Source organism: Archocentrus centrarchus, unplaced genomic scaffold, assembly GCF_007364275.1.
Source record: "Archocentrus centrarchus isolate MPI-CPG fArcCen1 unplaced genomic scaffold, fArcCen1 scaffold_66_ctg1, whole genome shotgun sequence".
Taxonomy (NCBI): Eukaryota; Metazoa; Chordata; class Actinopteri; order Cichliformes; family Cichlidae; genus Archocentrus; species Archocentrus centrarchus.
The window spans coordinates 784864-839722 of NW_022060283.1; the positions used below are offsets into that span (position 1 = coordinate 784864).

The window sequence follows — 54859 nt, forward strand, 5'->3', positions numbered from 1 at the left end:
ACTTGGGAACTCCTCAGTGTGTATCCAGAAGAGCCAGAGGAGGTGGCTGGGCACCTCTGCTGCCCCCACAGACACAGATAATTGGTCAAAAAAGTTTCTGCTTTATTTCTCCTGCCCAAAACACTGATTACAATGAACCTGATATTAACAGTGGTTAGTGATTGATACCGATAAAATATGAGATAAGAGAGGCAGGCTTGAGTTGCAGTAATCTGCTTGTGAATTCTGATGTTAGCCATTACCTGGTCCAAACGCTCCGTCAGTAAAAGTAAACATGCACTGCAGCACCACTGAATTAAAAATGATCCAAATCCTTTCAACTCCAATAAAATTAGTATTGTGGATATTCTCCCAGGAACAGCACTGTGAAATCTTTGGACATTAATGAAAATGGAAAATTGAGTATCATTGCAGGGACTACAGGAAAAGGAGGGTTGCTGCAGAGACCAATGCCATCATATTACAGAAAGAAAACACTGAAAACGGGAAAATCTTAAGCTAAGACAGTATTTTAGATGACCTCATCCACTACATGGGGTGAGTTGTTATGTTGCTGCATGGATTAGATTACTTGCTATTCTTATTCCTTGGTTCTAGGCTTAATGTCCGTACTGAAATGTTGGTTGGCCTGAGAGAGATTTTATTTTCCAAGTGTTTAAATGCTTAGCTTAAAGACATACTACCCATGAACAGGCCTTTGCTGCTTTTTATTAACACAAAATAGTTTTGGGGGGGGGGGCTTGTGCATTCAAAAACAAGAGAAAAAGCACTGCAGCAAGTTTAAAAAGGTGAATATCCAGTGCATAAGATTTGTGACATTTTCAAAAAAACAGAGCAAAATTAATGGTAAGCTCACATCCTTTGCAATGAATCAAGTTGGATGATTGCCAATATCCTCTCAAGTATAGCAGTGATTTAGAATGATCTCAGCCTTCTCTCATAATGAAGAAAGCCTTTCTTACAAATGTGAGCATTTTTATAAATGCAGGGCTTAAAGTGGACTTAAATAATCTGGAACGGCATTCCAACACCTTCAGTTAATGAGTCATTAAATCTGATTGGCAGGTTAATGCATACTACTGACAAGTGAATTCATTTTTCAAGTGCTGCAGATGGTGGTCCTTCCAGTGACAGCATCGAGATACTTCTTCAATTATAAGAAAATAATGACATCCCAGAGCTTGCGTACACCTTTGTCCTTCTCGTCCCTGAGGTGCAAGTTGGAGTATTTCAGCATCTAGCTAGTGCTGCAGAAGAGGAATGAGCATAAACAGTAACCTTTTTTTAAGTGGCAGGTAATTTCAGATGCAACTTTTCAAACAGCTCAACAAATATCACAAAATACACAAACTGTTTCTGTGCAGTTTATCACAAAATGTGTCTGCTAACAAATGTACAGTTGCTGTATGTCTCAGGGAGAGGAAAAAATGTTAATGTGTGACACTGAGAGATGAAGAAAGATGTAAGACAGACAGGACTGGAAGATGAGAGATCATTTCAAAGATAAAGACTGTTCAGGAGCTCTACATGATGTGTTTACTGAACTGTGAAATGTCTCGCAAACCAAATTGAAGTATATTAATTTTGTCTTATTCAAAAGTTGTATGAAAATACTGTACTGGGCAATTTGGCACAGTGTAGTAAAAACTAAAGTGGTTAGTTTTCTATGTACTGAATAAAATTCAATCTAAAACCACAACTGGCTATAGGAGGCCAGCCCATTTGCACTGGTTCAGCTGGAGGATTGCATAACCAAAAGTAAAGATGTGGTCTTAAGGGTTCATGAATCAAATGTAAACTGTCAGTCTGGTGGTCAGCAAGGCTATTTTGCCTTATTATGCTGCCAAATTCTGTGTGCTTAGAAGGGCACATGCTGTACTTATTTTTTTCATCAGTATATACCTGGGCCTGTGGCAAGTTTGTGTCCTGGGCCCATGATCATGATAATTTGTCCATGTTCATCAGTATATCCTGATCTATCTTGATTCAATTCCATTCAATTTTATTTATATAGTGGCAAATTACAACAAATAGTCACCTCAAGGTGCTTTATTTTCTAAGGTTAAGACCATAAAATAATACAACCCAACAATGAAAGCAACCCCCATGAGCAAACACTTGGTGACAGTGGAAAGGAAAAACTCCCTTTTAACAGGAAGAAACCTCCGGCAGGACCAGGCTCAGGGAGGGGCAGTCATCTGCCACGACCAGCTGGGGACGAGGGCAGGGAGACAGGACAAAAGACATGCTGTGGAAGAGAGCCAGAGATTAATCAAGCCTTCATGTATGAAGGTAATTTCAATTATCTTCATACATGACAACAAAACTTCTTATTTGTTGGTTGATGGCAATAATGGCATCATGTTGATTTACCAATCAGCAAATGCCTGCATCTGAGTTGTCTCCTTATTTTGCCAGGCTGCTTTAACAAACTGCCAAAACCACACAGTCTCAGTCCCAATGTCCCAGTCCTCAGGAGAGTGTTGACTGCTTATTAGGTCATTAATAACAGCTGTAGAGAAAACTTAAACATTCAGGTTTTTAAAAAATGTTTTTTCCTCTGTGCCAGAGTAAACATGATTCTGTGCTGGGACTGAGAGGGGAAATGCTGTGTAGTATTGTCATGAATAACCATATTTATCCATCGAGTACAGTATACTGTATCTTCAGAGGGAAAAAAAGTTTTATTTGTTATCAAACTGATGAAAAAAAAGGTTATGAATAATAACAATCATAACAAAAATGTGATTTCTAAGAAAAAGACTGCACGTTGTGACTCAATGACAATGACAGATAATGGGAACATAAAAGGGCAGTAAAACATTTTCAAAATAAGATGTTAACTAATGACAAAGAGGTGACAACAATGATTTAAGGTCCACAGAATTTTGTCTTTACAAACTCTGAAGGCCCATCCTTTTGTAGCTGCTTTGTCTCTTTGCCATAAATCTGACTTTGTTCTCTCCTAACAAAAATAAATAAATCCAGAACAAGAAAGCCATGGTACAAAAGGAAGGGCACCTTGTATTTGTTGGACAGCTGCAAGTAATTAAATACTCATGCAACTTTAGAAACATCTTTGTTTAGATTTCTAGGCTAACAATACATTTTTATTCTTAATGAATATCAATATGATTCTCCACATTCTGGTTAGAGTCTTTCTCCATGTAAATTAACAGTTAATAAATTTCTCATGAAATCTGTTGATAAACCATATGTTTAGTCTGTACAATAGTGGTACTAAAAATTACAACTGTCATGGTATATGTACAATTTACTACCTACAAAGTACAACAGATAGCATGTAATAAAATATGTAAACAAATTTCTTCTTTTTTTTTTTGACACAGTTGACTGTGACAGCAGATAGAATTCACACTTTCAACATTAGATTTATTTCTGTATACACATTTGTTAACAGTGTTGTAGTACTGCATTTGTCTTCTTCCTGACACCTCCATAGAAAAAGAGAATGATATGCAATGAACCAATATACAATTTTGCAAAAAGAGAAAACCACCACTTGCTGTGCATCAATATTAGACCTTTAGCAGATTTTTTCCGCAGTTGACGTTTTTCAGGGGTTCAAAAAAGAGGGGAAGTCCCAATCTGATGATGAAGTATTGGTTTTTGCATTAAAGAGAACATGGTCCAAGTTGAACACTGTATACTGGACTTCTACTATACCGTACTTTACTGCAGAATCAGGATGGCATGCATTTTACAATCAGTCATTTCTTACCAAGAGAACCGGCAAATTCTTCCAACAAAGCGAGTCACTGTGTCAGTCAGACAATGAGAATAATTGTGGTGAATTCGATGCCAGGGCAAACAGATGCTATGAGAGCTGCCCTTTCCATTTTCTCACTTGGTTTCATTTTATACACAGAAATAGTTGTCTTTTCTTGCTGTTCTTTTTGTTTGTTTTTCTTTTGCTTAAAGCAAAAATAGGTAAGACACCGCACTTATTTATAAACCATAAAAATTTGTAATATTTTGATATAAGAGTCCTTTACTTTTACAATGATTGTGTGCCTGACCCCCTCTTGTTAAGCACTACATGTTGTTTACATGCTGAAAATGTATAAGATTATGAGCCGTTTGTAATTAACAATTTCACAAAAAATTGTTTAATGCCTAGGATCACATAGCTCTAAAAGTCACTTAGGAGAATGATGCTGTGAAGTATTTCTATACTGATAATGTCTGACCAGATAGAAGAGTAAGATCTCTAAAGTTGCTATTTAACCTTGTCATTAAGCTTTTGCTTAATAGTAAGTGTGCTTTATGTTACAGTACATATCATCAGTTCAACTACTCAGCACAGTATAAGAATTTTCAAGTTCCATATTATACCATCATTTGTCATAGCTCCTTACAAGGAAACTGATAAGTAAATGTTCTCTTAGTGCTCTCTTTCTTCGCTCTCTCATGTACATGAAAGTCTCACAGTCACACATAATACTCCTTATCCTTATTTTTCTGTCTCTTGTTACTGCCTTTCAAGCTCTGCTGTTTGTCCTTCATGACAGCGCCATTGCTCTGCACAGCTGAGTTGGTTATGTAGTTCCTGCTCTCGTCCACCTGGTAGGAGCCTTCATCCCTGTTCCTGTACTTATACATGGCATACAGGAGGATGAGGATGCACAGGGCAGCGGCCGCCACTATTCCGATGACCATCCCGGTGGTGCTGCTAGATTCACGGACCACTTCCGAGGGCCCTGGAACTCGCCTGACGCCTGGCTCTGTGGGAAGTGCTGTGGGTATATTATGGAACATTGGGGAGGTTATTAATGGGCCCCTCAGCTTGGTGCTGTCTACCTCAAAGGATGTGGGCAATGGAAGCAACACTAGGTCGGGCTGGGGTTTTAGCTCGCGGTTATTCATTTTGCCAGCCGGCTGTTTGGCCGGAGCATTGTGGAGGGCTGCGGTGGAGGCAGAGGTGGTGGTGGTGCGGCTCTGGTCTGCGGTTAGTGCTATGGTGGTAGTGGTAGTCCTACTGCGTCTGGAGATGGAAGGTTTGTTAGGTATAAAAGTCTTGGGTGCATTTGCTTTGTAGTCACCTTGAAAGCCTGACGTGGACAAGGTCTTATCTGTTACCAAGGAGAAGGTTGAGTAAAAATCTTCATCGTCAGTAGGGTGGCAGGTTAGACTTGAACGCTTTCCCAGAGCCATACCCCGATATCACCAAGCCATCATCATCACAATCATCGCTGCCTCGGTCCGACAAGCAAGGTACCCCCGCCTCAGTGGCCTTGGACAGGGACTCTTTGGTGGTCTCAATAATGGTAAGGAGTGGGTGGTGGGTTGAGGGAGTGGGAATGAAGGGTGCACGAGGAGCTACAGAGGGGTGCGCTAATGGATCCTCAAGTATTCTGATGACTAACTCATCTCCTGGGGTTGGAGACACACATGTAGACATGTTAGAGGACAACTTACAGGTTTCATTAAATATACAAAATGCGACACACCGGGACTTAAAAAACACCTAATTTCAAATCAATGACAATGACTTGGCATATCAGTTACTACTAAGTCAGAGCGTACACAGTTCAAAGAAAATTATGCATATTTCTGAATTCTGCTATGAATTCCAAAGAACTTAAAATGTATGACTTATAAAGCTGCAGCAAAGTTATCTTAAATTTTAATGGACCAGCAACCTTTCACTCGCTAAGCAAATGTGTAAACCACTACACTACAGAGCCACATAAAATTAGTAGCATAAGATACTGTAGTTTTTGCTCTTCTTTTTTCAAGAATGTAAGGTAAACTAATATATCAAGCCAAAATCATTTTATTAGACATGCAGTAACAATAATTTTGATAAAATCCACAATGCAAACATATTTCCCCCCAAAAAGCTGGGACAGCATGTAAAAATGAAATAAAAACATAATGCAATGATTTGCAAATAATTAATAATCTATTAAAATATCCACTTTGAATTTGATGCCCACAACACATTTGGAGGCACAACAAAAGGTTCAAAAAGTTGTGGAGCAACAACAAAAGGAAACAAAAATACCTGAAACAACTTGCACCCGAATAGGTTAATAAGTAACATATGACTACAAATAGAATCCCCAGGGAGTTTTAATTGCAACTATGCAAAGGGAAAATAGATAACCAAGGTACTGGTCCAACTCTCATTTGAGACAGATGGAGGCAACATGGAACACTGTGCTGTGGCCTGACCAATTAGAAAATTTGTTTTGGAAAGAGAGGTCATCTAGCTTGCTTTCAAGCACGGCTAGCTGAGTATGTTAACAATGACAGTATATACAAAGCGTATACAGGTTCTGGAGCAACATGTTGTGCCAACCAGACAATATCTCTTTTGGGAAAGGTCTTGCTCATTTTCAGCAAGACAATGACAGACCACACCCTGCATGTTTTCCAAAAATACGGTCTAGTAATAAAATAATCTGGGTGCTGAACTGGATTTCCTGCAAGTTCAGCTTTGTTTGCAAAAACCAAAAACATGGTGCAATATAATTGTGTTGATTAAATTTAAATTAGCAGCTGAATTCAGATATTAAGCAAGAATAGAACAGTGAGACAACAGTTTTTGAAAGGTGTGACTTGTATGATATTCAAAATGAACAAAACAAAAACAAAGTCTCTTCTTTTGGTATGTTGTCTCTGGACTGCTGTCATTTAAATACAGGATCTAAATGATTTGCAAATCATTGCATCTGCTTAGATTCACATTTTACAGTGTTACAGCTTTTTTTTAAAGAAACAAAGTCGTATTAGCAACAATATATTTAAAAAATTCAAACTATAGATTATCATCATAATTGACATGAAAGTGGCTTTCAGTGTCACTGCTCAGTGGCTCTCCGAGTATTTTAAACTTCTAAGCAACACATAAATTTGTAGTTACAGTTTTACAAAAATGTCTTACAGCAGAGCTGAATTTGGAAGACAGAGTTGCAAAAAAAGAAATATAAAGCTCCTTCATTAATGAATTAGATGCTAATCACTGTTTTCATTTATTAACACACTCAAGTTTAAATGTAATTTTCAATTGTCCTAAATTAGGATTCAAATAATTCTGTGTAGATACAACAAACCATACAGAAAAAGTACATATTACTTTATCAACTTTTATGTACTTCCAAAATGTTGGCATTTTTAATGTAAAATTTTAGATTTAACATTAAAAGGGCATGGTCCTGTTAGATGACTTTAAGAACCTTCTTACTTCATTTTTTTTGGACAAGATTTATTGTATTCTTTATTATCAAGTTCTTTATTGTGTTTATTTTTACTAAGTGACAAAGATTCTGTCCTAAGAATAGTCCTGCAGCACAGAAAATTACTTTTTAATTTAATTTGCAGGGCAATATGAAGGCTCACCCTGTGTAACCTGTCTTGCATCCAAAGTGTAAAATACCCGTCACCTAACAAATCAGTTTAATATGCACATGCCTACTTAACCACAGATCAGAGATTTTTTTTTTCATCTGCAAACACGCTGCCTTAACTCACATCTAATCTTTCGTATATATTTGTCATTAGTTATATTTGATAACAAATAATCTAACTAAAGATTTGTTAATTCCTTTTCCCTTTTCATAAACATACTAGACTATATTCCTTTTGACAGTCTTAATAAGAATGAGCGCAGAGCAAAAGGATTCTCATGTTTACATTGGCTGGAGGGATCGGTAAAGCTATTTACTAAAGTTAGTAAAGCTAGCCGTTAATAAAACTTGCTTATTTATAACAACACCTCTCATCATCTCATTAATATTTCTGTATCTGTTAGGAAACAGAAGTAGAGGCTAATCACCACATTAATACAAATCCAATTTAAAAAAAGTTGGAGCGCTGTGTAAAAAAAAACAGAGTGCAATGATTTGCAAATCTCATAGACCCATTTTTTATTCAACGGAACACTGAAAACATTTTAAGAAAAATATTTATTTCCCATTTTGAATTTGATGGCAGCAACACATCCCAAAAAAGTTGCGACTGGGCCATGTTTAGTGTTGTGCAGCATCCCCTCTTCTTTAAACTGTAGTCTGTAAATGTCTGGGAACTGAAGAGAGCAGATTCTCAGTCTCAGTCTGCTCAGCAGACTCTTAGGAGAGGAATGCTGATAGAGGATTCTAGCTGCTCAGCAGCCCTTGGTCTTCTTTGTTGTGTTTTTCATTTTCTGATGCACCAAATGTTTTCAGTTGGTGAAAGGTCTGAACTGCAGATAGGCCAGTTCAGGGACAAAGGCCCTTATCCTATGAATCCATGCATTTTTTTAATACCTGCAGTATGCGGTTTAACATTGTCTTGCTGAAATATGCAAGGGCTTCCATGAGTCATCTGGATGGGACTGTGTGCTGCTCTAAAACCTTTCAGCACTGATGGTGCCTTTCCATATAAGCAAACTGCTAATTCCATATGCACCAATGCACACCTGCATTAAAGAGATTAAAGAGATGCAGGCCCTTTAAATGAGTGCCGATAACAAGTTGGATGGTCTCTCCTCTTTAGCCCAGAGGATGTGGCATCCATCTTTTCCAAAATTTCAATTTGTCTCTCCATAGAACAGTTTTCCATGTTGCCTCAGGCCATTTTAAATGAGCTTTGGTGCAAAGAGGACAGGGGTGGTACTGGATCACAGTCACATATGGCTTCTCCATTGCACAACAGAACTTTAACCTGCATTTGTGGATGTAATAATGAGATCTTCAAAATTTTCCCAATTTTACATTGGTTCTGAAATTGCTTTACAATTTGTAGATGAAGCTTTTTGCATATCAGTGAACCCCTGCCCATGGTTACTTCTGGAAAAAATCTGCCTATTTAAGTTGCTCTTTTTATCCAATCATATTACTGACCTGTTGTCGCTAAACATAATTAGTTGCAAAATGTTCCTCAAGCTGTTTCTTTCTAATTCCACTTTTCCAGCCTTTTGTTTCCTCCACCCCAACTTCTTTTTTTTTTTTTTGGGAGGGGTGGGGGGTGTTGTTATTGCTTCAGATTCAAAATGAGGTAATATTTTTGACGAAATAGCAAAATGTCTCAGTTTGTCTAGGAGAGAGGACAGAGAGACAATGGTAAGGTGTGCACTAGGAGTGACAGATGGGTTCAAGGTGGGGGTGGGATCACACCGGGGACTGGCTCTGAGCCCCTTCCTGTTTGCAATGATGGACAGGTTGGTACATGAGGTCAGTCTCCATGGACTATTTATAGCAGCAACAATGAAAGAGAAGATTTCACTATGAAGATGGCAGTGAGACCTGCTATGATCTATGGTTTGGAGAAAGTGACACTAACAAAGAGACAGGAAGCAGAGGTGGCAAAGCTGAAGATGTTAAGAGTTTCACTGAGGCTAACCAGAATAGAGAATATTAGAAATGAGTACATCAGAGCGACAGCTTAGGCCGAGCAGTTTGGAGACAAAGTTAAAGGGACAAGGCTGAGATGGTTTGGACAGAGGAGGGATAGTGGATATATTGGACAAAAGGCACTGAATATGGGGCTGCCAGACAGGAGGAAAAGAGGAAGACCACAGAAAAGAGCCATGGATGTAGTGAACGAGGTCATGCAGAGGGTTGATGTGACAGAGGAGGATGCTAGGGAGAGGGTGAGATGGAAGCAGATGAGACGCTGTAGTGACCCCAAAGGGGAGCAGCCAAGAGAAGAACAAGAAGAGAAGAAGTAAAAGTAAAACTCAGTCTCAGTATAAACATGTTTATATATATATATATATATATATATATATATATATATATACATAATTTTCTATGTTCTATTGTGAATAAAATATGGGTTTATTAGCTTTGCAAATCATTGCATTCTGATTTTATTTACATTTCACACAGCATCCCAAATATTTTTGGGTTTTTACAAAAATAGACTTTCTAGTGACCGAGGTTGATATTTTTAATTTTGCAGGACAGATACAAACGAGTTTGATTCAATCTGTAATCTCAAACTAGCACCACTGGAGCAACCATCCAAAATGCCACTGTTCCACGGACATAAAAAGTCCACACAGTAAAGCACATGTACACAGTCTTTGATGCACATTCCAAACTAGATGTCAATTAAAAGCAAACGATTAAGTATCTCACAAATAATCACAAACACAACATTCACAAGCACAAAATTCAGAATTATTATTTCTATCAAACATAGCCATGACGTGATAAGAGATGCAGTTTGCAAGCTTCAAAATAAGCAGTTTTATAAGTTATATGATTGCTAAAATTACTAAATGTAACAGCTACCAAATTCACTGGCTGCATTTGGTAAAACATTATATTGCATACACATATTCATCAATAATCAGTTGTTTATTTGGATGAATAGTAGCAGAATATCTGCACTTTAAATGTTATTTTAAAGCAATTATTAATGCTTGTTCTGCATAAAAATATTCTACAGCTACTCAGCCATTAATGAAAAGGAGTATTCACACTCACGTGTTGCTTGAGAGTGATAAAGCTTTAGTTAGCACAAGCTACGCAACCTGCATGCTACAAAATTTGTTGCTATACAACAAGACAATTGGCCACAATCTTGTCAATTGATGCTGAACAAAAGGCTTCCCAAGCAGCTACTTTCTTGGGATATTTTCATAATATTAAAAATGATTTGACTGGCTAACGGCAGTGACAGGGCATTTGATTAAATGTGATTTTTGGACACTATTAACACACTATTAATACAAGAGAATGGCTGTTCTTTCATTTCACCTCCCTTATAATGTCCTTATTGAACACAATAATTTATCTCCAACAGCTGGCATTAAGCTAGTTATTGAAAGTGAATTTGGCATAATAGTTGAATAATAAGGTAATGCAGAATAAGGAATTAATAAATTCTTTAAAATGACTAAGAAATAAAGCTACTCGTGGGAATGATAAAAAGCAGATCATGCTGAATATATGCACCTTAATATAAAGTGTTACCCTGCCACCAGTGTGACATACCTAAAAAAAAAAACACATTTTGAAAAGCCTTCCATTTTGCAAACTGCATCTTTAAAAATCAGTGCAATAGGAAGAAACCAAAAATATTCGATACTGTCAACTTACATCAACAAATTGCCCGCATGATTTAGGCATGAGGAAAAGAATTTACAAAGGAAAAGTTGGGTAAGAATGTTGGATAGCCACTTGGTACTGTTAAAGGTCATTTTTATCCACTGTAGATTGTGTTCTATCTTAAAACGTGACGGAACAGGGAGGCAACAACACATACAACCACACCACATAACATAAAAAATAAACACCATAATTCTGTTTTTTATGTTTTGTTTTTTTCCTGGTAAATAAGTTGTTTTGTACAAAAAAAAATGTGTATATCTGCATTTTTTTTCATTGCAAGAGACTTCAATGACACCTAAAATCTATTCATGTTACAATTTTTGCTTAATTTGCCATTTGTTCTTTAGTGTAAAATGGATGGATGACTTTATATTTTAATATCTCTAAAGACAAGGGAAAAGGTGAAGAGGGGTTGGGACCTATGAACATACTACATAGGAAATGAGGATGATGAGGGTGACAGTGTAAGTCAGTTGCCATGTCCATGTAAAGGCAGTACGAAGCGGTCGGGCGGCATTAGAGCTTTTGGCTGTAAGGAAGGGATGGGGATATACAAACAATGAGCAATATACATGCCCATCTACAGAAAAGAACAGAAGAACTCTAACACTGACATGTCTTACAAACCCTAAACTGCAACTTCTTAGCCATGCAATTCATTTGTTTTTGTTTCTGTTTGTTTTTATTACAGTCAAAATATTATTCTGAATTTTTTTTATTTCTTTTTCTTTTTTAATGAAAATAGATTTAAAAAAATCTGAAAAAATTTAAGAAATGTGAGACGTGTCTCTGGAACTGCTTCACCTGCTGATTTGTGAGCTTGTGAATATTTTGAAAATGTTTGAGTTGCTTGTGATGTTTTGAATGTTACGTTATGCTTAATTTAGGAGAGCATGAAAATAAAACACACAAGCTAGTCACTGTGAAGGAGTTCCAAAGCCCAAAAGTTAAATTATATCAAAATAGTTCACAAAATAGTGATTTATATATGATCCGATTTACAAAAAAAACAAAAAGAAGAAAGAAAAAAAAAAAAGAAAACAGACCTAGGAAGCCAAAAAACATAATCAAAACCAAAATGCCAGTGATCAATTGGATAATTACAAAAATATGACCAGTTAAAAACTATCAAATGAAAAATGTTAAGATGAAAGAACAAAGCCATTTAAAATTTTTCACACACTACAACCAGATGCACACAATAGAAAACAGACACTGCTGAGAGAGGCACTCGACTGGAAGACGGGCTCCTTTCTCTTGTGTTTCTTGATGACAAATCTATCTGTAATGTTAGTTTTTAAACATGAACCGGCCGTGCAGTCTGGGTGTACATCAGAGAGAGACGGTACTGGCTGAGAATGGGTTGTTGTTATTATTCTTGTTTGGCTTTGTTTTAGTTGTACTGCAGGATGTTGATGCATGCTTAAAGTAAGTTGCATTTAGGGAAAGTAGAAAAGAAACAACACGGCAAACTGGGCGCAGATAGGACCGACCGATGTTAGAAGAACAGGAGACAGACACTGTGTCCCAATCCCATAACCAAATAACTAAGTTAACTTAAAGTAGCAGTTTACAATGGAAAGAAAAGGGGGGGGGAAAAAATGATGCAGTGTGTGCTGTGTAACAGACAGCAGCCAAACTGCAACTCTGTAAAGGTATTCATAGCAGTTCGCTGTTGTCCATTTAACTGGGACCAGGATGCAAACTCATATAATAAATTTGTCACTTTCACAGTCTAAACACCCCCAATTCAAACACCCCCCCCCCCATACTTATACATACAGTATAAGTATACAGTATGCAATTGGGACACAGTTCACGTTTAACTAATAGTAGTGGGAAAGAGGAACACAATTAAAACACAAAACATACATTAATGTTTTATTAGATGTGGAATGCATTTTATTTAGAATTCAAAAGACAAGCATAAAGCTGATATCCTTTGTTCTCTCTCTGTGCATGTTGTTGCCATGTGCAGTGGTGAAAGGTGTTCTCTAAAGGTAGAGTTATGAGTTGAGGGCAAAGTTGATGTGAAACTTGTTTGATCTAATAAGATAATCAAAATTAAGGATCTTAAAGTAGCAATCTGAAAGACTTCTGCCCTGGCTGATTTCAGTACACCTGTAGTTACAGGTCATTTCATTCTGAGGGCGGACAAACAGGTTCAGCAGACTCAAGATCACGTCTCTGCATTTTCAGATGATGTGGCAATGTTAGGACGACAATAGGGTGGTTTGCCACCAAATGCTAAGTAGTTGGGATAAGGGTTAGCACTCCAAATCCAAGACCATTGTTCTCAGGAGAAAATGGGTGAAGTGCCTCAAGTGGAGGACTTCAAATGTGTCTGGCTTTTGCTCATGAGTGAGGCACGAGTGTAATGGGAGATTTACAAATGGATTGGCAGAGCATCTGTGCACATTTCTACTCTCACCTGTGGCCACCAGCTGTGACTGAAAGAATATAACTATGGATACAAGCAGCAGAAACAAGTTTCTTCTGAAGGGTATCTAGGCTTTTAGAGAAGGGCAAGAAGCATGGTGAGAGGTGTGGTTATTCAAGAGAGGTGCAAAGCAGAGGCACGGCTCCTTCAGAGCCAGTTGAGGTAGTCCAGGCATCTGACTAGCATGCTTCCTGGATGCCTTCCAGCTCAGGTGTTTCTCTCATGTCCTAGTGAGAAGATAAGCTGTCTGACAGCTGGCTGGGGAGCATCTTGATATCTCCTCATAATTGGGAGTAGTTGCGAAGAGCGTGAGGTCTGGACATTGCTGATTGAACTGCTGCCCCTGTGACCCAGACCTGATAAGCAGGGTAAATGGGTAGATGGACAATAAAAAAAAAATACTGATAATTGGTCTTCCATTCTTATTTTCTGCTGCACTCAGTGCAAGTCTAAACTGTAGGGCCCAGTAAAGGTAGCTTGTTACCTAACTGAGAAGTTGGAGGTGTGCAGCCTGTCACCTGCAGCTCTTCATTTGATGGCTTACTGTTGTTGATGCTTGTTCCATTACCCTCTGCAAATTTTTAACCTCTTGACTTGCACCAGGATGCCAGGGACCTATAGGGATAGGTACCCACCCCTTTATATGGAATGTTCACATATATATCACTTTAAGTACTGTCAGAAACCATGAAAGAGTCTTGTAAGATCATCTAGCTTGTAAAACCGGTTTAGTGCTGTTAAGAGGTTAAAGTGGTCTACTGTTGAAAAATGATCAAAAGAACTATAATTGCATGTAGTGCAAAGCTCACCCATAAACATATTGTGGTTTTTGTGTTTTTTTCATAGCTCAGATCACATTTCCTTAGTTAAATGTTTTTAAGGTCAAGACAAAGCAGAAGGAAGTGTTCAATTTTCGTTACCAGTAACTTACTTGATTATTTCTAGTGAGGCACAGTTTGTAATACTGCAAATATATGAATGGGTGAGTGTTTCCAAACTTTTGACTGGTACTGTAAATACATCAATCATTTTCTCAATGGGATAAATTGTCACTTTAAATCTAAAAGATGTATCAAATTATAAGTGTTGCTGTTGAGCACAGGCCACAACATTTCAAAGACTGTAATTTTGTTTGAAATCCTTATTTGTTCAATAAAAAGTAACCCATCTGTTTTTCTTGGTATATGGTTTGTGTCGTTTCAGAATGCTCTGTATGGTCACACTAGAGGGAGAACACTTTAGACCACAGTGTAAGTTGTCCTGTAAATATGAGTCACGTGAAAAAGAAAGTACACCATCTTTCAGTTTTAAAGTTTATATATCAGGACATTAATATTGTAGGGTTTTTGCCTTACAATATAAAGCACCTTGAAGGAGCTGTTGTTGTGAATTATATAAATAAAAGTGAACTAAATTGACATAAATGAAAATTATATGGTTCGCAGCAGATTTTAAAATTATTCAAATGCAGCCTCAGATGAACAACAACACATGACATATTACACTGTGCCATTATTTATTTAACAAAAACTAAGCAAAGTGCACAAGCAGTGTGTGAAAAACTAAGTACATCAGATGATTCAGTGCCTGGTAGAAACACCTTTAGTAGCAATCACTTGAAGGAATCATTTTCTGTACAACTTTATCAGTCTCTCATTTTGTTGTGGAGGAGTGTTAGTCCACTCTTCTTTAAAATGTTGCTTCAGTTCCTTGAGGTTTGTGGGCATTTTCATATATATGTATAAATCTCTTGAAGTCTGCCACAGTGTTTCAGTGGGGTTGAGGTCTGGACTTTGACTGTTTCATTGCAACACCTTGATTCTTTTCTTTTAGCGGTACTTCATGTTTCACACATTGCTTCTGCATTTTTGCTTAGTTTTGCTAAATAATTAATAACATGGTGTAATATGTCATATGATGTTCTAAAACCTTAGAAGTGAAATACTTTCTTTTTCACAACTGTATGAACATGCTATTGTTGTTATTTAGCAATGGCTGCATTTTGTTGACTTAAACATACCTTGTATATTACACTATAACGTTACCACTAAGAAGGCTATAAATGATTATCATCTGATGATTAAAAAAAAAATAAGGATATCAGCTTTAAACCTGTAGTGTCATCTGACATATGATTCAATATTATATCTACATGTTCTTCCATGTAGGTCAAAATGTCATTAGATATGAATTCCATAAGATGGCAAATCTTTGATTAGTCTGAGCTCAACTCAAAATAAATATCAGTGGTAGCAGGGAAGAATATATATATATATATATAATAAAAAAAAACCTTTTCCTTAATATGTCATAGGTAAAATGAACCCTTTAAAAAAGGAAATTAATTAAAAACATTTTGTTTTAACTTTTACCTGTTACTTTCACTTTTATCATGGTTCATCTGTTAATGATTAATAATTTAGGATGCAATACGTTTTTTGGGGAAATCGCAGTAGCCAAAACACAACCAATACCATAAACATAAATGAAGAATAGATGAATAACAAACAAAATACCTCCATAAAGTTGAACTACTCAAGTAATAAAAGAAATCAATTAAATATAAAAAAAAATAAATAAAACAATAATAAAATTAAGCAGCTCTATAAATAGAATTCAGATTTTAATTTTTCTAAAAAAGATTCATATATTTTTGAGCTTTTCTAATTGTGAATAATATGTAATTGTTCGTGAACATTAATCATTGTCAAAAAGATTGCATGTAATTGTTCTTTTCTGCTTGCCTGCCATCAAAAATAACTTGGAGTCCAGTGTCTTGCTCAAGGTCACTTCTGAATGTTGAGGTGCAAGGAATGAACCTGCAGCTCTGTAATTAGTGGACAAACCACTCCATTAACGTTCCATAGTAGCAAGTGCACATGCGAGCAAGTACTTCCAGATCAAAATTTACCACCAGAATTAACTGGCTTGCACTGGATAAGAAAACACTGAGTCTGCACAGAAGTACAGTGGCATGGGCAACATGTTTACCAGAGTGGCAGTTTGTGCAAAATACTGCAACTAAAACACAAGTTGATATGTGGCCTGTTTAGACGCCACTTTCTAGTGTAATAAAGTGTAATAAAAGCATATAGGTTCCCAGACAAACTAGACATAAGCCTAAGAAGCAGCAGAAAATTGGTGAAAATTCTATAAAAAGGGGAAGATGGGAACCCAATCCTAAAAAGGTCATGAGTGATTTGTTGGACGTTAACTCTGGAAGGTCTATGTCATCACTGGTGATAACCCAAATACTAACTATAATCAGAGGGTAACTGGCAGGCAGAACCCAATCAAGGCAATGTACAATATCTTGCCTAGTCTTTCCAATCTTTTCAGTTGGGACAAACTGGATGCCCAAAACTGTCACTGTCCCTGTCCCAACAAGAATAACATTGATAACATCCTAAGCTACTGTTCAAAAGCTCTGGATAGGTTTGTTACACCTCTCAATAGAATAAAACCTCTGTCACACTGACGCAAAAATGGCTGCGGAGAGCTACGAACACACAGAGAAAATGCAGAAATTGTCCACAATGGTCCGCAGGCATCTGCCGTGTCCAAGTTTTTCGAAAATTAGGTGCTGCCTTATTTTTGGCTGCAGACACTGTGGACAGTTGCGGACAAGAGTGCATGTGATGAGCACTTGTTGAGTTCATGATCAGTCCACATTGTGCATGACGACTCCCTAATGCACGTGATGGCGCTGTAATGCACATGTTCAGTCCATTAACAGTCCGCCATCAGCCCACAGTTGTCCACAGTCAGGCTGAAGGTGGTGGAAAATGCAGGGTTCAGAAAAATTGTGAAAATACCTTGGGTGCGACCCTTTTCATAGCTTTTCCACTACCATCTGCAATGAATTTTGGTGTGGATGAGCAGCGGATGCCGTGTTCACTCCGCCACATCTGCTTTCAGTACATCCTACCAACACAGTGATCCACCACCATCTACAACGCATGTGTTAAGCACGTCAACTCTACGCAAATGTCCACCCTCTGCACATGGATGTGCAGAACCTGCACGTGTTCTGCATATGTCACATGCCATCAGGTTGCGTGGTGCATGCACAGTGCATGCAATGTGCACGCTATGATTGTTTGCATTTCCCATCCACCATAAATTTCTGCAGACTGCTTGCGTTCTGCAGCCCTCTGCAAGATTCTTTGCATCAGGGCAGGGGTCACACTTATGCAATCCATTGCATAACTTGTTAAAACAGGTGTGCAGCCACAGGCAAAGAAGTTGAAGTCCAAGTAACATCGCCAGAGTGGCAGTCGTCGGAAGACCTTGAGAATCACCTGACAATCCTACAGCATATTATTACAACTACCCTTCTGTGTTCATAGGCCAAAGAGGGCATTATCCTGATGACAACTGACAGAAACTTGAGAGGATCACATGAAAGAAGTGCAAGAGAGAAGGAGAACCAAATATAAAGAGTCGGCCGCTGACTTCCAGAAGGAAGATTGATGCACCCCTGTCGAAGTTGAGTACAGAGTATTATGGGGCAACGGCAGACTGGTTTGGTGAGGGGTTCAAGATAGTGACCTAAACATTAGAAGTAAATGGTAGGCTTAAATTAATAAGGACTTGTACTGACTCCAGCCTTAAAACCCATCAAGACTTGTTGGGCTGTTCTGTACTACAGTGCAATGTATTTTTGGGACTACTGAAAAAGTGTTAAACTTTTCTAAAGGTGTTTAATTTTCATTGTAGAGAATGTAATGAATACACTTGGTGACTGAATGAGTGAAAATCTTGATTTCAAAAAAATGTAAGGTTTCATGATGTTTTTCTTTATTATTTATTTGTTCTATGCTTAAGAGTATGGTAATAAATTATACCGTAAATTTCAGTAAAACACAGGCTGTCTAGACACCAATCTCATTAGTGAGTGATGCTGGCATCTTAGGGAATTTGATCTAGGAATTAGCTAAATTGGCTGTTGGTCTTTCTCCAACGGAAAAAAAAGTAACCTGTTTATTTCCTCACTAAGGGTTTCTAATAGTACAAACAATTTAAGAATTTTTTTTTTTTTTTTTTTGCCATCTTATGAAATTAACTGAAAGAATGGAGAAGGAGAATGGAAAATTTACAACAGAGAACAGAATCACTTGATAACTTCTCTAAACAAACCAGACAGACAACAGCCACACTAAAAAAAAAAAAAAAAATGAAAGACAGTGTTGGATGAGATAGATGACATTTGATGACGCTGCGACCGCAAAAAATGGCTTCCAACTTAAACATAAATGCAGACAAAACAACCAAGTTAGTCTAAATGCAGGCACGTGGTGTCAGTCAAAATGCATGCAAGAAATGATCTTTCTGAAGTGAATGCTTTTAAGAGTTTATTAAACCATGGTAACAATGATTGCTTAAGAAAAAAAAAAACAATGTGGAAAAAAATGTACTTTGTGGCAAAATTCTTTTTTTGCCATCAGCACCAAAACATGTTCAAATGTGAAGCAGTTTTAGAAGGAGGTTGAATAAAGAAAGCAGACTGGAAGACTGACGAATTAGCAACAAATATTGGTTATGTAATCAGTCTAATATAGAACTTGTTCAGGATTAAAAGTTGATGGCAAGAAAAGTTTTATTTTTGTTCCTGCTTTGAAATAATAAAAATCTTTTTTTTAAATTATTATTTTAACAGTGAAGCTGGAAACAGTTGTCACCCACCAAAATGTCATGCCACACATGATGAGGCCAAAATACAAGAATGCATTTTTAGACAACTGGCAAAAAGGTGAGAATGAAATCTTGGCAACAGAATTTAAAAAAAGACAAAACAGCACTGAAAAAAGCACTGAAGAAAAAAAAAAAAGCATTGGCTTAGAAAAAAGGAGCAAAGAAAATTTAAAATCAAAGCATGCAGCTGTCAACGTCAAAGTGATGTTTGGGTTAGAATGGTGTGAATTTCTGTGTAAGCATATGATTGGATGACTGGGGCCCTGTCTTTGTCTTTCTTCACAAATCCCCATGGATCTCAGGCTACACATCACAGTTTTAAAACCATTTACACAACAATATTTCACATACTCTGAAAAAATTTGGGAATGACCTTCAGTAAGGGCATATCTTGTGATGAATATTGCAGATTAAGAATCACAATTCATACATTTCCCTTAAGAGAACTTGTAACCTGATTCAATAAATGGCATAAAACTTTTTTTTTCTTTTTTTTGTTTTGTGTGGAATACTACAAAGTACAACTAATCCAAAGTGCCATTTTTAATCTGCAGAACAGCACACTATCTTCTTAAATGATAAACTCTTTGATTCATAAAGACCTTTACTGTTCTGTAATTCTAATATTTTAAATTGCCATCTACACTCAAAAGCACCACTTTAACCCCTTAACTGGCAGCAAAAAAATCACCTGACAAAAACTACATAACGCCTTCTGGTCATTATTGGCTCTGAAAAACCCATTTCATAGCCTATTAACTGGCCGCGTCTGGTCCGCCGGCTGAATGAAGTGCATTTTATATGGCAGGCTAGACCCTCCCATTTTGATTGACACCTCATTCGGCCAATCATGTTAAGAAATGGGTTTGCTAGAGCCAGTGATACTCAGAGGGCGTCACGTAGCTTTGTCAGGTGATTTGGTGCAGCCAGTTAGATGATTGGCCGAATGAGGTGTCAGTAAAAATGGGAGGGTCTAGCCTGCCATATAAAAGGGACTACAAACGGCCCGTCAGCGGGCCCTTGCCAGTTAAGGGGCTACTGGCATTATATTTGCTATTTGGTTGGAGTACAACATTCACATGAAATTTATTTTGAAAGGCTGCACTGTATTTTTCAAAATCGGCTACATAACTTTTACCAATTTACATCCACCAGATGACCTGTTTGGGGGTTAAGGGTAGGGTCCAGATTAGTGCCATATCTACCTCTTCATATGGAATTTTCACCTATATGATATACTCAAACTGAAATCTTATCACAGAAGAAGTTTAGGACCAAAATGCATATACGAGACTTTCTGACAAGCAACATCTTTTATTCCTGAAACTATTTGTTTGGTGCGTGACTAAAATGTAACCTACCCCTATTCCTAAGTAACCTGGTGGATGTTCCTGTGATCCAATGGCCTATCCTGCACCTAAGAAATATGTATCACACTTCTATTATTTTGTGCCAGAGTGAAAATACGTCTGTTAGCCGTTCACTACAAAAACTAAAATATGGAGATTCCCAAATTCTTTCAAATTCAAACATTTTATTACTTTTTAAAAAATATTTAGGTACAAAAAGGACAGACTAACAAGTACACCTAAAAGCAAAAGTGTGACCCAAAAAAAGAAAAAACCTCTACACAGAAATTCAATGATATCTGTTCTCTAGCACATATACCAACGCAAGCCTCTCAATCTAGGAAAGCACAAATATAAACAAAAATCAAAATACATCGATGTAAACTAGACAACACTCACTTTAGCTGAACAGAAATTTTAAAACCAAAAACGGTTAAAATGTACTGTTTCAAAATGAAAATCAGTAGAGCAGTGAATGGCAGGAGCAATGGACTCAAACATGATGTTATAAGTTTTACAGCATCAGTACAGAGAACATGGTTCACCATCATACAAACTCAGCACACAGGTGAAGACACGTACCAACCCTTATTATCACCCTAAGCAGACAACATTTGAATGTATATTGGTGACCATGTTAACCACTTTGTATAACCCCATGTGCAAGTGTAGCTCATGACCTTGATAAATTATTATTGTGCTAAATTAAGATTCAGAATGTACAAGTACAATTTGAATTTAAACTTTATTTATTACCCAGTTTTTTTGGATTAAGTATTTCATAGGACAATTGGCCTATGCTTATCATTACCACCTTGGCCATTTTATGAAGTTACACTTTGACTAACCATGGGGTGTGATGCTTTAAGGATACCTTGATCCTCTATTGCAGATGAGTGAGAGCACATAGAAAGCAAGCAAATGCAAACTAACCTAGCCCACCTGTTTGGCTAGTTTCACACTCCTCCAGATCTTCATCATCGCTTGAACACTCTGCAGATGACACCATGTCTTCTGCGTGCTTCGGGGCCAGAATGTTGGTCATCAGACAGGTAATATCCACAGCAAATATACCAAAAAAGCAAAGAGCCACCAGAAGAAACAAAGAAGCCACATAAAGAGAAGGGAAGAATATGTAAAACAAGTTAGAAGGCGAATGCTAGTCTTTGAACTTAGGAGCACAAGACTGACCAAAAGATCTTAAGTTAAGGTTCACAGTTTTTCAGAGTTTTCAGTTTGCTGTCATTTACTTATTTAGTTGCAGAGTTTTCAGTGAAATGGCTCAGATGTTATTATGCAACCTAATTACAGAACTTTGTGGGTGGAGTTCTAATCAAAGATGGTCTTTGAGGTCAGATACAAATATCCTCTAATTTATTTACTACAAGAGCACAACTACACGTGGTGTCATATGTTTATCAACAACATCCTGCGCTCCCATTGGTAGTCACTTCAAACACATGCCTGGAAGGTGAGATAAGTTTATTTCGGGTCCTGCTCACTTCTCGTCACCAGCAACCAAAGCTGCCAAATTTCATTCACTTTCTGTGGCCTCTGGTCAACCCATCACTTGCAAATTGTTTCCAGTGTAGATTCACCTTATGTGCTAACTTCTTGACTTGGAAATAGAATGGACTGGCACTTACAGTATTGGCATTTTAATCTTTGATTCAGACCACGATCATTTTAGAAGCTCGAGTACCTGGAGGAAACCCACAGAGGCACAGAAAGAACATGCAATCTCCTCATAAAAAGACCCCAGCCAGGGGTTCAAACTGTGCTAACCACTGCATTTAACACTCAAACAAAAAAGCTGAGCTGGACACTCACCTTACTTAACTGGGAAGTTGTATTTTATGCAGGTAACAGCATGTCAGCCAACTACCAGCAAAATATAATCAAAAGCCAAATGATGCTAATGTCAGACCTTTTGTCATATCCCGGACAAGCCCCACTTGTTATGTTCCCCTAAAAAGTCCAGGGAATGTGAGAGAGTAACAAAAAGTGTCCAGGTTGACAAAAAGGAGACAAGGAGGCAAAACTGTTAAAGTAAAAGCTTTTTATTAATAGTTCAACTAAAAGAGACAAATAGGCCACCATCACCTTCAAAAGGAAGAAACTCCAACAAAACACAGGAGTTAGTCACTAAGGCAACAGAGCTGTTTACAAAGGCTCTCTGGCACTGGAACTCTCATCTCTCTCACCTTAAGTACATTGATTTAATTGCTGAGTTGAGTCAGTTGTACAAAATGGTAAGGCTTGAGAAAGAGCAAGCCACACCCACTAGGTCAAAAATGACAGCAGGCTCTGCCTGGGCCGTAACAACATGCATATGAACTTGAGTGACATCCCATTCTTAATCCATAGAGTTTAATATGATGTTGGCCCACCATTTGCAGCTGTAACAGCTTCAACACTTCTGGGAAGGCTTTCCACAAAGTCAGACGCTGATGCCGGACGAGAGGTCTGGCACCAGTGTGAGGCTCTCAGTCTCTGCTCTAATTCATCCCAAAGGTTTTCAGTTGAGTTGAGGTCAGGACTCTGTGTAGTCCAGTCAGATTCTTCCACTCCAAACTCATTCTTCCATGTCATTATGGACCTTGCTTTGTGCTCTAGTACGCAGTCATGTTGGAACAGGAAGAGGCCATCCCCAAACAGTTCCCACAAAGTTGGGAGTCTGAAATTGTCCAAAATGTCTTGGTATGCTGAAGCATTAAGCATTAACTAAGGAGCTGAGCCCAACTCCTGAAAAACAATGCAGTCAGACAAGTACTGTTCTTCTGGCAACCGTCAAACCCAGACTCAGCCATCGGATTGCAAGATAGAGAAGTGTGATTCATTACTCCAGAGAACACGTCTCCACTGCTCTAGAGTTCAGTGGCACCACTGCAGCTGATGCTTTGCATTACACTTGGTAATGTAAGGCTTGGATGCAGCTTCTTAGCCATGAAAACCCATTCCATGAAGCTCTCTACACACTATCATGCCCCAATCTGAAGGCCACATGAAGTTTGGAGGTCTTTACCAGTTGACTCTCCAGAAAGTTGGTGATCTCTGTGGCTGCTGACCCCACTCCGTCATTTGCTGTCATTCCCAATTGCTTTCATTTGTTATAATATCACTAACAGCTGACTGTGGAATATTTAATATTGAGGAAATTTCACAACTAGAGTTGCACAGTTGGCATCCTATCACAGTACCACACTGGAATTCACTGAGCTCCTAAGAGTGACCCATTCTTTCACAAATGTTTGTAGAAGCAGTCTGCATGCTTGGTTTTCTACACCTGTGGAAGCCATGGAGGTGATTGTAATACATTAATTCAATTATTTCGATGGGCGAGTGAATAGAGCTGTACAGAGAACTGTACAGAAAGCTGGCACCATTCAGCTTTTATTTTCTGAGTTCAACTGAAAGACTCCATAATCAAACCTTGAGTTAAGATTTTTATATATATATATATATATATATATATATATATATGTATGTATAATTTATTTTTTGATCAACAGTTCTGATAAGTAAAACTCAGTGCATATCAACATATTAGCAACAGCAGTTCTACCAATATTTATCCAGAGTGCTCAACAGACTGTGGAATCTACCAAACCATGCCATTCCACGGATGCCCATCTTTGTTGTTGTTGTTAGACCGATAGTATTAATGTGAATTAACTGACAGGTGAGCCCATTACACTATCACTGGTTTTGCTTGTTGTATTTATTGCTCTGGTTTATATTAACTTTTTCATCAGAAGAAAAAAATATTTTAAAAAATATTTAGTATTCAAAAATATTTGCATTCTAAAATTTGTCAAGATAACTGAGTATCAAATTCCTTTTTTCCCTCAGCAGGGAATAACAATAATACAAGCTACATAATCTTGTACTAGAAACACCACGACTTTAGTAGATAATTTTTTTAAGCTTTGTATTAGGTTCAGATAACCTATAAAACGTTATTTTATACAGACCATAAACTGTATACTGTATAAAGCATGGTCTGAGTCTGAAAAGTAAAGCCAATTGAAGTACAACACGAAGCCTGCATTCTTTTAAATGACAAGCAGGTCATTAAAAACAGATTTCTCATTATATAATCTCTATGGGAAAACAGCCTTTTGCTCTGTGACCTCAGTTAATGCTCTTGTTATACGCTCAACTTCTTTTTTCAGCTACTTACTTTAGGGGTCACCACAGAGATCACGCACTCAAATGCCATTTTCAAGTCATACTGAATACAATCTGAAGTGCATATTAAAAATTATGGTCGTTATTGAAGCCACACATGACTACACAGGCTACAGTCATTAGTTAATAAGCATTCAATGTCCCTTGTTTTTACAGTCAGAACCACCTCTCACTCGTCCCATCTGTGTTTGCGATTATATTAATAGTGAAAAACACTGCTCACAGCTTCACCAGGGAACTTAACTAACTACTGGGTGATGGCTAAGTTTATGCCTTTTATACACAGTCTATGACACAGATTGAGGATTGCACAGTTTGTCCATGTCTTCCATGGCAATGTTGGGGATGTGAATCTGTTCTTGACTACAAATCATTTAGATGGATTTAAATTTAATCCAGACAAAGCACTTTAATGCTATATGTTATTTTATTTCAAATGTTAATGCAGTGAAGAATGACGAAAGTGCACTTGTTCAAGTACTTACATCATGACTGTTGTTCCGTGTATGTAAAATTTGGAAGAATATACATACCTGTATAGTTGAGGAAGATCTGTGTTTCCTTGTGGTAGTAGTAGACATCATGGTAGTTGTCTCAATGAAGGTAGTAGTCATCTCTGGAGACATGGCTGTGGTCCTGGCTGAACCTGCCACACTAGGCACATCGCCTACCAACCTTACACTGCCATTAATCTTGATGTTAGGGTTGCCTTCAGCTGCCATGTTCAACACCTTTAGGCCATTGTAATAAAGGCCCGACAGTTGACCCTGAAAGGGTCGGCCACGATCACTACCACCAATTGCGACTGTTGCTTGAGTGTTGAAAATTGTTAACTTCCGCCCTAGAGAAGACATCCAGAGTAAGATATTTTCAACAGCAAAAGAAGTTTTGAATAGTACAATAACACAAAACGGCAAACACCCATGCAAAGTGCCAATAAAATAGTACATGATTTAAAATTTAATCTTTTGACAAAAATCTGAATATTTTTAGGTTCAGTTATAGCTTAGTTGGTATTATGTAGAATTAAAAACAGGTTAGATTAAAAAAAAAAAAAAGGGTTATAATTTACAGCCCCAGTACAAACAGAACCTGTGAAAACTGCAAGTGATTACATAACTAAGATGAATTCCATGAACAACAGTCTGTGAACAGCATAGTTATGCTAATTTTAGCCCAGTTGCTAGTTTTTATGTTAATGCAACAAGCAAGCCCATAGTAAGAAAACCATGCCAACAGCAGTGTGCACAGTGGCCATCTTCAAAAAACTACAATCCATCTTGACAGTGTAAAGGACGACACATGATGTAATCCACTATATAAACTCTCCAAACGTTGCTCACACAGTGGCATAACATTGCATGATTAAAATTTGCCAGCAAAACACGAGAAGAAACATGATTATTAGCGGTACATCATTTGGTCAAAATAAATTAGTAAGGAGTGAATCAGATGTGTTTGATGTTGATATGGCCAGTGACTGCATAGTGCAGACACTGAAAGGTGGCGGTGGGCATGTGACGATATGGGGCTGCATAAAGTTCTAGGGAGATGACCTTTATGGATACAGTGGTATGCAAAAGTTTGGGCACCCCTGATAATTTTTATGATTTTCCTTTATAAATCAATGGTTGTTCGGATCAGCAATTTCAGTTAAATATATCATATAGCAGATGAACACAGTGATATTTGAGTAGTGAAATGAAGTTTATAGGATTGACAGAAAGTGTGCAATAATTATTTAAACAAAATTAGGCAGGTGCATAAGTTTGGGCACCCTTGTCATTTTATTGATTTGAATACCTTTAGCACTAATTATTGGAACATAAAATTTGTTTTGTAAGCTCATTCACCCTTGACCTACATACACAGGTGAACCCAATTATGAGAAAGGGTTAAGGTGGCCAATTGCAAGTGTTTCTCATCTTTGCATCTTCTCTGAAGAGTGGCAACATGGGAGCATCAAAACAACTCTCAAATGACCTGAAAACAAAGATTGTTCAACATCATAGTTTAGGGGAAGGATCCAAAAAGCTCTCTCAGAGATTTCAGCTGTTAGTTTCCACTGTGAGGAACATAGTGAGGAAATGGAAGACCACAGGCACAGTTCTACTTAAGGCCCGAAGTGGCAGGCCATGAAAAATCTCAGATAGGCAGAGGTGAAGGATGGTGAGAACAGCCATAGTCAACCCACAGAGCAGCTCCAAAGATCTACATCATCATCTTGCTGCAGATAGTGTCATTGTGCATCATTCAACTATTCAGTGCACTTTGCACAAGGAGAGCCTGTATGGGAGAGTAATGCAGAAGAAGCCTTTTCTGCACACACACCACAAACAGAGTCGCTAAAGCACATTTGGACACGCCAGCTTTATTTTGGAATAAGGTGCTGTGGACTGATGAAACTAAAACTGAGTTATTTGGACATAACAAGGGGTGGTATGCATGGTGGAAAAAGAACACAGCACTCCAAGACAAACACTTGGTACCCACAGTAAAATTTGGTGGCGGTTCCATCATGCTGTGGGGCTGTGTGGCCAGTGCAGGTTCTGGGTATCTTGTTAAAGTTGAGGGTCGCATGGGTTCCAGTCAGTATCAGCAGATTCTTGAGAACAACGTTCAAGAGTCAGTGACAAAGTTGAAGTTGCGCCGGGGGGGTGGATACTTCAACAAGACAACAACCCTAAACACTACTCAACATCTACTGAGGCATTCATGCAGAGGAACAAGTCCAACGTTCTGGAACGGCCATCTCAGTCCCCAGACCTGAATATGATTGGAAATCTGTGGTGTGATTTAAAGCGGGCTGTCCATGCTCAGAAACCATCAAACCTGACTGAACTGGAGATGTTTTGTAAAGAAGAATGGTCCAAAATACCTTCAACCAGAATCATCAGACTCATTGGAAGCTATAGGAAGCATTTAGAGGCTGTTATTTCTGCAAAAGGAGGATCTACTAAACATTGATCTAATTGTTCTGTTGGGGTGCCCAAACTTATGCACCTGCCTAATTTTGTTTAAATAATTATTGCACACTTTCTGTAAATCCTATAAACTTCATTTCACTTCTCAAATATCACTGTGTTCATCTGCTATATGACATATTTAACTGAAATTGCTGATCCAAATAACCAATGATTTATAAAGGAAAATCATGAAAATTATCAGGGGTGCCCAAACTTTTGCATACCACTGTAGCATCTCTCTATACCTTCTACCCTGTGAAAGTAAGTTTTTATATACTATTGCTAAATGAAAACAAAGGTCTGGCCAAGTATATCTCCTAACTTTAAGTCATCAGAACACGCTTGGAGAAGTTTAAAGTGTAAAGTAGAATCACCAAATCACTGTAGCAAAGAGTGGCTAAAAAGAATTGTGTAAAGAATGGCAGACAATCGTAGACCTTTCCTTAATTTTGTATTAGCATTTATGACAAAGGAGGAACACATCTGCAATAAAAAGTAGGGGTAGACATACTGTATAGAACACAGAAAAATTGAAGTATGTATTTTCACCAATGAAGAATGTTCTCACTTCTTTGCACTACACTGAAAATCCAATACAATTTAAAGGGGACCTATAATTGGTTTCTTTTTTTTTTCTGTCATATAATTACATGGTTTGATGCACATATTTAACATGGCTATGATTTCAAATGAGGTCACTGTAGATGCAAGTAAACCCTGTGAACCAAAAGGTTTTGTTTCAAGCAGTTTATGTCATTTTATATCAGTGAATGGTAGATATTCCTAATAAGGTCATCTATGGCACATAGCTCTGGTTGTGTAGATAAAAGCCTCACCTATCGGCTATTCAACCCCTCGGCTTATCAATGGAAGGAGACTCAAGAGAAAGTTGGATTAAAGGGAGGGTGGCATTAAAGGGTGAGGAGCTAAACCTGATTCTTTCAGACAGAAGATGAACTGAAGGGCTGCATGAGGAGCTATCCCGATAGACTCCAAGAATAAATGCACTCATCAGTCACTTTGTTAGGTACACCTGTTAAACTGCTCATCAAATGCAGATATCTATATCAGCCAATCACATGGTAGCAACTCAATGCATTTAGGCAAGTAGACATAGTTAAGACAACCTGCTGAAGTTCAAACCAAGCATCAGAATGTGTAAGAAAGGTGAACATTGGCATCCTTGACAGAGTGTCCTTTATCCTTTTACTGTAGGTGCAGAGGTATAGCTGAGCCCCGTCCTGTCAAGGTGACTCTTCAATGTTGTGTTGTGGAGTCGCTGTTTGGTTTCGCCAATCTAGAGGTCCAAGAACTCTTCCCTGCACTACAGAGCATATACTATGTGGCTTAGCTTGTGCTTAGAAGTTTTATCCTTGTCTTAGGGTATAGCTGGGTCTGAAGTACACTGGGATGTTGTGCTTGGAGAACAAATTCTCCTGGATTTCTCTGACAAACATGCTATGCTATGCAATGCGATGAGATTGTTGTTCTATTTGTCATTCTCTTTCTCCTTATTTGGTGTTCGTGGCCTGAGCTTCTTTCCTCTGCATCTTCGCTGATCTGATGAAAGCCTAGTTAGGATAGCCACATGTTTTAAGAGCTTTCTTTACAAAGAAACTCGGGAGCATGACATGACATCCCAGTGTACTTCAGACCCAGTCATACCATAAGACAAATACTGGTTCATCCCAAGGACAAAACTCCCAAAATGGTGCATACTATAGTGTATAGTGTAGCTATAGTGTACAGCACCTCTACATTGGAAAAACCAAACAGCCGCTCCACAAACACATGGCACAACATAGAAGCAAGCACCTCAACAGGACAAGACTCAGCTTTACTTCTGCACCTAAAGTTAAAGGACACTCTTTCAAGGATGCCAATGTTCACATTTTGGGCCAGTGACAGTGACTACTTTTCATCCTTTAAATAGGCACACAGACTAATTACTAATTAAATAAAAATTAGAAGACACCTGTGATCCTAATTACAGGACACCAGTTACAAAAGATTAAGGGAGACTGAGGAACTCATGTTTCGACGTGGCCCTGGCAAATTATGTGACTTCCAAGGCCACCATTTGCATTTTTCTGTTGTGTGGGTTAGGCTCAGTGTGTTTTACATTGAGTGCCCGAAAGTTTCCTGAATGTCTGCGAGAATGACCACCATAGCTGCTCAATTTTGCAACACCATCAAGTGCAGCAATAACAGTAAGACTTCCACTGACCCCAGGATGGGTCAGAAGTACAAATTTCAGCAGTTTCCTACAGAGGTGAGCTGAGAGTAACTAAGTCATTCTGAACAGTGATAAATTGAGTTCAATCTGATGATAAATGGAGAAAAATAAGGGTCAGTGAATCAGAGTGTTTGCTGATTTCCCTTCTAGTGTAAAACACACATAAAGATGCTCATTTATTCCCATTTTTTTCGCAGTTACTGATTTTCAGCAGATCAGACCTGCCTCGGACAGCTGACGGGAGCCGATCGGGTGTCCTAAAAATCACACTTTCCTTCTGATAAACTGCTTGATTACATTCTCGCATCGTACGAGAGTTCATTTGCTCAGTGTCCAAGTGGTTGACAACATTAGCTCCACCTCGAAGGAAGGTTCAGTTAGCTATGGCTAACCACAGATAACTGCGCAAACAGCAGAATTACTGACTGAGAACTCCTGGAAATCAACAGCTCACCTCGGTGTCTCTGTCATCAGACAGAAGTGAGCATTACTGATTCATCGCCCTGTATCAGACTCCTTTCATAAAGTTTTACAGCCTCGTCCAGAGTAAATAGCTGCGGATGCTCCACAGCCCCATTATGGGGTAAACAGTGATTACAGCCTGCACAGAAATGTTTTTATACACAAACAGTAGATACACGGCAGCTGGCCACTATGGGGTACAGATGGTTATAATTATATCATTGTACAATTATAATATTGATCCTCATAATTCACTTTATTTTTTGTTATAAATATATACAGTTTGTTATAAATATATATGCAGTCTTAGTGCGGGTGGCTGTCAATGGACGTCTTCAGCTGTCGGTTTCAGATCATTGTTAAAACCTTTTTTTCTGTATTTTTTAAAATTTTCCTCTAAACTTCTCTTGATTCTTTTAAATTTTTTATGCCCAATAAAAGGAAAAATATGACCCGAAAAAATCGTTTACATTGTTGAGAGTGGCAGCTCGGATGTGTGTAATTTTACACTGAACAGTCAAACAAATACGGCGTAAGCTAGTTTTGGTCAGGGATGCTTTTGGTGATGTCAAAGGCCTAGTTGCTCAGTCTCCCCTAATATCTCGTCTCTGCAGGACACACCTTAGTTTAACATGTCCCTGTGGTCAACTTTATTTTCACTCTTTTCAAGGGTACCATCATTTTTGTCCGGCCAGTTCCATTAGTTTGCTTTCTAAAATAATTCTGTTGAACCACATTTCAAAAACAATGTCTGTTTGTCAAGTTATTGCAGTGACCATTGTGGGTTTTATTTTTCCTTAGAAGGGTACCAACAATTCTGTCCATGTATGTAACATTCATTTAAAACAGGACTGAGGGCCTATTTTAACAGCTAGACAACATACTGATAATGACATGTGACTATTTGCATTTCACGGTACAAGAAATTTCAATACAGTCAGATTGAGTGATTCAGATTGGTTCATATTTGTGGTATATATTGGAAGTTAGACTAAAGATTTAAAATATGCTACCCAAAACTTTCATTTATACGTTGACACCCTTCCCCCCAACATGACTGATTAATTTATTTAGTTCCTCGGTTAGTTGTCATTTTAAGTAACATGAGATTATATGTATAGGTTCATTTTTATAAAAAAAAAAAAAAAAAGTTTTATGATGCTTTGTCCAAAATATGCGTTCCATAAAACAAATTTCAAAGAAATGTTTGAATGGGTGTATGAATGTGTTATGTCATGTATTTATCTAGAATAAAGATAAATATTACACATTTTCTTGCTTTTAAGTCTCAAAAATCACAATTCATTTTAAAGGGGACCTATTGTGCTTTGGGGACAACAGCTAATATACTCTTCAGACAGAGAATGAACTGAGGGGCATGCATAGGGCTAGTAAAGTAATTTTTCCCCCTGTTAATTACATGAAGTAAAGTCCAGGAATAAAAATGCAGAGCTGGAAATGAACATAATGGGCCCCCTTTAATCCTTACATAGAGTGTACATAACATGTGTTTATTCTTGCTATTCTAGAGGGTAGAGTTGACATTACATTAGAACAATGAGCACAATGTGATACACATCAATTTGAAATTACCTTTCTCTTGTAGCCATTCTTCTACTGGTCGGACAAATTTGAAAGGAATTTTCTTATTGGCCATTTGATACCGTTCAATGTCGCTGTTCCCTTCAAAGTTTAAAAAGACATTTAAGAAGACAGTATTGATGAGCAGAGTCACATCATGAAGGAAATATCAAATTCTCTCTACATTTACAAAAGGTTATTATGAATTTAGCTGAAAATTACATTCTGAATAAAATTGTTTTAGTTAAAGGATACCTACGGCTCATTATCTTTGGCTTTTTATCAGACGTTTTGTGTTTAATAATTTTTTTCTGCTTCACTTTGTGTAGAGTATGCACTGATGTCACATTTCACAGAAGATTATCTGGCTTACTATAGAAATCATCACAAACTGTTATTTTACTACTGACCACAAAAATTATTTTCAATAGAAACTGTACAATTCATCTTAGAAGTCAGGTTTACCTAACTGGTCAGTAATTTCTTAGGGATAACAGTTTTATGCAATAAATTATTTTCATTACCACTTTTTGTTACTGGATGTATTGTCATGTAACTTAAAAAATAAGACCTTCCAAGACTCTCTAGGTCACCTTTAACAGCCTTTCACCCAAGTTTATTTGAAAAAAAATTCTACAAAAAAGGATGTGATGGTTATTTTTGCTTCAGAGCACCTTCAGTGCCCATGCATGCTCAAGTGCTCTTAAGATTAACACAAGTATGTGTGGAAACGTGAACAAGACTGATCACTTAGCACCTGTGTGTTATTATTGAAAATTAATTTTCTGAGGCTATACAGAGCTCATTTAAGGTTCTTAAAATTATCACATTCCTCACTGACAATATCAGCTTGCCCCAAATCTTCATTAAATATACAGCACATATGATATTTACACAAAGAAATCCTCAAACTGCCTTCCTGCTTCAATAACTGATGTGCATTTTTGAGTTTAGTCCAACTTTCTCCACACGTCTTTCTGGTAGTCAAACCAGAAGACTATTTTGTATGATTTCTTGATTTTTACATCATTTTCTATACATTTTCACTAACGTTTGTCAATATTTGCCTCTTTTACAGGTATAAATAGTCCTCTTATTTAAAACTTAGTATATCTAAAAGCATATAAAGGCAAGTGAGACTCAAATTTGTACTGTTTTTGTGCTGAATTTATTTTTTGTTATATTTGTGAAGCTGAATTTTTTTGGGAAAAAATTATTTAAGTGTAGCTCCAGATAAGAACAGCATGAAATCAGCACAACTTGGGAAATCACCATCTCTATCTGATTATATTACATGATATTGGTGTTAGCTGACTAGAAAAGAAAATTTTATATTTCATTTGAGAATAACCCCTTCTGCACTGAGTGGGCAACGCCCACTTTTGGGAAGGCCTGAGCACTAAAGCACCTTTACCCCTGATTATCTTGCATCTGATTCCATGGTTTTGACAACTGCAAATGATGGGCCATATGGGTTATCTGTGCAACTGCCAAAAAAAAAAAAAAATTGTGGGACCTTCCTGCTGACCTGTAGCAGCAATACTTGGATTCGCTCTATTCATTGATTTTGATCCTGTAAGGAAGTCAGTATCTCACATCTTCTTACAGATCCCACAGATTTCTTTATTGCCACTTAATCAATACTCGATGGGTCTTACAAAACATCAAAAAGAATTATGGCAGATTTTAAAAAAAAGAAAAGGTCCTCAAAGTAGGGTCAGAGGATGTGGTCACTGAACATCAGGCCACCCCCACCAAAATCTGCTTACACTCTCAAGTCTACTTAAACCATATACCAATATGTCCTATTTAATTTCTATTAAAAATTTATGGATATTCCATAAGAAATGGTTAAAATGAACTCTTTTCTGCATAATATTTTCACTGTTCATATTATGTACATGCTGATAGCCGTGTCAGTCTGAAAATAAAGCATCAGATTTTTTTTCCAATCACCTAATACCATTATCATCTAATATAATCAATTCAGTTTTATTTATATAGCACCAAATCACAACAGTTGCTTCACTGAGCTTTATATTGTAAGGTAAAGACCCTGCAATAATCAGATTTGGAGATCACGATTTCCCAAACGTTCTGATCTTATCTGAAATTAATCTTAACAGATTTGTAAAGTGCCTTTTCACATCTTTTTTGTTTGACCTTCAGCTCTCTGTTAGGAATTTTTGTTGAACATGTCAGATGTATTTGATTTAATTTCACCCCTGGATAGTGTGTTTGGAGTAACATCAGATGCACACTCTCTGAAGGTAGACAAACCTTATTTAAATTAATAGTGTCATCATTGAATCATGTTAAAATTAAATCTTGGTCAAAATCAGTGGAAAATGGTTAGCTTTTTCCTCTTTTTTTAAAATTAATATATATTTCAGTGAAGCTAATACCAAAATGGATGAGCCGTAAGTACAAATAATGTGTTAGAAAATTCTTCTGGGCTTTCATTATTGTAAAATAACAAAGACAAAACAGACACACAAACACAGAAAAGGGCAGAGCCAAATATATTTCACAGTTACAGTTCACTGGGCAGGATGTGCATTTATGAATATTATATTTTAAAACTACACAGAATTATTAAGGGTCTAAAATGAAAACTCTAAAAAAAAGATTTCTGGTATGTAAAATCTGTCTCAGGTGGTTTGCAGCCAAGTGCTGGGTACCTCCAAAGCTGAGGCCATCATCAACAGGAAAGGGTGGATCGCCCAGTGTGAGTTGGGAATTAACTGCTGCTTCTGAAGGGTGAGATCAAGAATCTTGAGGTTCACAAGTGGGGGAAGAGTAGTGCAGGAGATGGACAAACAGATTGGTGCAGCTTCTGTCACTGTATGGGTCATGTACCAGACTACTGTTGTGAAGACAGCACATGAAAGCAAAGCTGCTGATCTGTGTTTCTCCTTTAATCTATGGCCATGAACTCTGGCTTGTGACTGAAAGAAGAAGACACAAGCAGTGACAATGAGTAAGGGTGCCTGGCCCACCTTTGAGATAGGGTGATGAGCTCAGTCATTTGGGATTGGCTCTGAATGGAGTTACTGCTTTTCTGCATAGAAAGCAACCAGTTAAGGTGGTTTGGGCATCTGAATAGGGTGCATTTTGGATGCATTTAAGGTGAAGCATTTAGCACACATCCAACCAGGAGGAAAGATTTTTCTCTCAGTTTGTATGGAGGTAATCCCAGGCAAGCTGAGAGACCCCTCTTTTGGCAGTGGCCAAGGAAGGGGGTCTCTCTTCTTAGGCTGTTGCCCCCAAGACCCGAACAAATAGGAAAATGGATGGATGAATGGATAAAATCTGTCAAAGGTCTCTGAGCTGACACACAATGCACTGCTGTGCTTTAACTCTGCATTAAATATAGTATGTCAGGATGCAAAAAAGAAAAAAAAGCCCTTAATCCTAATAAGGTGTTTTTGAAACTAAAAATTATTGCTAGAATGCAAATTTTCAAAAACAGCGATGAAATACAACAAAACAAACTCACAACAGACACGACCATATTTAAAAGAGAAAAAGGAACCTGACCTCAACAAAAGCCATGGGTGTTGAAAAAAGCACCAACAGCAGAAGATACAGAAACGGACAAAACCTCCGGTAATGGGGGTCATTCAAAGACACAGGCTAAAAGGTTTATTTTGGAATTGTATATCTCTGTCTCCAAATGAGAGCGAAAAAAAAGCTGGCAATTCAATGTGAGCAGATTGTGAGATAGAGTTTTTTTCAACTTTGGGAAAAGCAATTTAAGAAAGTACCATGAGAAGACAGGATACCTGTGATTGACAGGATGACAGTATGGTACATACATTAGAGTGTTCCTAAGTAACCAGAGCCTGGAATATCCACTGCCAACCAATTGTCAGCTTAAAAGCAATGTGGAGTGAGCAAATCCCTCCCTGTATGGACACAGCTTAACTCACCTGGTGGAAGCAACAAAATCTTGTTTCAAAAAGAGAAGTTATATACCAAGACTGGGCAGGAGCTGAAAAGGGGACAAACGATGACCCCTGAGAACAACCTAAAGATACCAGGTACATTGCAGACACTGCAGTGTCTTAACCTCTTTAAATCCACCAGATCCCAGAGGAACCACTTAGGGATAGGGGTAGGTTTCAGATTGGATAGCCATAAGCAGAGTTTCATAGATTCCACAAATAAACTCTCTCTTATTTATCTAATAATGATTTTCCACTTTTTTAACAGTTTTTAACAGTTTAAAATATTGCAATTCCATACATGAGCTTCTGGGGACAGACCCAGATTTACATGACAAATTGAGGGCCCACCCCTTAGCACTGCACCATTCTTTGAACATCTCACTGCTCTACTATTGTAGCTTCATGAAAAGAGTCCGGGAGGCTTGTGTACATCATGTATCCATCCAGGCCAAGCACCAGGAAACATTGCCAAATAGTTCAATACTTGAATGCCTGTCTAACACAGAGAGCCACACTGAATTGCAAAACATTATAGCCAAAGACCCTTCTTGGAGCAGAAATGTTGCTGGCCAGAACAGCAGAACAATTTGTTCGTTACACTTGTCTCAAACACAGTTACCAAGACTCCAGGGTGCTTATTACCCATGGGAAACAGATGCAATGATCCAAAGCATTGAAGCAAATGATGGAACAGGCTAATAGGAGAGGGTGCCAGAGTGGATTCTATGTGACTTGAGGGATTTTGCCTTGGACAGATACGTGATGGAAATATTTTTTGTGGTCTCCACAGGGCCCTACTGTCAGTTTCTGGAGTCCACAGACTTAATTTGTCTCTATGTTTCTAACAAGAAAAGGAAGAAACTGAGATTCTAGATTCACCCAATTCTCAAGAAGGCAACAGAATTTCATGGTTTGATCCAGGAGCTGAACTTGTATCATGACCATTTTCGTTCATATTCCAGGATGTCAGTGGGGCACTTCAAGCTTTTGTTGTCAGACCTGGGATCACATCTGAGAAGGCAGAGAAATAATTTCACTGACCTGATTGACCTGGAGCAGCATCTAGCTGTGAATGTGAGATAAAATGGCATGTTTTTTTTCCTTTTTACCATTTCTATATTATTCAGTTAGCAGTGCACGTTTTGAGCTTGAGTGCAGTTGTTGCCAAATGCAGTGGACTGATTGGTCAGATCTGTTTGCATGCAAAAATCAGAAAAATTGAACTTTATCCAGAAAAATAAATGCTGCAAATTTATCGTGTGAAATTCCCTGGTCGGTGTGAATGACCACATTAAAAATAGTGAGTCTAAAAAATATTTTTAACATTTGCATTAATTTTTCATATCTGGTGTGTAAAGGCCTTTAACCCTGTGAGGTCTAAAGGTTTTGTGTGTGTGCGCACATTTTAATGGAGAACCGATCACCATCTTCACCAATTACACTACGAGTTTGCTCGAGATGTTTGTTTTTGTTTTCACGCCAGATTGAGGGGGGCCTACTAGCAGGTGCTCCTGTTTGTTTTTTTTTCCTTTTCTTTTTCTTTCTTTCCGTTCTTTTTTCCTCACTATAAGCACAAAATGTGTGGATCTCATTTTTTTGGGTACTGGGTTCACCATGTTCTTCTGGGTGAAGTGGGAGGATCAATACCAGATCTGGTTTGCTGTTGGGTTTGTTTTGCTAGATATGTTTGTGTTTCCTTAATAAGTTGTAATCAGGGTGTGGGATCACAAACTTAAGATGCATTACTTAGTATGGTTGACATAAACAGTATAAAAATCACCAGTGGTTGTCCAGTTAACTTTGTGAGCTGGAACGTAAAATTGCTCAATCATCCAGTAAAACTTAAAAAAGTCATGACAGATCTGAAGCAGCTTAAGGCAGACATTGTTTTCCTACACGAGATGCATATATGCATGCAAATGATAAAACACGCTTTTGTGGAAAATGTGTTTCAATTCAACTTTCAATCAAAATCAAGAGGGGTCGTGATTATAATTAGTAACAATGTGCAATTTACGGAATCTATTGTACATTCAGATGCCACTGGTAATTACATGATTGTGGTTGGAAAGATATACACACTACCAGTAATCTTTGCCTGTTTTTATGCACCAAATTGCGACGACCCTATATTTTTCAGCAATTTATTTGCAAGTTTACCAAGTATGTCAACTCATAACCTTATAATAGCGGGTGATGCAAATTGCATGCTCTCCTCACTAGATCGGAGTTCCCCGTCAAAATTCAAAATTTGCCCAATCTATTAACTCACTATTTGAAAATTAAGGTATGGTTGATATCTGGCACTTCCGTAACCCTACCTCGAGGATTTATTCCTTCTTCTCTTGGGTCCATAAAACCTATTCCCATATAGACTATATATTTCTTGATAAGAGAATCTTGCAGCAAATTACAATGTGTGATTATGGAAGTATAGTCATCTCAGACCATGGACCACTCTCTATGAAATTGCTTATCCCCAGCAAACACCCTATAAATCGTCAGTGGAGCTTTGACAATCTACTGCTAGCAGAAGAGGAATATTTGAAATTTATATAATCTGAAATTAACTTCTTTCTAGAAGTGAATCAAACCCCAGGAATGTCACCTCTGACAATTTGGGACACTTTAAAAGCGTATCAGCAGGGCATGACAATTTCATATTGTGCCAGTAGAAATAAAAGAAACAACGTCTTAAACAATTAACCGAAGAAATTTTAAAAGTGGATGAGTTATACAGCAGATCACCATCAACAGACCTTTTCAAAAAACGCATATCATTAAAAACTGAATTTGATATTCTTTCAACACAACAGGCTGAATAGCTTATATCCACAACAAGAACTGATTTTTATGAAAAAGGGGAGAAGGCAGACCGACTGTTAACGCACCAGCTACACCAAAAATCAGTGAAACAAACAATCCCGGTCATAAAAAATGAGAGGGGGGTACTTCATACTCATAACACAGAAATTAATTCCTGCTTTAGAGACTTTTACAAATTGTTATATAGTTCTGATGCGCCCAATGGTATAGATGAGCTAGAACAATTCTTCAGATCTCTGGATATTCCCTCCATCAGTGTTGATCATTTCAAAGACCTTGAGAAAGATCTGACCTCTACAGAAATAACATTAGCAATCAAGAGTATGCAAAGCGGTAAGTCACCTGGCCCGGATGGCTTTTCAGCTGACTTTTATAAAAAAATTCTGATCAGCTTTCCCCCTTGCTATTTAAGTCAGCTGCTTGTCTGTCTTCCTAACCCTAATCCTAACCACCAAACAGCAATGCCCCAGTGTTGTTTCTTTCACAGTTCATGCTGTCTCCATTGTCTGTTCATGCAGGCTGCATAAAAAAAATGCAGCTGGCTCCCTTGGAAAATGTGAAACAGTAGAGTGTGTGCTAGGTTTGGAGAGGCTGCATGAACGAAAACAATCGTCTGCCAAGCTGTGCTGTTTCTAAATGCGACTTCTGTTAAGGATAAGACTTGGAAGATCTAAATTATTGCAGACAGTTGGAGTAAACACAGGAAAGAAAAACACTACTGGTAACAGAGTTTTATGCCCCACCTATACAGTATATAGGTGAAAAATGAAAGAAAAAAGAACACAAAGTTTGTTAATAAAGTGGTAGGCTGCTACACCATCAAGGAAGAATCATTGAACGTTGGCACTGATTCGCTATTACTCTGAAATTCTAATGGAGAGCTGGAACATCATTCTCTCTTTTTGTGTTTTGATGACAACATGTCTAACATGTCCATCCAAAGTCTATAGAGTTACATGGTCACCCATAATGCAGTTATTGATTTGAGTGGCTTAGGTGTGCTGTGATTAGTCACTTCTTAGCTCAGAAATAGATGTGTTTAAAAAAAAAAAACAACAACAATAACAAAGGTCTGAGAAGGAGCAGTATGACAGTATAAAAAGTGCTTCGGGACTCAAATTCCAACATGAATGCAATTATGTTACTAAAGCATATGCTGCCCAGTGATCTTCTTAACTGTTTCACAATGACACAATCCCACTGCCTTATTATTTCTTGTTAATACCAGTTATTTCATTTTCATGACTGACTGAGTCACTGATAGTTTGTACCTGGTGGGAAGTATTCATTAATGGACCAGTTATCCACCTGCAGTGTAGCATTCCCACCATTTCTGGTGAAACGGACAACGTGATACTTCCCATCATTCACTGGGGTGCTGCTTTCCTGCACACTGATATCCACTGTGCCAATGTTGAAGGTCACTCCAATTTTGCCTTGTTGCTGAAATGAGAAATTGCAGTTATTAAGGGTCCATGTACTTTTTTGGTCATTTGTTTTCATTTTATACTCCAAATCTATACAATGTAAAATTAATGATATTTCTTTTTTCCCATTTGAAATCAAAACATAAATTTGCAAAGAATAGGAAATGGAAAGTTAGCTGATCTAAGTTCCTTTGATCAGCTAACTCCGCAGCAATACGTTACGTCTTAACCAGTTGTTCACAGCTAGTAAGGGCAGGTAACCGGCACCCAGTATTAAAGGGTTAAGGATGCTGCATTAAAGAAGCAACCAAAAGAATGTTATACTTTTGGTTATTTACTGTTTTACATAAAAAGTTTAGTTTTCTTTATGTCAGTTTTGCTTCCTGTCTATGTTCTCCTGATTCCTTGATTCTGTTCTGAATTGTGTTCACCTGTGTTCCTCTCCCTCTTTTTTTCTTACTTTTCCAGTAATGAGTCCTCCCTGCCTATATAGTGTTTCCTTTTGTCCTTGTTGAGTTGTCTATATTTCTCTGATTTACATTGTTCAACTGTTTTCATCTATATTTTCTGACTCCCTTGTGATTCAGTTCCTTCATCTTTTTTGGACTTCTCTTATCTTTTGGACTTTGTACCTCTGGACTTTGCTAAAGCAGTTAAAACTGAAGCCTGTGGAACATGCTTGGGGCATAAAACCATAAAGCCATCATAATATATATTTTTTTAAAAAAGAAACCAAAAACGTCAGATAGAAAAAAAAAATCTCACATTGGGCAAGCACGATGTGTTTGAGGACTTACTATGTGCAGCATGAGGTAGTCCCCTAGACCAGGTGCACTGTCAATTCTGACCAGGATGCCATCTTTCAGGGAGGTGCTGAAGCCAACAGTCAGCCTGTCCGTCCTTGTGCTTGGTCTCTCATTGGCTGGCCAATTGAAAGTAATGAGGCCTCCACCTTTGCCAAAGATGTATGTTGTCCCAGCTAAGTAAAACATAAGGAGGAAGTATGAATTACAAAACAAGGATCTGCTAGCTGTAGATTTCTGAACATTCACCGTGTGGTGTAAGTGATATTACAGTTGCTGTGCACAAGAAATTGAAGTAACTCAACGCAGAGCAGGTGTGTGTGCAATATCAGCTCAACGCCAACTTGCTTACTAATGTATATGGAGTGCCCAAACGTTCTGTACTTGGGTTACTTTTACTCCCTCTTTTTTTCTATAAATATTTTAGGTGTTAAATGCTCATAGATTATACTAAATCCCTTGGGGTCAGAAGGAATCTAGCAAAAAAAAAAAATGGCCACCCCAACTGTAACCCTGTAACCTAACACTAATCCTATACTTAGGAGAGAAGCAAAAGGACTCCCTGCCCTCCGAAAACATGTAAGTAGCTAAGACATTAGACATTTCTTATTTGTAATGGTTTATATTGCCAAGCATTGGAGTAAAAAAAAAAAGTGGCCACTAAACCTTCCATGGGTGAGTTATAAGAAAAATCACCCATTGTACAGTTATTGATAGTGACCAAAACATTTTTTAAACTAGGCTCTTAACATCGAACCTCGAATTCAAGAGGAACAATGCGGTTCTCGTCCTGGTCATGGAATGCGGGACCAACTCTTTATCCTCTCAAGGATATTCGAGTGTGTGTGGGAGTTTGCACATCCAGTCTACATGTATTTTGTGGACTTGGGGAAGGCATTCGACCGTGTCCCTCGGGGTGCTGCGGGAGTAGGGGGCATCTGGCCTATTGTTGCAGTTCAGACCCTGTGCAGCCACAGTGAGAGCTTGGTCCATATTGCCAGCAATAAGTCGGCCACATTTCCTGTGGGTGTTGGACCTCGTCAGGCCTGCCTTAGGTCACCGATTCTGTTCATAATTTTTATGGACAGAATTTCAAGGCATAGCCAAGTGGCAGAAGGTTTCTGCCTTGGTGGCCTCAGAATCTAATCTCTGCTTGTTGCAGATGATGCGGTCCTGTTGGCTTCATCGGGTGATGGCCTCCAGCTTGCAGTGGAATGGTTCACAGCTGAGTGTGAAGTGGCTAGCATGAGAATTAGCACCTCTAAGTCTGAGGCCATGGTCCTCAGTCAGAAAAGGGTAGAGCGCCCACTCCGGCTCAGGGACAAGTTGCTGCCCCAGGTGGAGGAGTTTCAGTATCTCGGGGTCTTGTTCACGAGTGACAGGAGAAGGAAAAAGGGAGAAGGGAACGGGAGACTGACAGACAGATCGGGGCTGCATCTGCAGTGATGCGGACACTGCACCGGTCTGTCGTGGTAAAGAGGGAGCTGAGCGTGAAAGCAAAGCTGTTGATTTACCGGTCAATCTATGTCCCTACCCTCACCTATGGTCATGAGCTTTGGGTAGTGACCGGAAGAATGAGATTGCAAATACATGCGGCAGAAATGAGCTTCCTCCAAAGGGTGGATGGTCTCTCCCTTAGAGATAGGGTGAGGAGCACAGCCATTCCAGAGGGGCTCAAAGTAGAGCCGCTGCTCCTCCACATCGAAAGGAGCCAGTTTAGGTGGTTCGGGCATCTGACTAGGATGCCTCCTGGGAGCCTCTTGGGTGAGGTGTTCCAGGCATGTCCTATCGGGAGGAGGCCCCGGGGCAGACCCAGGGCCCACTGGAGAGATTATTTCTCTCGGCTGGCCTGGGAACCCCGTGGGGTCCCCCCTGGATAAGCTGGTGGATGTGGCTGGGGAGAGGGGGGTCTGGGCTTCTGTGCTTAGGCTGCTGCCCCTGTGACCTGGCCCTGGATAAACAGAAGAAAATGGATGGATGGATGAATGGATCTTAACATGCCTTTAATTCTGCAAACTTGTACATAATAACATTATTAAAATAAACCTTAGCAGCTACACAGTTCTTTCATATTGCACTTCACTTATTAGAGACCAGAATCCAGAAAGTTAACATTGAAGGAGTCACACATCCATGTCCCATCCATCCCTCCCGCCTGTTTATCCAATTCAGGGTCACAGGGAGGATGGAGCCTATCCCAGCTGCCATAAGGCAAGAGGCAGGGTACACCCTCGAGAGATCACCAGTCTGTCACAGGGCTAACACAGACAACAGACGACAACCATTCACACTCACATTCACTATTATTAAACTCAGAGTAATTGTGGGTCAATTAAAGAAGTTTATATTAATCAGAGCATTTATGCTCTAGGTAATGGTTTTTAAATATTTTGTCAGTGGCTTGTAAACCTAGAGTGGTGTTGGATGGCAGGATATAATATCCTCAACTTCTGGGCAACCACTTTCAATTGCAAGGCATCTGCAGAGGTTGCCCGGTAGGAGTCAGCCTGTCTCCATACAGTCTTGGTCTGACTCAGACTGTCAGGTTGCAAATTTTATAGGATTTGCAGAACCTTTTCAGGCCGAAAAGTTGTAGATTCCGGCTTTTTAAATTCAATTAGGACCAAACACTTGGACAAAACAATATCACTGAAAAAGAGCAGAGTTTGATGCAAATTATTTATTGAACATACAAGTTCAACAAAAGCAAAAAAGACAGCAAAAAGGTCCACTAGGGTGTACGCCATAAGCACATGCAGGTTAAAAGGCCAACAAAGACAAACAAAGACGGAGACTCCCCGGTGTTCTGCTGGGCTCCCTTATGTTAAAAGAGGACCCCTGACTCCTCCTTCTTTTGTTTCATAACTTTCCAAGTCTTAGTTTTAATTGCATCTAACTTTAACATTAAACACCAATTATTTCACAATTTGTGTCCAAATGTTTTTATTTTTTAAACAGTTACATATTTTAAATATGCTTACTCATGCTTTACTTTGATCAACGTGTCAGTTTACAAGATTTGGTTTCCCTATTATGAAACTTGACACGAGTTACATAAATTTTGGTAGCTTTCTTAGCTTTTTGGCAGCCTTTCAAATTCCAATCATCGCTCATTAGTACAGTCATGTTGACATGAATGCACCTGGCAGCAATTGATAATGTTGGCAATTTAAAATTTACGGTAGTTTGTGCTGCCAAAATCCACCATATATCTCATTAATTAGGGATGTACGAAGTAGAAAACCTTTGATTCTTTAAACCATAGGCCATAAAACTTCCAAAATGAGCCATAAAACTGTCATGGTCAACAAAATATGAGACATAAAGCTATCACAGCCAATTATTAATATGATTATTGAGCCATAAAACTGCCAGAAATAACCATTAGCACATATCATAAGGTTGTAAAACAAAAGGTGTGCAGGCAAAAGGTATATAGTATAAAGTACAGTATAAATGTAGATAAGTTAGTACAAAGTACAGTTACCTTCAGTACATAGGTCAAACAATCTATATCCTTCCAGTGTATCTATTACTAATAAAAAAACCTCAACAAGACTGAATGCAATCACTAGGCAGACTAGCAAATGTTTGCAAGTAATTGCTATCTAATCTATAAACAGAGACAGACAACAGTGCAGTCAGTCTGCACTGATGAGCACATGACAGCAAAATATTGCTAAGTAGCATTGTGACAGAAGCATAGAATCAGAACCAAGTAAAGTGTCAGAAGTCAGATTGTTGTATTAAGCAAAGAGAACCTTTCCCAGCTTAAAATTATGCATGGAGCTCAAACACTTTGTGTAAATGGAATCAAATGAATTAAATGGAATCAAAGGGATTTAGGCGGACCAAAAACTGAGGACAGCATCAGAATATGAAGACGTATGAATAAGGCTTTGCTCACTTCACTGAGAGGACAACTTTATCACAGATACAGAATTTGCAACACAAAAAACCTCAAATGCTTGGAGTGCACTAAGACATACCAGTATTTCACAGATGATTATGAAAAAAGGCCTATTTACAGATAATTATTAAGATTTATGGGAGTAAAGGAACCATGCCCTGATTTTGTCCTGATGCTCCTAGGACAATAATCACCTCTGCCAATAAATATTTTTAAAAGAGCATTAAAAGACTGGATTTTTGTCATATTTAAAGCAAAATATCTAGTTTTATTTAAGCAGAAACATCCTTCTGGTTAATTCTGTTACATTGTTGTTTTACATTTATAATGATAAAGGTTCCTTGAGATAACTCTTTCAATATTTTTCCCCTAAATGTCTCTTTTCTCTTTTCTGCTGGGTTACAGTTGCCAACTCCTCCTAGATATCTGATCCAGAGCAGTCCCAAGCAGTCAGTCCAGGATTTTGTACTTGTTTGCCTTGTATCCCTTACCTTACCTTCATGAGAACCACCTCAGAAGACAGTGAAAATAGGGAGATGTATCAGTAAAATTTCATTTTGCCTTGAACAACCTACCAAAGCAGAGGGTTAGCCACTATTTTTTTTAACTGCTTCAACAGCAAGCAGCTAACAGCTGATGGTTTTCTGGCTATGAATACAAGTATGAACTACAGTAATTCCAAATAGATCTATCTTCTGATTACCAAGACTTTAAAAATTAAATACTCTTAGGGTTAGGATTAGAGTTAAGGGTTTAATTCACACTTTAACCTCATCTTGATTTGACTGCTGCGATAGTCATTCAGGTAGTTTTCGTCAACTGCAGCTAGAATAAAAATGCCGCCGTATAGCTCTTAACTGGCACGTGCAAGTGAGACCACATAGCACCAATGCAATTCTACTGTGGATTTGGACATCTGCACCAAATTGAATTCACCTTGACCATGCAGCAGCAGGAAATAAGCTCACACAAACAAACTTCAAACATACCTTAAAGCTTTGAAGAGCTGCTTACAGACCAAAGAAGACATAGATGCTGACTGTCATGGACTTTACTCCACACTCATTAAACATTTACAGGTGCACTTAAACACCAAGAAAGCCAAATATTCCTGACATCACAAGAAGCTCTTGTGATCATGCTCAAATAACATGAGTTATCAGGTTCACACTAACTCATGGCATCTACACAGCTCAAGCACTACTTTCATTACAGAAAAAAATCATTTTTTGCACTCCATTTTACTGTAAAATTGTTGATAATATAATTGTTCATGCCAGGATTCAGTCTGTTTTTCATATTGTCTTCCACAGACTTTTGACTTATGTGAAAGTTATTTTCACTTGGCTTGATGGTGTAAAGTGGGTTTTCTTTACCAAGAATCCTGTGATCATTCAACAGCATCAGAGATGCAGAGACAGAGATTATTGATCATCAGCAAGTGTGACTGCCTCTATAAAAGCAAAGGGTCATGCAGTGAGTTAACAGTATGTTACAATCTTCCCAGGAGTGGATTACCAAGCTAATTCACCCAGACTGCAATGTTCAGGAAACCAAAAAAAGAACAGCTACATCTCAGTCTCCACAGACCCCAGCTAGCATGTTAAATGTTAAAGTTCATGACAGTACAATAAGAAAAACAAACAAGTATGGTTTGCTTGGAAGGGTTGCCAGGAGAAAACCATGTCTCTCTAACAAGAGCATGGCTGCACTTCTTAGTTTTGAAAAGTTGCACCTGAACAAACTACAAGACTTCGGGGGTAAGTGTTAAGTGGAGATGTCTGGCCAAACATCTCATACCAACTGTCAAGTCAAGTGGTGGAGGGGTGGTGATTTGGGCTTGTTTTGCAGGCATGGGACCTGGACACCTTATGGTCATTGAGTCGTGTATAAACAAATGCTCACAAACCTCAATCAACTAAAGCAACATTGTGAAGAAGATTAAGCCAAAATTCTTTCACAACAATGTTAGAGACTGATACACAGAAAATGATTATTTCAAGTTATTGCTCCTGAATCATAGGGTGCAATTAGTTTCCCACAGGACTGCATAGAGTCTTGTGAAAACTCATTTTTGCAACTGTATAATCCCAGACTTTTCAATTATCAACATGCTGAATTTGCTATATTGTTACAGGAAAATTAACCTCATTCTGGTTTATGTCAATATAGGAAAATAAAACATTTTTCCTAAATATGAGTAAGATATTTATCAATCATATTTATCAATGTTATTGTGTGAAGTAATACTAAATTATATTGCTCAAATATTACATTAGTGATTTAATGTAAAAGTTGCATATGTGAATTACAGCACCAAAAGCATGCACAGCTGTATGGCATCAATTTTAATTCCCTGAATTTGTTTGGAGGAGACTTTGACCTAAATTACTATTCAGGGTCTGAGCTCTAATTGCAAGTTGGACGACTTCTGAGAGACAGCTGGTTTAAATGATGGAGACATATTTACTTTACCCAAAGACAGGTGGAGGGAGGTTATGTTTTCACCCCTGTTCATTTGTCTGTTAGCATCCATCCATCCATCCATCCATCCATCCATCCATCCATCCATCCATTCTCTTTCACTTATCCTATTCAGGGTTGTGGGGGGGCTGAAGACTGGAGTTTATGTTTCGTTGATGCATCAGTCATGATGTAGCATTCTCAGACATGGATTAAGCCTAGCCTAGCCTTTTCTTCACAGACTCTTAATTCTGGGACTAATCTTATATATGTCTACTAAACTTGCTGCAAGTGTAGAGGCCTGCGGTTAAAAGATCTTTGTTTTTTTATTATTTTTTCAAAATAATAAAAACTGACCTTTGTCCCTTCTTAATTGAGAAAAATTAAAGAAATTGCCCACATCTGTTTTTTAAATGTGAAATTCCCAATTATATTCAGGCACCTGAAAACAGGGAGCTATGTATAAAAATGTCCATAATTTCTCAGCAATTAAGTGCGACATTTTTGTTCAACCCCTTGAAATAAAGTTGAAGGTGCCATCATTGTCAATATTCATCATATAATTGTAACTTTTTTTATGCACAGATAAAATAAAATAAAAACTATGGACCAAACAGTATATACTGTGTGATGAATATGAGCTGTGTATGCATTTATAGCTAGAGATTTATTTCTAACATTTGTGCAAAACTAAACCCAGCTACGTAACTAAGCAACAGGAAGCCATTCATATTAGACTTGAAATTAACTTTTTTTAAAATTTTAGTTAGCAAATTTGAAATGGAGTTGCCTACTCTTTGCATGCTGTTGGTGTGGAGTATTTTTATTCTTTTTTTAAATCTCAAAATCAGCACCACCTGAAAGTTTTTAATACTCACCATGACCACCCTTTAGCAATGCTGGAGATCTGTATATGGAGATGGGTGGAGAGGAGCGGTGCCTTGTCACATGTAAGTGTTGCTGCTCAGGGTAAGCATACCAAGGCTTTTGCCACCTGAGGTCTGGTGCTGCTCCCAGAGCTCTCCAACCTCCCTGATGGGGATGAGCTGTGTTTGGCAGATGCAGGAATACATCCCAGAATGAGCCATCCTATCCAGGCACTCTTATAGAGCGCGATCAGTCCAGAGGCTTGGGATGAAAACCTTTTAATGGGACCCCATAAAAATAACAGACCAGTGGGGCACATGATTCCAAACAATTTAGGCAGACATAAAGTGAAACACGGCTCAACACAGAAAAACTGTCATGACTGAGAAAATTCCCAAACAATAAAGCACAGCAGCATGTCACTCTCCGACATTTCGAAACACATCACAAACATAATACTCAGAGATGCAGTTGGTTGACCACAAAAAACGGTCAGAGAGAAAGTGTTCTAATCCTCAAACTTCATCCTGTGAGGACAGATGGATATGTCTTGCATCCTTCTCTGAACACAACTTGTAGATTAGCCTGTGCAGCCCTTTAACAGCTCAGTAGCTGCTCCTCATGTGCTACACTCAAGTTGCTTGCCCATGTCTCTGCCTATCACTCCATCTCTGCTTTCTCTCTTCTCTCTTGGAAAGGAATTTCAAAGTCACAGAGAACTGTCCACTGCCTCTTGATCTTGTGCAACTTGCAGAGAGACTTGGTCATGAAAGAGAATAGTGTATATCCACTGGACAACTTACTGTCCACTTCTGTATTCTCCTCTTGTTTTTCTTTGAGTTTCATTTCCTAAAGATTTAAGTATCCATTAAATTACAGTTTTGGAAAAACAAACAAAAAAAAAACAACCTTTCTGCTGTTTGGCATTGCTCGTTTTAGTATGGACCCTCCCTTGATATTTGCAGTCTTTGCCACACATGCCTTTTAGTGATGGTGGCAGCAATGATCTGGAATCTGGATGCCAGAGCATCCCAGAGCATAAGAGGAGAGAGGGAGTGAAGAAGAGAGAGAGGGGGAGAGGCAATGGGGTTGGAGAGATGGGGGTGGGTTGTTTAGGAAATACTGAGAGAGAGAGCAAAGGTAAGAAGCCTATTATAAATATTGACAGAGGCAGTTAATAAAAAGGATAGCGATGAGTTGGAATCATGAGGACACAACAGCAAAAGGGAGCGTGTTTACAGTGAAGCAGAATGTAAATTAGAGAATGGATAAAATAGTGACAGAAGGAATACATACAGGGTAAAATGAGTGCGAGAGATTATATGATGACTGATTATCTGTGCACTGAGGAACCAGAATCTAAGAAACCATTAAATTCATGGGTCACTTTTAAACACCATTAGCAACCTGACACTTATTCATATCAGAAATTATATATTCATTTTAAAAGAGTTTAAAGGAACACAAATCAGTTTAACCTCTGGGTTATTGATCTGGTCAGTAAGTAGCAGAGGGGGGTTTAATCAATTTTCAGCTGCTTTGGTGTTAATGAAATTAACAACAGGTGCACTAGAGGGGCAACAATGAGACAACCCCCAAAACAGGAATGGTTTACAGGTGGAGGCTACTGACATTTTTTCCCTCCGCATCTTTCCTGGGGTTTTTTTTTGGGGGGGGGGCGTTGTTTTTTTTTTTTTACTAGTTTTGCATTTGGCTAGGGTTACTACTGGTTGTACAGGCAGTCCAACTCCTCCAGGATGGCACATCAATACGTGCCATTGCCAGAAGGTTTGCTGTGTCACCCAGCACAGTCTCAAGAGCATGGAGGAGATTCCAAGAGACAGGCAGTTACTCTAGGAGAGGTGGACAGGGTCCTAGAAGGTCAATCATGCCTTTATGGACCTGCTTTGTGCACTGATGTGCAGTCATGTTGGAACAGGAAGGGGCCATTCCCAAACTGTTCCCACAAAGTTGGGAGCATGAAATTGTCCAAAACGTCTTGGTACGCTGAAGCATTAAGAGTTCCTTTCACTGGAACTAAGGGGCCGAGCCCAACTCCCGAAAAACAGCCCCACACCATAATCCCGGCTCCACCAAACTTTACACTTGGCACAATGCAGTCAGACAAGTACTGTTCTCCTGACAACTGCCAAACCCAGACTTGTCCATCAGACTGCCAGAGGGAGAAGTGTGATTCATCACTCCAGAGAATATGTCTGCATGCTTTGCACCACTGCATCCGACACTTTGTATTGCACTTGGTGATGCAAGATGCTCGGCCATGGAAATCCATGCCACAGTGCTCTCTATGCATTGTTCTTGAACTAATCTGAAGTTTGGAGGTCTGTAGAAAATGATTCTCGAGAAATTTGGTGACCTTGCTCTGTCATTTTACGTAGCCGACCACTTTGTGGCTGCGTTACTGCCATTCCCAATTGCTTCCACTTTGTTAAAATACCACTAACATTTGACTGTGTAATATGTAGTAGCAAGGAAATTCATGACAGGACTTGTTGCACAGGTGGTGAGTTACAGAGTTATCTCAAAGAAGTCAACAGTGACACAAACTACATTTAAATGGAGAGCGGTTATTCTTCCAAGAAATGGACTCCACCTAAGATGACTCCAAAATATAAGCCACAATGCCGTGATATAAAAAACCCAGATTAAAGGCTACAGGTTTAAAGCATAATTTGGGTTGTTATCATCTCTGTTTGTCAGTCCACCATATGCAAATCACTGAAAAGGATGGTGACATGGTGGTTAGCACTGCTGCCTCACAGCTAGAAGAACAGCTAGAAGGTCTGGGTTCGAATCCACCTTTCTGTGTGGAGTTTACATATCTTCCTTGTGTCTGTGTGGGTTTTCTCCGGGTATTCCGGTTTCTTCCCACAGTCCAAAGACATGCAGTTACTGGGGTTAGGTTAATTGGTGATTCTAAATTGCCCATAGGTGTGAATGGTTGCCTGTCTCTCCGTGTTGGCCCTGTGACAGGCTAGCAACCTGTACAGGGTGTACCCTGCCTCTCGCCCTATGACAACTGGGATAGTCTCACTTAGTAACACTTGGAACTTGTGAACCCCCCCCACTGACCATTACAGTGAATACAGGTTTAAGGCACCTCCATATTGACTTTACTTTGCAGAAGTATCAGAGGCATGGGAGCATCTTTTGTCCACTTTCTGTCTAAAATCAACGTCACCTTGTCATCAATCAATAAAGAATTTTCTTTTGAAAAAACTGGTGAATAAGATTATTCATCACAGCACAGTTATTAATTTTTGTACTGAATACAAGTGATAAATTTTCTAACACAGGAAAGCTAACCAGTAATGCAAACTGGGGAAGGCTTTGCACCTGTGGAACTAGTTTGGGAACCACTCAGCTACACAAACTGAATCTCAAATTTACATTAACAGCTTATACCTGCTTGTTGTCCCCACAGACAGTATACTATACTATACTGTGACATCAGCTGCTGGTTTCTGAACTCCCATTTTGAAGCCTCCAAATGAACGTTTCCACTGTCCCCATCTTGGTTGCAAGAAACCATACATGATGAGAAAGAGTGGGTCTGACAGTTAAACCACTTGCTCACTGGCTAATGTCTTGCAACTGAAAAGTTGTTAGCCAATAAGCAAGTGGAAAATACCTTGACTTATCCTCCTTTTTGAAACATGATATAAACAAAATTTACAAAATAGATGTAATTTTTTATTCAGTATGACCCCAGAATTAGTGACTAAGATAATGAACTCAGTAGCCAAGTGTTTACAGAGATCAAGAAAGCCCCTTTTACATAGACCTCTATAGAACCAGAAGTCTTTTAAACCTTCTGGGGGCTTCAGATAGAACACAGGTTTAAAGCACTTCTACTTTGTTTTCTCACCAGAAAGCCACGTGCATCTTTTTTACTGTTTACAATCCTAGGGCAGGCTTTCCCACAAAGACAAACCTCACTAAACTATTCAAAAAGAGTTTGCTGATGAGCTGTCACCTAACATTTAGCCCCTCGCAGTGAAGTTGATTTATTTCACAATAACTTTAAGGCAAATTGTTAATTACATGGATGGAACGCTGCCAAGTGTGAAATGAAGACAGATAGCATACACTGACTGGTGGTATTATGCATTTAAACTCTGGCCTGTAATGTATGTACAACATATTTGTACAATATATATTTATTGAATAATGATGTCAGTGCAGTATAGTTTTGGTGTATGCACTCTCTAAATCACCTTATTGGTTTCAATAATTTCATTTATAGATTTGTCAAACATTTTGAAGCGACTTTCATCTGTGTGGAGTGTATAATCTCTTCATCCTCTGTGGCACAGTTCAAATCCATTCTGATTTCTGAGGTGACAGGCATTTTGAAATTGCACTCCTGGTTTCAGCTAGGAATGCCTTTCACTGTTCTTTAGCCTGAGGTGATACAGCAGGGAGGCTGAATTTTCTATTGGTTACATGAAAGAACAGACCATCATGCTCTCCATTGTGAAATGGACTGAAAATCACACATGTTGGTAGCACTGAAGTGAAGCATAAATATAGTTTTTTTTCTCCATGATGTTTTTCAGGATCCGCTACATGGATTTATGTTCTAATGCATATGGAGTTTTAGGAATATTAGAATGCACCATTGCAAGAGATGTTGCATCATTTTATTTTGCCTTGGTCAACAGAGTGGCTGAAGTCACATCCCTAAAGCAAGTTTGACAGGGCAATTCAAATATAGATTACTGTGCAGATGAATATGCCTCGACATCATTCTGCTTGTTTTTAAAGCACCGTGCTGTTAATTTCACTTTCCCTTTTTGGGTCATATGAGGTTTTACATCCTACTGATTTTATAACCCTGCTTTAATGTTTAGTAGCATTCTCCAGATTCTATATATATAATAATTATAAAAATGAAACCCTGTGAAGCTGGCTATTTGGTTTTATGTTAAGGAAATTAAAAGGTTAACCTCCTAAAAAGCATTTTTACTGCTAGTTGTACATTGTATGGCCGTTGCATGTGACAAATAAACTTTGATTTGATTTGATTTTTGATTAACATCTACAGAATTGCTAGCAAACCACTGGGAGTTGCATTTTAGTCAATATTAAACAAGCAAGCAGTGTCTTATATACATCGTGGCTTTACAGTTCTTCGTTCTAATATTCCCATTTGTGTTTACCTTATAGTTGAAAATTCCATATAAAATGGATAGATGTGAACCTAACCCTAAACAGGTCACTGGGATGTATAGAGGTTAAACTTTTAAAGATACTGTCAAATAATCAGCAATAATTAGTTAATATTTACTCTTAGTGTACCCATATCTGACTGCCTGATTATTCCTGTAAATGCTTTGGACAACAGAGCTAAATGCTCAGTATACAAAGGCCATTGCTTCTCAGCTGATTAACTCCCATTCATCATGTTCTTGTGATATCATAGGCCTGCAGTTGGGGGGGAATGCTAAAGCATGACTGGTGAATGGAGTATTGGGCAACAAAATCTATATAAAGATAAGTATCAAACTTTCAACCACAAGACTGTCATTTGTATCAAACCTTGTGAAACCAAAATCAAATGTGGACAGTTTTTACTCACAGTTTGGTTGGACATCATGAGCAGGATTCAGAAGCTGTACCAGTGGGGCACCAGCCCCAACTGAAATGCAGTTTACCCTGGAGATGCCCCAGTATTGTTACGATTCACTTCATGCTACTTAATTCACGACATGCATTATGTGAGGTGAGAGATCAGGTAATGATGGGAAGTATTCCAGTTTCTACAGCTTAATCCATTATGACTTGAACACAGCACTGGACTACATGCATGTCTGTGAATCTATTTTTACTTAGTAACATCTGGTCTATATATATATATACATATATATATATATTAATAATTGAATTATTTAAAAGACTATCTGTCAGAAAGCCACAAAGGCAAAATCTACAGTGGTTGAACTGAATGACAACTATCACTGTATTTAATTTGATACTAAAGAAATGTTAAAAGCTCAGGGCTTAGTATCTAATGTAGTCTGTTGACGATCTCATAATTAGAAAGCTCTCTCAGTCTAACAAGTGTGTGTCAGGAGTGTGTAATTGTCAGATATATACTACAAAAGGAGGAGTCCAGCACACGTAGAGCTAAACTGTGTTGCAAACTGAGTGAGTATTGATTTCATACATAGTTAATCACATCTGATGTGCCTTGGTCTCTCTGCACCCCACCTACTGTTAAAGACATACAGGAAAGTATTTCAAAGTAAATAACTTTAAATCATAATATTTGTTTGTGTGACAGGGATGTCCTTGATTTTGTCTGTGAGAAATAATCTGAGGACGTCCTCTGCTTTAAAACCAGCTAATTCAGTTCTGGTCAAAATCTCAGAGGTGGCTGTTGATACAAACACAGAAGTTCCATTAAAGAAAAATTAAGAGCCACAAAGACCACGCCTCAGCAGGAATATACAGCATGCCCTGTCACATTAACATAAAGCATGGCCCCCAGAAATTATTAGCCTTTCTAATCTCAGGAACACTCAGACGCAGCATTGCACTGTTCAAATGACCTGTCCACTGTGATGCATGGTTGTTTTTCTCTATGCCAGCTCCACCCACACCCACC

At 38.3% G+C, this 54859-nt stretch overlaps 1 protein-coding gene across 1 annotated transcript; it reads right to left on the minus strand.

The window, feature by feature from the left end:
- Positions 1–3538: 3538 nt before the first annotated feature.
- Positions 3539–41981, minus strand: LOC115777709 (neurexin-3a-beta-like). Its single transcript, XM_030725671.1, is given in 8 exon segments — positions 3539–5139; positions 5141–5394; positions 21480–21567; positions 25271–25578; positions 31995–32084; positions 40030–40201; positions 40983–41164; positions 41885–41981. Coding segments are annotated over 8 exon segments (1878 nt in total). The 3' UTR covers positions 3539–4452.
- Positions 41982–54859: the final 12878 nt, after the last annotated feature.